Source organism: Hemicordylus capensis, chromosome 7 (assembly GCF_027244095.1).
Source record: "Hemicordylus capensis ecotype Gifberg chromosome 7, rHemCap1.1.pri, whole genome shotgun sequence".
Classification (NCBI taxonomy): Eukaryota; Metazoa; Chordata; class Lepidosauria; order Squamata; family Cordylidae; genus Hemicordylus; species Hemicordylus capensis.
In genome coordinates this window covers 18,715,569-18,774,713 of record NC_069663.1, presented here as the reverse complement: position 1 = coordinate 18,774,713, position 59,145 = coordinate 18,715,569, and the positions used below count along the sequence as shown (strand labels likewise).

Sequence of the window (59,145 nt, the reverse complement as noted above, 5' to 3'; positions counted from 1 at the left end):
TGAGTGAGTGCAAACTAGCAGGACTCCTCCCACTCAACAGCCTCTCTGGCAGGTGAACTTGTCTGCTCAGGGGTCAGCTAATGTCACCATCAGCTTGTGTCCCACATTACAATAGATGAGTAAAACATGTCATTACAATGACATGCATATCCCATACCCACGTCTTTGACTCCTGGCAAAGTAATTGCATGCAGGCAGGCAGTTGTGTGAAATCCTTCAAGAATGCAGGTGTAATGTAATATCTGAACCCCTCAGGATGGGTCACAGGAAAGTCGATACCTGTGAGTTTCACACCGTGAAAAGGGCTGCCAAAAAGGAAATGGCAGCTCGCTTCCAGGATGAAGGCCTAAAGTTCATTTCGATTCATCCCAGGCAGTGATTCCTGACCTTCTATCCACAGATGTTGTTGGACTACAATTCCCATCATCCCCAGCCACAATTCATAATTTATCCATAATTTTTGATAGAGATAAATTCCATACATTGGGAGTATACCCCAAAGGAACACAAACTTCTTTAATAAACTATGGTAGCTGCAAAGTCGTAGCAACCATTTGAATGGATTTCAGACCAGAACAGGACAATAACACGACAAGCCCAAGGTATATGAGTAAGTGTTACTGCATCCAAATGACACTTAAAACAGCTGAAGAAGAAGTAGGGGCATAGCTAGGTGAGAGGGAGAGTGTTTGCCTCTATCCTCGGTGGCCCCTTGGAGTGAGGGAGATAATGAAGAAAATAGGGAGGGGTGGAGCTGGGGGGCTCTCAGGAGCTGGGGGCAGTGTTCCCTCTAACAGGGATGCCCAGATATTGTTGATACAACTCCCAGAATCCCCAGCTGCAATAGCTTTTGCTTGGGGATTATGGGAATTGTAGTCAACAACATCTGGGCATCCCAGTTAGAGGGAACAGTGGCTGGGGTGGAGCCCTGGGATCTTTGAACCCATCAACTCAATTATTATTATTTGTTTGTTTGTTTTACATTTTATATCCCGCTCTTCCTCCAAGGAGCCCGGAGGAGGAGGAGGAGGAGAAGTACTACATACTTAAGTTTCTCCTCACAACAACCCTGTGAAGTAGGTTAGGCTGAGAGAGAAGTGACTGGCCCAGAGGCACCCTGAAAGTCTCATGGCTGAATGGGGATTTGAACTCAGGTCTCCCCAGTCCTATTCCGGCACTCTAACCACTACACCACGCTGGCTAATTATAGGTACATCCTGGAGGAGGAGGAGGAGGAGGAGGAGGAGGAGAAGAAGAAGAAGAAGAAGAAGAAGAAGAAGAAGAAGAAGCACTACCAGAGAGAGAGAGAGATTTGCAAGGAAGGGATGGGAATGTCTGTGCTTAACCCTCCCCCCCGGACTTACCAGATGTGTGTTTGCTGTATTAAGTAGGAGAAAGTGCTTTGTACAGGGGCGTAACTATAATAGGGCAAGGGGAGACAGTTGTCTGGGGTCCCCCCAGAGGCAAGTCACATGACTGACTCCCCCAGCTGTGCACCCGCCCGGGCTTCCTTCAGTTGTATCCATCCTCCGAAACGGCTTTTTGCTACCACTATTCAGCCTCATTTAAGATTTCTTTACTTCATGAGCTGAGCTGAGCTTCAGTGAGGGGATCTTGTCTCTGGGCCCACTCCAACCTTGCCACGCCCCTGGCTTTGTGGAAGGCGGGACTGTGGAGGAAAATCGACGGGGGGTGGGGGCGTTAAGTATTCCTGATTGCTTCTGTCCTATAAATGAACCCTTGCCACTCACTGCTACCATTTTGCAGCAGAGTAGTAGCACTGCTTTCTGCTTGTGTTTGGCATCGGACATCTAGTCTCCCCTTCCAACTGGGAGCATCTATGCCACAGCAGCTCCTCTTTGGGGGAAATGCCGGGCACGCCATGCCCCAAGGGCTAGCTGTGGGGAAGTATTACCAAAGTTGAACGCCCCAACGGGAAGATGCGGCCGAACCCCACAAACAGCGTCTTCTAACCACCTGACAACTGGATTTCTCAACATTCGGTGGCTCTCATTTCCTCCCAATTCTTCATCTACCCGACGGATTATTTATTGCGAAAAAGGCTGTCAGCCACCACCCTCCATCTTCTGAATTGTTTGTTCAAATGCTTCCCTATTGTTAATTTGCAACACTGGGAGATTAAAATGTCTCCAAATGGGGGTAATTTTGGATTATGACACCTGCACAGGAGGCTGACAAGCTTCACACACCAGTTCCTGAAAATTGCTTCCAGTATTCTTTCATTTAATTACCATTCGGAACATGCAAAGGGTGTTTACACCTCATACAAACAGGCAGTGAAGAAAAAGCTCCTAAGGAGTTACCGGGTGCATCCTAGAAAATCAGGAATGGTTTTTTTAAGCATAGGAGCATAGGCAGCAGCCACATATTGAGTCAGACCGTTGGTCCATCTAGCTCAGTACTGTCTACCCAGACTGGCAGCAGCCTATGTCTCTCTCAGCCCTATCTGAAGATGCCAGGGAAAGAACTTGGAACCTTCTGCATGCAGGTGCTCTTCCCAAAGCAGCCCCATCCCCTATGGGGAATATCTTACAGGGCTTGCACATGTAGCCTCCCATTCAAATGCAAACCAGACTTTAAAATAGGACCGCATGTCTTGAAATGTTTGGCATCATTATTAACCAGCCACCCTGAAGGTGTATTATTTAATTAATTGACTTGATTTTCTGTTGTTGTTGTGGGAGAAAATAATTGTTTCCTCCCCACAACAGAACCTCAACAACCCACAGATCCTCACTTTATTACTCTGTAATGCCAGTTCAGTCCAAAATAAGTCTGAGATCAGGTTTGGATGGCATTCATATCTGTGGTACGATAAAAGTAAAGCGCATAAAGACTTCCTTAATCACTATGTAAGGAGGAGTCTAATGGGAGTGTGGGTAAAATACAAAAAATGGCTGGAATCTAAAACTCCATTATGGGTATCCCCATTTGAAGCTTTGGCACCTAAAGAGATAAATATGCAATCTGAATAGGGTACCTAGAGGGACTTTTTATGTTTTCAAGATTGGGGCTGTAAATAAAAAAACATAACTGAAGTACAAAATTTGGCTAGTAACTGGTTTCAGTATCATCAACTAAACGAAATTTACAAGAAGGATCTGAAAGTTGGATTTGAGGATCAAATGTTGAGATTCAAGAAGGAACTGTGTGAAAATGATGAAAAATTAATCTCTAAGATGTATAAGTTGTTGCTTTTGGAGGAGACAAGAGATGAAGTGGTTAAAACGACTATGATAAAATGGGGTCAAGATGTGGGTCATAATATAGATATGGCAGCTTGGGAAAAATTATGGAAAACTGATTTAAAGTTCACTGCATGTTATACTTTAAAAGAAAATTATTATAAGATGATGTACAGGTGGTATTTGACACCAAAAAAAATTAGCATTAATGTATAAAAATGTTCCAAACAAATGTTGGAAATGTGGACAATGTGAAGGAACATTTTTTCATATGTGGTGGTAGTCATGAGGGAAGGCTAAAGCCTTTTGGGATATGATATATAATGAGTTGAAGAAAAATTTTTAAATGACATTTCCTAAGAGGCCAGAATCCTTTCTGCTGGGAATAACGCAAGGAGAGTTCTTCAGAAGAAACTTAACATTTTTTATGTATGCAACCACGGCGGCTAGAATAGTATATGTGCAGAAATGGAAAGATAATAAAATGCCCTCAAAAGAAGATTGGTTGATAAAAATTTTGGAATACGCTGAGATGGCAAAACTTACAGCACTCATAAGGGCTGAAAACTTGGAATGTTTCAAAGAAGATTGGGAGCCATTCTTATTTTACTTAAAGAACTATTTTTCCAATATGGACCTTTCAGCTGGGTTTGAAATTTAGTAACAACAGCAGGTTGGGTAGGGTAAAATTGAGTTTGCAATGTGGAGTATATATGTTTTTGAATTATTATAGCAATGGTAGATTTGTATAGCCAATATGAACCATGCAGATTGGTAAGCGGGAAGTCAACATTTACTTAAATGTAATTGGATTGTTAAGACATTGTAAAAACCAATAAAAATTTTAAAATGTAACAAAATAAGTCTGAGATCATCCATGACTTGCTTATGGATGAAGAAGCCGACTTGGTGTGCATTTCAGAGACCTGGCCGGGAAAGGCTACTGGTCTGGGCAGACAATTTTGGGCAGAAATAAGGGAAGTCCCTGCTAATAAGTGATTGTTGGTAACCCCACTAGGGGACCATAGCTAGAGGAGAGGGAGCCCGTGTTCACCCTTCTCCCCAGCGGCCCCTCAAAGTGAGGGAGATAATGAAGAAAATAGGGAGGAGAGGAGCTGGGGGAGGCGGCCCTCAGCAGCTGGGTGGCCCGGGTTCTTTGAACCCATATGCTCAATTATAGCTACACCCCTAGTTCCTCTCCTTTAGATTGAAGCCCTTTCTCACTGACTGTGAGAAAGAGCTAAATGACTAATAAAGGGCAATTAAAGGGCAATTCATCTCACCACACTAAATGGGGAAGCAATACAAGGAGCTGAACGTGCAAATAGGAAATCTTCAATTAACATCTGAAAGGGCCTCTGTATTTTGTCCCAGGCCGAGCCAGGGTGGCCAACCAAGCGGGGATCATTATCTCCCTCACTTTGAGGGGCTGCTGGGGAGAAGGGTGAACATGGGCCCCCCTCTTCCCTAGCTATGCCCCTGGAGGAAGCCTTAAAATGCTTCCCTCCCTGGCAGATAATCGAAGGCTCTTTCCTGGGACAATTGCTGGCTACTGGTGGCATTGTGGAGGGTCGGGGGGGCTGGGATGTGTCTTCCCAGCCCCCAGAACTCCTATAAAGCACCACGCAAGAGCGCAGCACTTTATTTATTTATTTATTTATTTATTACATTTCTAGACCGCCCCATCCAAAGGCTCTGAACAGTGCACAGCAAGTTTTAACTTGGCAAAGAGGCACCTTTTACCGTGGTGATTCTCTTTATTTAGCAGGGGGAGAGTAACTGGCCCTATCCACCCCCAGCACAGTACCTCCAGTGACTGTTGCTGGTGCCTATTTTATTTTATTTTATTTTATTTTATTTTATTTTATTTTATTTCTTTTAGATTGTGAGCCCTTTGGGGACAGGGGTCCATCTTATTTATTTGTTATATCTCTGTGTAAACCGCCCTGAGCCATTTTTGGAAGGGTGGTATAGAAATTGAATCATCATCATCATTATTATTATTATTATTATTATTATTAATAAACACCATCTAAAACACACGATGTAAAACAATATAAGAACAATTTAAAAACAATTCAAAAACATTTAAAACCAATTATAATACCCCAAACAATTTAAAAACCTTGGAAGGCCAGGCCGTACAAATGAGTTTTCAGGGCCTTCTTAAAGGGATCCTACTGGCACTGGCCAGGAGGCTACTCGCGTGTAAGTGCTGAGTGGAGCCGTGTGGCACTGACCCATGAGCACTAAGACCAGTTTAAGGCTGTCCTCGTGTTCAAAACCCAAGCTAAGCAGCAGGCTCTTTTAGTGGGTTTGCTATGCAGTGAAGTGCTGGGGGGGGGGGGGGAGGACGCTTTCCCTGTTAGTTTCTGCCTGCCAGTTAAGGGAAAGGGACCCCACCTGAACCAAGAAGGAAAAAGGTAACTCTAATTACAGTTGGGAATTGAACTGATCACACAGGCAAGAGCGTATGGCGTGGGTCACAGAGTTTGTGAGTAAGGACAAACCAGATGCAATGTAACTGAATTCAGGTTTGTCCGTTTGTCACTTTGAAGGTACGGCAGGTGTGGCTGTCTGAATAGGTGAAGGCAAAGCACCTGGTAGCTGCTCCATTCAGTTCCTCGTAGCGGCACTGAGTCACTCACAACCATGCACACCATTGTGTAGTTCGGGTTGCTTCCTGACCTCAGGTGCCCTCTGCGTAACCCTCCACGTTAACTTTGCTGAACACCTCCCTGTACTCTGCAGCCAGATGGGATCCTAGGGTAGCTGTCATTTCTTAAGCCTGCAAGATCCGATGCAGAGCAGACTCCTCCCCACCAGCGGCCTTTGTCCGTTGTGCCAAAAGAAGACTTTTGGCAGGCATCGCTTTTCTCGTCAAAGTGATACAGTGGTGAGAGAAGTGATATCTGCCAAAATTCTCTCCTCTCTGCATTTATTAAAGGCACAAGGCTCTGGTACACAACCGCTTGTAAGCCATATGGTTAACAGGTTTGGGACTCCCTACTTCTTTTCCTTTGTTTAAAAGCAGCTGCATGCACGGGATGGGTTAACCTCTCCCCTGCCGTGCTGTTTCCCTAATTTAAACCACACACCCCTGCCCCCAGTGAGACCTTTACTATCTACCTCTAAACCCATCATGGCTAACAGCCATGTGCCTGTTTGTCCTCAGCCTTTTAAAAAGACACCTTGGCCAGTGGCCCTGGCCATATTCCGTGGCAGCAAATTCCATACCTCAATTCCGGCATTGTTTGTGAAGAAGGACCTCCTCCTGTCTGTCCCGCCAATCAATTTCAAGGCCAGCCTATGCTTTAAAACAGAACACAGCACAATCCTGATGACAACAGAAAAAATTAAAACATGACAACAATTTTAAATTGTAAAACAATGTTAAAACTATTTAAACATTTTCAATTAAAAGTTTTAATTAAAAGCCTGGGTGAACAGAGGCATCTTTCAGGACTTTAAAAAAGTTGTCAGAGATGGGGCGAGGCTCTTATTTCAGCAGGAAGTGTGTTCCAAAGCCTCGGGGCAGCAGCGGAGAAGGTCTATCCCTGAGTAGCCACTAGACAAGCCGGTGGCAACTGCAAACGGACCTCTCCTGATGATCTCAACAGGCGGTATGGCTCAAAGCAAAGAAGATGTTCTCTTAAATACCCAGGGCCCAAACTATTTAGGGTTTTATAGGTTATAACCAGCATCTTGTATTTTGCCCAGAAACTTATCGTCAGCCAGTGTAGCTTTTTCAATACAGGAATAATATGATCTCTCTGAGATGACCCAGATACCAACCTGGGTGACACATTCTGGACCAACTGCAGTTTCTGGACTACATACAAAGGCAGCCCCACATAGAGCGCATTGCAGTAGTCCAGTCTGGAGGTTACCAGCATATGTACCATTGTTATGAGGTCATTTATCTCAAGAAAGAGACTCAGCTGGTGTATCAGCTGAAGCTGATAGAAGGCACTTATGGCCACAACCTCAACCTGGGACACCAGGGAGAGGCTTGGATCCAGAAGCACCCCCAGGCTGTGTACCTGTTCCTTCTGGCGAAGTGTGACCCCATCCAGAACAGGCAGATCAAACCTATATCGTGAGTTTCGACCACATACAATGAGTACCTCCATCTTATCTGTATTCAGTCGCAGTTTGTTATCCCTCATCCAGCCCAACACTGCCTCCAGGCAGGCATTTAGGGAGGTTATGCCTTCTCCCAATGATGGCTACATGGAGAAACAGATTTGGGAGTCATCACCATACTGATAACACTCTGCACCAAATCTCCTGATAATCTCCTTCAGCAGTTTCACATCAGAGACAATATGGAGCCCTGAGGGACACCATACAAAAGTTCAGATTTTGAAGAACAGTCTCCAAGGGACACCATCTGGAAACTGCCCGAGAGGTAGGAGTGGATCCACCGCAGAGCAGTGCCTTCCACTCCCAACCTCCTCAAACACTCCAGAAGGATACTATGGTTGATAGTATTGAAAGTCACCGAGAGATCTAAAAGGACCAATAGAGTCACACTACATCTGTCAATTCCCAAATGGAGATCATCCATCAGGCCAACTAAGGTATAAGAACAGCCCTGCTGGATCAGGCCCAAGGCCCGTCTAGTCCAGCATCCTGTTCCACACAGTGGCCCACCAGATGCCTCTGGGGAGCCCACAGGCAAGAGGTATGTGCATGCCCTCTCTCCTGCTGTTGCTCCCCTGCGACTGGTCTTGAGAGGCATGGTGCCTCTGAGGCTGGAGATGGCCCTCAGCCATCAGACTAGTAGCCATTGATAGATCTGTCCCCTATGAATCTGTCTAAGCCTCTTTTAAAGTCATCCAAGCTGGTGGCCATCACCACATACCCATGGCAAGGAATTCCATAGATTAATTATGCGCTGTGTGCTTGTCAGTCCTAAATTCCCCAACCTTCAGTTTCATGGGATGCCTGCTGGTTCTAGTGTTGTGAGAGAGGGGGGGAAATTTCTCTCTGTCTACCCTCTCCACTCCATGCATAATTTTATACACTTCGGTCATGTCTCCACTCCATTGCCTGACCAAAAATCAAGGCAGTCTCCACCCCATAGCCTGACCCAAAGCCAGTCTGAAATGGGTCTAGATAAACAGTTTCCTCCAAGACCACCTAGAGCTGGAAGGCCACCACCTTCTCAATCACCTGGCCCAGCCATGGAAGGTTGGAGGCAGACCTGTAGCTGCTTATCTCTGAGGGATCCAAGGCAGGCGTCTTCAGAAGTGGTCTAATAATTGCCTCCTTAAAGCAAGGAGGCATCCTGCTACACCCCTGCAATCAAAGATGAAGCTATTCACACATGCAGGCAAAACTGGGCTAAAGATGCCCAGTCCAGTTTTTCCTGCGTGTGTGCACCGCTGACATAGGGAGAGTGAATGCTCTCCTAACCCCATTTCTGTGATCATCTTTTCTCACTGCTCATGAGAAAGGGCTCGATGTTTTTTAAGATTATGCTGATATGGAATTGTTTCATCCAGGCCTACTAATAAGTGTATAAGAGTTTGATTCAAAGTTTGGTTAAGATTATTAAACAACACAAAGAGCCACTAGGCTTGAAACAAAGAAAATTGTTTGAGTCATGAAAAGTGTTCAAACCAGGAATGTGGGGCCCCTCCCAATAATGTGAGATAGGAGGCCAGAAATAACAAATGCCTGACTCTGTCAGGAGATAGATAGCATAGGTATGCAACTAGTCCATTAGCCAAATCCCACACGCAAGAAAAAATAAACATCCTGGCACCAGATACCTATAAGGAGTAAGGTTATCAGAAAGGCCAAGTAGTAACTCATCTTCCCAGGCTCTAAGTTGCACCTCTGGAATGTGTATGTTTAATTACCAATAACATGTATTAATTGCTTTACTGACTTTGCTTTTCAAGCTTGTTTGCTTGAAACCTATATAAACCAGCCAACTGTGTGGCTTCAGTGGACTCTCTGGCTTGTACTTTGCCTTTTGTGATCACAAAATAAAAGCTTATTTAAGCATGCATCCTTGTTGCATTTCAACTTAAATTTATCCAGGCAGCAAGTCTAGAGAGGGAAGCTTGTCCAATCCTCTTTTGTCCGTCAAGACGCCCCATTATCTATCGACTCAGCTTGAAGGATGAACGCAAGGGGCTGGATCAAACAGGAGGGCAGGATTCCAGAGGATTTTCCCTGCTACAGTGCTGACTGTGATACCCTGGATGCCTCTGAATACCAGTTGCAGGAGAGTAACAGCAGGAGAGAGGGCATTCCTTCAGCTCCTGCCTGTGGGATTCCCAGCTACATCTGGTGAGCCACGGTGTGAAACAGGATGCTGGACTAGATGGGCCTTGGGCCTGATCCAGCAGGGCTGTTCTTATGATGCATTTGTCTAAAAACAAAGTAAGTTTCCCCCTCTTTGGAACTTTTGTCCCCGTCCCCTGCTCTACAAATATATGCAGATGAGTTTGCAGTTTGAGGCAATCTGAGGCAATGAGATCAAGAAGTTAGTCCATGTTCAGTGGGGCTTGATCTCATTGCCACAGATTGCCTCAAACTGCAAACTCAGTTGACTACTGAATGAAATCTGGTTTGCAGATCTCACATGCAAAGAAGTGTGTGGCCTCAGGCTCCAAAGAGCCCGAGTGTGGGCTTCCTTGTCATTTCAGGCAGCGCTTGCTGCCTGAAAGCAACTATTCTCCCTTTCTCTCCCTCTCTGGAGGGAGGGAGAGGGAAATAGATGCCTTCAGGTAGCAAACGCTGCCTGAAAAGGACGGGTAAGCATTCGCTCGGGGATCTTAGTAGCCCAGGCATGGGCAGGGGGAGTTTGCTCAGGACTCTACCAGAGCCCAAGCCACGCCCCCTTGGGGGCTTCAGCTGCCCCTACCATTGGCAGCCTGGGTTCTTTGAACCCGTTTGCACAATGGTGGCTACGTTCCTGGTAAAATACAGGAGAGGTTGACCGTTGCCATCTCCCACACAGTATGAGATGATACCTTTCAGCATCTTCCTATATCACTGCTGCCCGATATAGGCGTTTCCCATAGTCTGGGTAACATACCAGCAGGGATTCAAACCGGCATCCTCTGGCTTGCTAGTCAAGTCATTAGGTGGCTCGGATTTGTTACTTGCCAGGTCTTTATTAGTGGAAAGAGCTTTTAAAAAATGGAAACAACCATGTAACCAGTATCTGGCTTGTCCTTCTCTCAATATGATGTCAGATCATTCAGTTCGATCTCGAGTCATGGTTGTGTATGAGTTTGGCCATTTTCAATCCCTGGAGATAAAAGCTGTAAGGTGGGAAGCCTAGCTGTCGTCAGTGGGCAACGTGGCTGGCCACTCAAAGCACTTCTCAGCACCACCCCCACCCCAAGGGCTATTTGTGCAATTTTGAATATTAAAAAGTGTAACAGAAAGTAGAAGAGAGTCATCTGAAAATGAGCAAAACAAAGCATTTGAATAACAGATGTAAGACATGCAAATACGGATCCTGTCTTGGCTGTAAGCTTATGAACAGTTACTTAAGGGAAAACCCCATGAAGCTTGGCAGGAGAAGTCTGAAAGAGCCTAGGGTTGCCAATGCTGATGGAAACTATTCATGGAGATTTCTTGTCCCAGTATTTTTCACCATTCAGATCTCTGTAATTGCTTCAGTAGTGACCTGGAGATTAAGGCTGCTTCTTGCAGACTCTGGGACAGTCTTGGAGGACTGGCAATCCTAAAGACCTCATGCAATTACATTGGATTAAGGAGTCAGCTGATCACATTCACATTACATCGTCCAGAAACTGCAGTTGGTGCAGAATGCTGCCGCCGGAATGTCCTGAAGAAACCATATCACTCCTGTTTGGAAAGAACTACACTGGCTGCCAATAGGTTTCCGGGCAAGTGCTGGTTATTACCTATAAAGGCCTTAACTGCTTGGGCCCAAGGGATTTAAGAGAACACTTCCTTCATTATGAACCTGCCAGCTATTAAGAGCATCAAGGGAGGTTTGTCTGAGGGTGCCGCCGGCTTGTCTGGTGGCGACTCAGAGGCGAGCCTTCTCTGTAGTTGCCCCATTGTTGCGCAATATACTTCCTGCTGATATTAGAACTGCTCCATCCCTGATGGTTTTTAGGGAACAACTAAAGCCATATCTCTTCAGCCAAGCTTTTTAGCTGAAGTTTCTTAGTTGAATGTTATTGATTGTTTTAACAAATGTGTGTCTGTGTGTGTTTTAATCTTTAATTTTCTGGCTTGCATGCCTAATGCAGATAGTTTTAATATTTAATGTTTGCTTTTAAATGATTCTAATTTTAATGATTTTAATGCTTCTAATGTTATTTTAATTGTAAACTGCCCAGAGATGCAAGTTTGAGGTGTTATAGAAATCTGTTAAATAAATAAATAAATAAATAAATAAATAAATAAATTTTTGGTAGGAGGAAAAGCAAGGTAGGAGGAAGCAAGTTAGGAGGAAAACCCAGGTTTTCCTCCTACCTTGCTCCCACACAATTACTTCTACCCAGATTTTCCTCTTACCTTGCTTCCACACATCTGAAAATTCGGAGCCAACACAGCTCCCAAACCTGAACTGAACACAGTTTTTGATTGTGTGAATGACCTCGTTGCCTTTCAGAATGGAAGAACACAGGTAAACAATTAGGCAATGCTCTTAAACTCTGAATCACAAATCTGAATCAAACATTTGGGAACATTTATGAGCACACGGCAAGAGTGGAATAAAAGGTTAGGTAACTTTGTTGAGTTCTCGGTCAAGATTGACACTTGTTAGAGCTTTTGTAGAAATAGGATTTCCGGTCTTAGGGGAGGGTGCTGGACTAAACATATTGCAACTTTCCCAGCTCTTTCAAATGATTATTCAAAATAAGCCCTGATGAAGCATGAAGAGATTTGCTTCAGGCCTACGTCTTGTAAGTCATGAGTTCCAGTAATGATAGGTGCTTGGTCAAGCGCCTGCTGCCTAGAGCCAATGAAGTCTTGATGACTTCATTGACTCTTATGCAATCCATGTTTTAAATCATTGAATCTTAGAAGAACTAACCTTTGCTTGAATTCGGTCTGGCAAATTTCCTCCTTTTGTCATCCATGGAGGGAGGGCTTCACTACCCTTCCCAGGCATGAGGGGGTCCTATCCAGAGACCTGTACTAAGGAGGCCATTGAGAGAACCCGATGCCATCCCAAAAGCCCCAAGCTATTCAATGTTTCTCAGGTGGAAATAGGAATACATTTGTAACCAGGGCTTGTTGCAAATCTTCAAGGGAGGACTTTTGGGCAAATTTGGGGGAGTATTGCAGTGGGGACCTGGTTCCCTACTACCATGTTTAGGTGAATAGAAGACAACTTTAGCCCCTGCTAACTGAGCAAAGAGGCACATTTTACCGTGGTGATTCTCTTTATTGAGCAGGGGGAGAGTAACTGGCCCTATCCACCCCCAACACAGTCCTTCCTCCAGTGACTGTTGCTGGTATCTATCTTGTGTTTCTTTTTAGAATGTGAGCCCTTTGGGGACAGGGTTCCATCTTATTTGCTTGTTATTTCTCTGTGTAAACCGCCCTGAGCCATTTTTGGAAGGGCGGTATAGAAATCAAATTATTATTAATAATAATAATAATAATAATAAACAACTTTTAATTTAAGATGACTCCCTTTAAAATATGAGTTAAATATAGTTTATAATATTTACCCCAAAGGAAGATGATCCTAAATTTAAATTGACCCTCTTTATAATATGAGTTACATATAGGTTTGTTTGTTTGTTTGTTTTACATTTTATATCCCGCTCTTCCTCCAAGGAGCCCAGAGCAGTGTACTACATACTTAGGTTTCTCCTCACAACAACCCTGTGAAGTAGGTTAGGCTGAAAGAGAAGTGACTGGCCCAGAGTCACCCAGCAAGGATCATGGCTGAATGGGGATTTGAACTCATGTCACCCTGACCCGAAATTTATCTATCTATCTATCTATCTATCTATCTATCTATCTATCTATCTATCTATCTATTTGTTTTCTGTATATATATAGAACACCTGATATAGAAATCTTCAGGCGGTGTACAAGTTAAGACATAATATAAAAACAATATAAATATAAAACAGTTAAAATTCATAAAAATAGATAAAACTTCTCAATATATAAAAAGACATTTTTGGAAGGGCAGTATAGAAACTGAATGTATGTATGTATGTATTTGATTTCAATACCTCCCTTCAAAAAATGGCTCAGAGCAGTTTACAAATTTTCATTAAAATTTCAATTGAAAGCCTGGGGAAACAGGTACATCTTCAGGGTCCTCCTAAAAAACAAACAGAGAAGGAGATGCTCTTATTTCAGCAGAGATAGCATTCCAAAGCCCCGGGGCAGCCACAGAGAAGGTCCTATCCCTAGCTCCCACCAAACGAGTCAGCGGCAACTGTAACTGGACCTCTCCAGATTATCTTAATAGGCGACAGGGTGCATGACAAAGAAGGTGCATTCTTAAGTACCCTAACCTAAGCCATTGACCCAAGTCAATTTAAGATGACCCCCAATTTCTAACTGCAAAGAAATTGGGGGGGACGGACTAGTCTTGGTTTCAGGTAAATGCATTATCATATTTTGGGAGGTCAAGTGGGGTTGGGCGGGGGGGATAACCTACACTTATCCTATCTCCTTCTGGCTGGTGGCCGCCATTTGAGTTTTACCAGGATGTTCCAGAACAAGTCTACTATGTGACAAATGAGGTGGAGGAAATGACGGGGATCTTGGTATCAGTCACTCTTGAAATACCCAATTCTCATGCCAGGGATAATTTCATGGACCTCACCCCTTCCACTATTACATCATGTTGAGAGATCTTTGCTACCTGGCTGTAAGCTGTATTCATTTACTTGATAATAGCTTGCCCTCCATTGATTTAAATGTGAAGAGGGCAATGCTTCTTTTGGTTAAAGTCATCCTAGAGAAACATCGATGTCATCCATACAATCAAAAACTGTGCTCTACCCATGTCTGAGAGTTGTGTGTGCTTCCAGTTTCTGGTTGTGTGGAAGCAAGGTAGGAGGAAAACCTGGGTAGATGTGATTGTGTGGAAGCAAGGTAGGAGGAAAAGCTACCCAGGTTTTCCTCCTACCTTGTTTCCACACAATCCCTTCTGCCCAGGTTTTCCTCCTACCTTGTTTCCACACAAGTGAAAATTGGGAGCACACACAGCCCCCAAACCCGGGTAGAACACAGTGGTCCTTTTCTCATGAGCAGTGAGAAAGGGCTACCCAGTTTGCAGGGAAGAAGCCCTAAAGAGCTTACCTCCTCTCAGACAATCTCTCTGGCATCCCTAGGTGGGCAGATCGCCTGCGCACACAAGCGCTGGCTGCTGCCAGTAGCAACCAGGGTCGGGATGGTGAGATGTATCACTGTGCATTCCCCCACCCCACCCAGAGCTCCACCACAGGTGTGTGGTGCATTATGGGGCTCCCCCTCCCCTCCCTGAGCCTGCCAGCCACAGCTACTTGCAACCACAGCTGACACACGATTAAAAAAACCGGGGTTAGGAGAGCGCTTGCTTTGCACGACCAGACCGCTTTGCACGGAGAAGGTCCAGGTTCACTCCCTAGCAGCATCTCCAGGTAGGGCTGGGAAAAACTCCTTCCTGAAGCCTTGGAGAGCTGCTGCCAATCAGTGTAGACAATGCTGAGCTAGATGGACCAACGGTCTGACTTGGTATAAGGCAGCTCCCTGTTTTCCAAACTAACAAAATGTTGACAAGTTATTCTCTAAAGGGACAAAACAGGGACAGCAAGTTGCCAGGGCTAGAAAATAGCGACTCTCCTATTTTATGCTTCTTTTGCTTTCCTTTCCTTTCAACATCATGCCTCTGAGGCTGGAGATGGCCTAGAGCCACCAGTAGTCACGGAGGACAGGTCTATCAATGGCTACTAGTCTGGTGGCTATAGGCCACCTCCAGCCTCCGAAGCAAGATGCTGCTAAATACCAGTTGCAGGGGAGCAATGGCAGGAGAGAGGGCATGCCCTCACCCCCTGCCTGCAGGCTTTTCGGAAGCATCTGGTGAGCCAAAGTGTGAAACGCTGCTCAAGAGAGCCAGCGTGGTGTAGTGGTTAGAGTGCAGGACTAGGACCGGGGAGACCCAAGTGCAAATCCCCATTCAGCCATGAGACTTCCTGGGCGACTCTGGGCCAGTCACTTCTCTCTCAGCCTAACCACCTTCACGGGGTTGTTGTGAGGAGAAACTCAAGTATGTAGTACACCGTTCCAGGCTCCTTGGAGGAAGAGCGGGATATAAAATGTAACAACAACAACGACAACAACAACAATAAATTTGATCACTAGTTCTGATTCAAGGGTATGCAGGGACAAAATATTTTGTCTAACTGTGTAAACAAGAAATAATAATAAATAAATTAACAAACAAACAGGATGCTGGTCTAGATGGGCCTTGGGCCTGATCCAATCGGGCTGTTCTTATGGCCCTAGAAACAGAAATACATGCAGGATGTTCAACCTTTAACCCCAAAATTGTGGTTGAGTTATAGAGAGCTCAAAATTGATGCTGAATAATTGGTAGCAGTATCTGCTATTTTTCCCCTGCATACCCTTGAATCAGAATCAGTGATCAAATTCTGACATTCTTTGGTTTGGTTTATGGAGTTCTCTCTCTGAAAGTGAATGCCTTTAGCTACAGCGAGTTCGCATTGGCCTTCTTTACGTGGAACACTTTTGTCCTCCCTAGGTCTCTCCAGATGATTCACAAGCCTACTAAAAGCTTTTTGCAAGCTGTTCCTGCTATCCTGATAAATCACTACAGCAGGATTTCCCCTCCCTAGGCAATGAACAGGTGTGTGGGCCTTTCTTTGGAAGAGATTGCTCTGAGAAAGAGCTGTTTCACACTCTTTCACAACACAATGGGCACAGCTTTGGAGTGCTTTTTAAATAGAAGACATAAATCCATTTTCCAGCATCTTGGCAGGGGGAGGGGAGGGTTGCTTCTTGTCCCCCCCCACCACAAATTTGACTTCCCCACTTTTAAAAGTGTTTTAAGGGGTTCAGACACTTTGAATCAGTTTTGTTTACAGACTTTTAACACAGAATACCAAATTCTGTTGCTTGCAATGTAACTATAAAAAGAATAGAATGAGAACAATTGGACTTGAGAAAGCTATATATTATTTTTTAACTGTGTAATTAAAAAAAACATGTATAACGTTTGCAAACAAAACATATACCAGGGGATAGAAAACAGAGACATAAAATATTAATTCTACAACTGCAGCACGAATGCCTGGCTATCCAATCACTTACATTGAACCAGTTAGTTCAGTTCAGGAGAGCCAGCAGGAACTCTCCAGAGCTTCAGCAAGAATTTTTTTCATACAACTGGGCATTCTTCACACAGCAGGCCCCTTGGAGTGAGGGAGATAATGAAGAAAATAGCGAGGGGTGGATTTGGGGGGTTCTCAGGACCTGGGGGCCCCTGGGTTCTTTGAACACATCTGCTCAATTATAGCTACACCCCTGACCGCAAGTTTACTGTGAGGCTTTACTGCAAACCCGTCTCAAAAAAAAAAATGCAAAAAGAGGAATTTTTTTTTAACCCTGGATATAAATTGAGCTACATTCGAATGTGCAGTGAATAACCCGGGTTGTGTGGGAAGTGCTCCCTTGCAGGGACTTTGGGGTAAATCTGCCTGATATGTGAACATGCACCCTCCAGGTAAAGTGTGCCGTCGAGTCAGTGTTGACTCCTGGCACCCACAGAGCCCTGTGGTTGTCTTTGGTAGAATACAGGAGGGTTTCCCATTGCCTCCTCCTGCGCAGTATGAGATGATGCCTTTCAGCATCTTCCTATATCTCTGCTGCCCGATATAGGTGTTTCCAATAGTCTGGGAAACATAACAGCGGGGATTCGAACCGGCAGCATTCTACTTGTTAGTCTGGAGGAGATGTGAATTAAAAGCCCTATGTGAAAAAGCTCCTGGAGATGCCCGGGATTGAACCTGGGACTTTTTGCACACAAAGCAAATGCACTACCCCTGGGCTACAGCCCCACCCCTAGTCTAACTGGTTTGTGATCATTGCTTTACATTTTTTCTTGAGGGTTTTTTGTTGTAGTAAATTTTGTTCTGTGGAATTGTCTTATGATGGTTCCAGGGCTGTTTTGGGGGTGCTGATTGTACATTGATTTGGGTACCAGTTGGAGCCAAGTCTGTAGTCTGTCAATATTTGGAATGAATGAATCAACCCCTGCTAACTGGGCAAAGAGGCACCTTTTAACGTGGTGATTCTCTTTATTTAGCAGGGGGAGAGTAACTGGCCCTATCCACCCCCAGCACAGCATCCCTCCAGCGGCTGTTGCTGGTGTCTATCTTATGTTTCTTTTTAGATTGTGGGCCCTTTGGGGACAGGGAGCCATCTTATTTATTTGTTATTTCTCTGTGTAAACTGCCCTGAGCCATTTTTGGAAGGGCGGTTTAGAAATGGAATGAATGACTGAATGAAATGAATGATTACATGAATAAATAAGCTCAGGAATCTTGGCAGCCATAACAAGCCATCTTCTCCAATAATAAGCCACTTGAGGCAACCACCTCACCTTGCCTCATGGGAGGGTCAGCCCTGCTAAAGCCCCAGTTGGATGGTTTGTGGCAACCTGAACTGGTGCTTGCGGTTCAGGGACCTTGTGCAAGGGAGGTAAGTGCCCGATTGTGGCTGTGTGGTTTGGCCCTTGGGATAGAAGGTTTTTGCCATCTTCCTCCTTCTCCAATAGTCATCGACTTTATCATCAGGAAGTTTGAATAACCTGAACAATGGACCAGATCCTAGTCACTTGCCTTTGAAAGATAAAGGCGGGGGTGTTAACCAGCACTTCCTGATCAACTGAGCTCGGCTAATTCGAGGCAGGACTTGGAAATAAAAGCCAGGAGGGGAGGTAGTCAGAGCCTAGGATCCCAGCAGCCTGAGGGGTAAGAAATCTCTAAGCTTCTCTGATTTTCTCATTGACTGCTTTTCAGGGCAGCAGCGATATAGGAAGATGCTGAAAGGCATCATCTCGTCGACACCGACTCGACGGCACAACTTTAATTTAATTTAATTTTTAATTTATTGTAAGTGTGTTATTAGCATGGGATAGGGAAGGAAACATTTGTCAAGGTTCTACCTCTGGGGCATCTTTCTAGGATCTCCTCTGGAGGCAGAGGGAGTACCCTGACAGGAGATCTCATCCTTGACAGCTGACAAACTGATTCATTGTTCACACAGCCTTATCTGCCATATCTGCAGTTCTGACTTGTTCATCTGAACAGATCAGGGCAGGCAATACATTCCTTGGGATGCTACCGCCAACAAAGATAACACGGGGGTTTCTGCAGCATAGCCGGGAGCTATGACTTAAGGAATACAGTTTTCTTGCTTTCCTCTTGCATTCTCTGGGCCGTGGATCATAAACTGCAGCTACCTGTTCAATAGCTTAGGTGGCTTTCTGTGCGCTCCAGAGTAATTAGAAGTTCTTTATAGGATGGATCCAATGTAGTGTGTATATTGTTAGCTCTAGGTTGGTTTGTTTCTTTGTTTTTTTGACAGCATTGAAATTTTATTAAGTCTAGATCCAGGCCATCTCCACCAGCAGAATTGGTGGAAGTAATTTTGGCTTTACTTACCAGCTGTGATTACATCAGAAATAACTGCTGAAGTGAATGGAACTGATTTTTTTTTAAATCCTCCTCAAACTAATTAATAACTCAGCTGTTCTAACAATTATGCAGAATGGGGGTAGACTAGGGTGGCAGAATGTTGGACTGTGCCCTTTCAGGGTGTCTGTGTGCGTGTGTGCTATTTTGGAGTGCTCCCCATGTAAAAAGTGTGGAATCAGTATCACGAACAGCCGTTCTGCCCACTGCACAGAATGTGATAGACGGAGGTGGCAAAATTCTGGATTGTACCTTTTTAGACTGCAAGTGTTGGGGGGTGCGTCTTATTTTTGAATGTTTCTCCCTGTAACAGATTAACTGCATTTATGGTTTGCAGGGACTATGTTAAACCTTTCTTTGTGAGGTGCTCATTTATTTATTATTATTTATTTAAAATATTTATACCTCGCCCCTCCAGTGCAATACTGCTCAGGGTGGCTTACAACAACAAGATAGACACAGATACAAGTAATAAAATTGATTTTTTTTTAAAAAAAGAAGTCAGATTAAAAACAATTATTAGGTTCAAATTAAAAGTGAAAATTATAAAAAGCTAAAGAACCTATCAGATATAACAAAATAATAATGATATTAAAAAGCCTTCTTTAAAAGGTGTGTTTTAAGATTTTTTAAAAAAAACACGGAGGGAGGGCATCCCAAAGCCGAGGGGCCACAACCGAAAAGGCCCTGTCTCTAGTCCCCACCAACTGGATCTCTGTTAGTGGCGGGGTCATGAGCAGGGCCTGAGATGATGATTGGAGGGCTCTGGCAGATTCATTCATTTACTATATACAGCGACCTTTTTAAATGGGGGGCATTCAAAAATAGGATCCCCCACCTGCAATCTGAAAAGGTACGGTGTAGACATCTACCATCTCAGTCTAATACCCCATTCTGTGTAATGGGTAGGATGGACTGTTCTCAGTGATCCTAATTCTGCTCTAACTTTTTCTGGTGGTGACAAGAAATTCCACTCTTGGAGTTCTTCCTTTGTTTTCTTCTGTTGATCCACCTTTGTTTCTGGCAGCCCTTGGAGCAAAGAGATGATTTCCCTACAATCTGCTTTCCTACAGGAAATCTTCTGGGAGAGAATCACCACCGAAATACCATGTCATCGGCTTTCCTGAGACTTCTGGCTGTCATTTTGTCCCTGGTGTCGGCTGGTAAGGTCTTGGATAAGCAGAGACACCCATGTGCCTTTTGTCACAGTCAGTGAATAGGTTCAAGTGCCTGCTTGTGTGGGGTGTGTCCGTGTGTGTGTGTGTGTGTGTGTGTGTGTGTGAGAGAGAGAGAGAGAGAGGGGCAAGTATTTCTAAAAGTGTTTGTTTTGTCAAACTAATCATTGAGGAAAGACCAGTAGGACATACTACGCAAGGAACAATAGGAGCTGTCATTGTGTGAAATGTAAAGCCTGTTCTATTAGGGTTGTCATATTCAAGCTTCCCAGATCCGGGTGACCTAATCTGCATATTATGCAAAATATGCAACAGCTAATTTGCATTTTATTTATTTATTTATTTGACAGATTCGTACACTTCCCCTCTTTCTCTGCCCTCCCATGTGATCAGATCCAGAGTAAAATCTGGGCAATCTGGGTAGCGCATTTGAAATCTGTGTAAATCTGGGTGGAATTTAGCAGCTGGGTGGAGGAGCCACGATCCGGGGGCTACCCTACATTCTGGGGGACATGGCAACCCTATGGTCTATCCATAGCAGCAGGAATGTATCCATGCAGCAGGATAATGCGGTAGACTGGTCTGCACCACTTCAGATTGCAGGGGTTTGTGGTGCTCCCCACATTAAAAAACAAAACAGAAAACCCTTCCCTTCAAGTTTGCTTTTTTTAGAAAAATGTTTACATCACATAGAGAGAGGTTTTGGCCCAGCCCACTTTCCATGCTAGTTTTCTACTTGTAGAGATTTTAAAAAACAATCTTGGTGAGCATTCAACAACATGACAACACCCCCCTCCCACCGCTGCAGTCTGAAATGGTACAATCCAGTCTACCATCTCAGGAGGACTTTACCACTTCATTCTGCTGCATGGGTAGACCAGCCTCAAAGCCTGAGAGTAATAGGTGATAGAACGTTGAGATGGTAGAATGGATTGTGCTACTTCAAGGGTGGATACCATTTTTGGATTCTCCTTTGCGTGAAAAGAAACAAACAAGCTCTCCCTGTGAGCAGGAACTTGGAAAGCTGGGAATAGACTTGGCAAGATATTTTTCCTGCTTTAAAAAAAACCAAATAAAACAAGCATTTTTATATGAGGATGCCCTCAAAAGTTGTATCCCCCCCACACCTAGTCTGAGGTTGTAAGTCCACCCTACTACCTCAACTTCCCGTCACTTTCTGCTGTGTGAATAAAACCAGAAGAAAGAAAGCAGATGAACAGAAACCATAAAGCCTTTGCTTCTGGCCAAGAGAGATATGCATTAGCCACTGTTTCAGGTTTGCCTTCTTCCCCAGGTTGTGTTCATGCTTCACACTTTAGCCACATTCACATGTAATGGAGAACTGGAGTTGCAGGGACCTGAGGTTTCCTGACGGTTGCATCTGGATGTGTGCAACTCCGATCCTGTCCATTGCACCACCCAACATGCAAGGTTTTGTTCCAGTGACTCCAATTTGAACCCTTGGTTTGTAGTGAGTTTTGCCACTCAAAACCGAAGGTCCACAGAGCCTCTATTCTTTTCGAATGCAGCGCTGGAGGCTGCATTTGGAAGGACTGGAGTTGAGCAAGGAAGTTCCTCCCTCTCTCACTCTGTGATTGGCTGTGTGGGCTGTCCTTCAAGCAAGAAGGAAGCCCACACAGTCAGTTCCCCCTCCTCTCTGCGGTCTCGCTGATTGCAGAGGGGACGTTCTCCCTGTCATCAGAATGCGGACAGGAGATTGGGGGATGGAGGGGGAGCGGAACTGCGGGTCCATGGGACCCACGGTTCCATGTGATGTGCAAATGCGGCCATTATGGGAGACAAAAGTGCTTTTGAAGTTGTGTTCAGGAGTCAGGGAACACATCTGTGTCTCTCCCACATTCGTTTTGCACCTTAGGCCCAAACTTGTATAAGTAGCTTTGACTGTCAGAACCCCTGCATCCATCCCCCCCCCCCCCGAAATGGCCACATAAGACACTGCGGTCCTCTTTGGGTTGCTGTGTGGCCTCAGGATGCAGCCGTACCCGCCCCTCTCCTGAGCGATGCTTATGTCTGTTTTCTCTTTTCCTTCGAGCTTCTGCTGCAAATGGAGAACGGATACGTGGTGGGAAGCCTTGTTCTCCCCACTCCCAGCCATGGCAGGCTGCGCTTTTTACTGGCTTCCGTTTGCGATGTGGAGGGACCTTGATCAACAAATCCTGGGTGCTCAGCGCTGCCCATTGTAAAGCGACATTGTGAGTGGACTTGAGTTGAGTCTGTGTGTGTGTTTAGGTGTGCTCAAGGGGTGCGGTAAACAACCGGAGCCTGATTCAGACATCGAGGTCATTCATACCATCAAAACTTGTGTTCTACTTGGGTTTGGGGGCTGTGTGTGCTCTCAATTTTCAGTTGTGTGGAAGCAAGGGAGGGGGAAAATCTGGGTGGAAGTGAACCTGTGGAAGCAAGGTAGGAGGAAATCCTGGGTAGAAGTGAAAGTGTGGAAGCAAGGGAGGAAGAGAACCTGGGTAAAAGTGAAAGTGTGGAAGCAAGGTAGGAGGATAACCTGGGTAGAAGTGAAAGTGTGGAAGCAAGGGAAGAGGAAAATCTGGGTGGAAGTGAACGTGTGGAAGCAAGGTAGGAGGAGAACCTGGGTAGCCTTTCCTCTTTGACGCCAGGCAACTTTCCCAGCAGAGACTAATTGTGTCTGTTTATTCACAGCCCGTTTTTTGTCCGCCTTGGAGAGCACAACCTTCGGCGCTTGGACTGGTCTGAGCAGCTCAAACTGACATCAAAGGTCATTGTGCACCCTGACTATAACCCAGTAACCAAAAACAATGACATCATGCTCATCAAGCTGCTGTTACCAGCCTGCTTAAATAGCAAAGTCCAAACCCTGGAGTTGCCTACCCACTGCCCTGTGCCTGGGAACAGATGTGTTGTGTCAGGATGGGGGACAACATCAAGTCCACAAGGTAGGTTACATAGCGACATAGGAAGCTTCCCTGTACTGCACCAGGGCATCGGTCCATCTAGCTCAGTATAGCCTACGTTGAGCCCTTTCTCACGATCGGTGGGAAAGGGCAAGTGGGCTAGTGAGGAGGAAGCCTTTAAAAGCTTATCTCCTCGCAGATGATCGAGGACTCTTCCTGCTGCGGACAGATAGCCCGCCCAGACGGTTGTGGGCTACTGCCAGCCGTATGGAGGGTTGGGGTGCTGGGACCTGTCATCCCACATTGCCCCACCCACGGAACTCCCATAGGGCACCCCACAAGGCCATTATGGGGACCCCCCCTTCCCCGAAGCTGACCGGAAGCCCCGCAGTCTGCTAGCTCCAGATGCTCATGCTGGGGCTGGCAGACGATCAGGAAAATGGGGGTAGGAGTGTGCTTGCTCTCCTAACCTCATTTAGGAGGGTGACCCCAGAGGTGGCTTTGCAGCTGAGGCGCCACTGGGATCGGCCCAATCCTTGTGGTACAAATGCACAGGCAAAACCGGGCTAGGCTTCCTTAGCCCGGTTGTGCCTGGGTGTAATGATTTCATTGACCAGCAGCAGCATTCATTCATTTATTCATTCTGTTTCTATACCGCCCTTCCAAAAATGGCTCAGGGCAGTTTACACAGAGAAATAACAAATAAATAAGGGGGCTCCCTGTCCCCAAAGGGCTCACACTCTAAAGAGAAACATCCGATAGACACCAACAACAGTCACTGGAGGGATGCTGTGCTGGGGGTGGATCAGGCCAGTTGCTCTCCCCCTGCTAAATGAAGAGAATCAGCATGTTAAAAGGTGCCTCTTTGCCTCAGTTAGTTAGGTGCCTCAGTTAGCAGGGTGCCTCAGTTAGCAGGGGTATCCAGCCGTACCTGGAGGTGCTGCCATAGATTGCTCCTCAGACCTTCTGCGTGCAAAGCAAGTGCTTTTCTACTGAGCTGTGAATGCCTCTGGTGCATAAGGGAAGTTGTCTTCTCTTGAGTTGGACCATTGATCCATCTAGCTCAGTACTGTCTACGCTGCGGCTATCCAAGATTTTGGGCTGGAATCTTTCCCAGCCCTACCAGGAGCTTTTACAGATCGGGCTGTTACCCTGCATCTCCTCCGGAAGAGAGTGTGTGCATTCACACACCAGCCAAACTTACCCCGAAGTCCATTCGAGATCCTTGGAAGCACTCCGCACACAAATCGGGCTTCTGAATTCTAGCTTATCTCGATGTACTTCTGGGTTTTTAAAATACTGGTTTCAAGAGAGTTTTTCTGAAAACACGGGCAAATAGGGAGAGGCACTGACGTAGAATCATTGCGTTCCTATCCAAGGAGCGCTCGCTTGCTCACTCGTTCCCCATTGGCTAGAAGGAAAACACAGAGGCATGCAATGCAAACCTGCACCAAAAGGAAACCCAAGAGCAGAGGGCAGGGGCTGCTTCCCCCAGATAGCACGAGGGTAATTCGAAGCGGCTTCGCTCCACATTTACCCTGCAGCATGAAGCCATGTGTGAATAATTCCCTGGAAATGCTGCCAAGGATTGAACCTGGAACCTTCTGCATACAAAGCAGATGCTCTACCATTGAGTTACAGACCCATCCCATATGCTGGGACATATGAAGCTGCCTTATACTGAAGGCCTAGTGACGTGTTGTTTTAAGCATATGCTTTGGCACTGATGTGCTTAGTTATTATGTTCTAAATAATAATGGGGGGCATCGGTTTGGACCACAACTGCAGCATGGGGTGGAGCAGGGTTCAACCCTTTACACCCACCACAGTCCCAGTCTGGATTATTCCCATAACTATTATTTTACCCCAAGAGAGAAAATTCCCATTAGCGCCAAGGGTTGCTGTGCCATATGGAGTAGTTGTTGTACAGCTCAGCCTACAGACTTCCTGATTCTTCTCATTCTCTGGACGAGAAACCCTGTGTTTAGTGCCCTGCTCAAAGAGTTGTATATAACCCTGTCAGATAAGTCCATGGTTTGGTTATAAACATCCAAGGGGAGTCCAAATCCAGCAGTCAAGGTTGAACACAGATGCCATGATCTGGTCTTCCATTTGATGATCTTTCTGAACCTTGTGTTTCTTTACAGTCAATTTCCCAGATGTCTTGCACTGTGCAAACATCACCATTGTCAACCCTGATGTTTGCCAATCCATCTACCCCAGGTATTTCAATGAGAACATGGTATGTGCTGGTCAGATGGAGGGAGGCACAGATTCTTGCCAGGTGAGTTGATCTCCTTGACGGATATTTTTTAGGGAAGGGGAAGTGCCAGTAGTGAAAACGTAGATCAGGTGTTCTCAAACTTGGCCCCCCAGTGTAGTGTTTTTGGTTAACCCATTCCTTGAGCTAAATCCTTTTGAATGGGGATTTAGTTACTTGTATTCCAGTCCTGGGCGCTTTCCAAATTACACACTGTTCAGCAGTAAAATGCTTCAGCTTGGCAGAATCGTTGCACAACCTTCCTACAATGGGAAAATACAGCTAGTTCTTTGCAACGCACATGCAACGTGGTAGGGCTAAAACACAAGGATAAAATCCGAAAGAAAGCATCGGAAATATGAATGGCACCTTGCTGTCAGCACAGGGACTGCAGTGTTGAAACACAGGCAGTACGGAAGCACACTTAACGGACACCTAGTGACAGTGTTGTAGGGTGTAATCTGGGAAGCTCCCTGGAGTAGAGGCGGGGCTAACAAACAGCCAGCAGCAAGAGCATGAAAAAGCAGTCTGCACTTGCCTCTCTGTACATAATGGGGCTATTCTCACAACCAACAAAAATCGGGCTAGCAGAGGCTAGCCCGATTTTTGTTGGTCATCAGAACCACCGGGCTCGCAGTGGTTCTGGAGCAGCTAACCCACTCGAGAACCCCTGGCAAAAAGCAGGTTTGCGGAGCAAGCACTCCTGCAAACCTGCTTTTTGCGATCATGAGTAGCTGTGGCATGCCTTCGCGCCACGCCTACTCATGAGTAGACCCCCGGCCAGGAGGCTTAAAAGCAGCCTCCCGGCTCGGGGGTCTCCCCAGTATGCCCTGCACGCTCGTGCAGGGCATACTGGGGCTTGCGGGGGCCGCACGGCCCCCGCTACCCCACCCCCCTCCGGATCTATCTCAGAGCCGGCCATCATGTGGGTGGCCGATCCAGCCGCCCAGGGCTCCCTGCCCGCTCACTGGACAAAACCGGGTCTCACTGATCGTGAGACCCGGTCCAAGGTCTATTTCATTAAACTGTTACTGTTCCTAATTCCACTCCACTGCCTTGTCCTTGCATACCACAACTCTTCCCCTTGGATTTTACACCCAGATGTTGTTGGACTATGATGCCCACCTGCTGGCTAACACTTGCATTTTATGAAAACCCACCATTCGCTGTAAAGTAAAGTAAAGTAAAGTAAAGTAAAGTAAAGTATGCTGTCAAGTCAATTTCGACTCCTGGCGCCCGTAGTCTGGGAAACATACTACTGGGGATTCGAACCGGCAACCTTCTGCTTGTTAGTCAAGCATTTCCCCGTTGCACTTAAGGTGGTTTTTCACTATTAAAAATAATATTCAATTCTTCACACTATGCATGTGCAGGCCAGCAGGCGGCGCTGAGAAAATCACACCAGGACCCTGCTGTCTATCTGGACAAAGCATCAATTCATGCAGGCTTGGACAACAGAAGCCTACTAATAGGTCACACTTGGAAGCTGGAAGCACCCAACACCCTCTTTCAGCTTAATTCACTCCACAGAGGAGTACTCAGTGCAGAAGTGGGTTGGCAGGAGTGACCATTGTTCCTTTTTTCTTTCTGCAGGGCGACTCGGGGGGTCCCCTTGTCTGCAATGGGAAGCTGCAAGGGATTGTGTCCTGGGGCTACGAGATATGCGCACAACCAAACAAACCAGGAGTCTATGTTAATGTCTGCAAATACGTCGACTGGATCCGAGAAACCATAAGAAATAACTGATGGGTGTCCGGCTCAGATGGTCCTGAACAAACTTTGAGCGGAGGGCAAATATGTTTGCTGTTTGGGGGTGGAGCTGACTTGACTCCTCCACGTTGGTTGGTTTGCTCCTTGTCTGGTGCTTTCAGCACTTCCTTGCTGCTATGTAAAAATGTGAAATAATAAAAAGTTGTGTTTGATCACCAAGTCTTGTGTTGGCTTCTGGAAGCACCTGGGGCCTGTGACCTTTCCAGCCTACTTTCTGGTAGGCTTATGCAATTACCCAGCATTCTGTGTGTGTGTCCATGTGTCTGTTTGTCTATGTGTCTGTGTGTCCCCCGTCCCCCCACCCATCAACTTCGCAACCAATATGAACCAAATCAGGTACAGTTGTAGGGCCACATAGGGACACCTCAATGGCGTAGCTTGTGATGATGTCATCCACCCCGATCCAAGATGGCAGACACATATGGCTTTGAGGCTCAAGTGGGCTTGTGAACTGCCTAACCGATTTGAACCAAATTTGCTAAATAAATAAATAAATAACAAGTCTTTCTACTGAATCAGTACTGAGTGAGCAAAGTACAGAGCCCACCCCGAGACATTGAGGGTCAGACTAAGGCTGTTAAGACTCACTGAAGCTCTTCTCATGATCGATGAGAAGAGCTTCTTCCAGGTCTGTGGGGAGAGCAGACTTAGCAGACAATCAAAAGGTATCCCTGGGCGGCTGGATTGGCCGCCCACACAACTGCTGGCTCCATGACGGAACTGGCGGGGGCTGTAGGGAGCGGGGGGCCATGTGGCCCCTGGAAGTTCCAGAATGCCCCTCGATGGTGCATTATGGGAGTTCTGGGGGCTGCCGCTATGGTGCATTATGGTAGACCACTATCCGTGGTGCATTATGGTAGCAGCTGGACAATGCCTTGGCAAGCAATCCACTTGCCCAGCAAGAAGACCAGGATCATCTCGGGGGGCGTGGGGGGGAGGTAAGCATTTTCAGGCTTCCTCCCCTGCAGCATGGAGCCCTTTCTCTGTGATCATGAGAACGGGCTCTATGTTTTCTGCTTTCATGGAGTTTTGCATGAAGGAACATTCAAGACCTGAGAACCCCAATTTGCAGTCTGAAGTCACATGGTCCAGATGCAGATTTGCCACCTCCATTGAGAACTAAGCCATAGGGCAGGTTCAGACGACTGCCTGTAAGTACTTACTGAGTTGGAAGAAAGAGAGGAACCAGAGAGGAGCGCGCACAGTCCAATCAGATGTGTCATCTGAACTTACCGAATCTGGTTACGAAGAATATCTTCCTGACATTTCCCCCAAGATTCTCCGCAGAACTCCCAGATCTTTGGGACAGAGTTCAATAAAATGTTGGGTGGGTGGAGATTCTCAGTAACAGGATTTGGGTGTGTTCGGATGACACACTCAACAGAAGTGCATGCTCCCTGCATCCTCTGGTTCTGTTGTGAACCCCTGCTAACTGAGCAAAAAGGCATCTTTTAAAGTGAGGGATCTCTTATATTTAGCAGGGGGAGAGCAACTGTCCCTATCCATCCCCAGCACAGCATCCCTCCAGTGGCTGTTGCTGGTATCTCCCTTGTGGCTCTCTCTTTATTTTTAGATTGTGAGCTCTTTGGGGACAGGGAGCCATCTTGTTTATTTTTTATATATTTTCTATGTAAACCTCTTTGCGAACTTGTGTTGAAAAGTGGTATATAACCATTCGTAGTAGTAGTAGTAGTACCTTTCCGACTTACTAAGTACTTATAGGTGGTCGTCTGAACCTGCCCAGAGTCTGGGTTGATATACTAGAAAGAGAAATCCTTTGAGCATATTTCTCTCCCTTGTTACACCCCAATTCGCCCATGGACCAAATGCCCAACTAAATCCCTTGTAGAACCAGTGACGATAGTAATTAGGCTTGGTGAGGCTTATGATATGTAGCACTTCTTCTACAGTCCAGTAAACCATCCAACATCCAGTAATAACCCCCTGCAACACTGTTCCAGGCAGAAACACCCTGAATTACAGCTTGCACATTGAGATCATCACTGCTGGTGAGTGGTGACCAGCTACTCACATCCAGGTTAAAGCGATAAGGAAGTAGCTGTGACCCATGTACACTGTCATCCTATGTCCTAATACTGTGGAATTTGAACTTCAGCACCCAAATCTGTATACAGAGGCAAATCCAGTGTGAGTGAGCGAGTCCCAGTATTATACCATGCAAGAGTAGAACAGGAGGCCTACACAGAGAAAGATGGAGAGACATAAAGTTTTCAAGCATCTTGGCCAGTTACCAGCTTTTAAAAACCAGCGTCTGCTCCCATGCTCTTAACAGCAATTTGATCTGTAAATTTCCAGCAGGTGAACCTTTTCAGAGCGTGAAGATGAGCAATAGCAACTGCCATACCTTGCTTCATGAAAGGGCCACCCCTGAGGTATAGCTTTTCACCTTTCTTTGTATGTTAGGAGGCTGGATGCCTCTCCATCCATCCATCCATCCATCCATCCTCATTTGCTCATTTCCATTTCCATTGGCTCATCCATCTTCATTTCCATCATGAGAGGAGAGCTAGTCTTGTGGTAGCAAGCATGATGACTTGTCCCCTTAGCTAAGCAGGATCTGCCCTGGTTGCATATGAATGGGAAACTTGATGTGTGAGCACTGTAAGATATTCCCCTCAGGGGATGGAGTCGCTCTGGGAAGAGCAGAAGGTTTCAAGTTCCCTCCCTGGCATCTCCAAGACAGGGCTGAGAGAGATTCCTGCCTGCAACCTTGGAGAAGCCACTGCTAGTCTGTGTAGATAATACCGAGCTAGATGAACCTATGGTCTGGCTCATTATATGGCAGCTTGCTATGTTCCTGCCCAAGTCTCTGTTTCCTCCCCTGCCAGTGTTCTTGACAATCATTGGTTGTGCTTTATTTGAGGGATGGGCAGCAAATTGGGAGTTTCTTCAGTGAACATCCATGACGTGAGGTTAGTGGCTTAATCCCACTTTGTGAGTTTGGCCAAGCAGCCACAACACTCAAATAAAAATGAATCACCAAAGAGGTGTGTGGCATTATTGAGACGAGCACGTTGGATTAATAACAGAGGAGGAGGTAGCGTCCTGAAGACTCCAGACGTTTCGGGCTCTTGAGACGCATGACTGGCAGGCAGTTGAAATCAAAGGAGTATGTGGGTGTCGAAGGAAGGATGGGCCAACCTTTGAGGAACGTGACAGGCATCGTCAAATGGGCAGGCTCATCGCACTCATCCTAATGTGGAGTCTGGTTGGTGGGGAAGGGGAGGCTCTCTTCTGAATGGTTCCTTTTTCAACGCTTGAAGTACAAGCACATTTCTCTCTCAGCTCCGTCCTTTGGGCTGGGTGGATACTACCTCTGACTGCCGAAGCCTCCCTTGAAGCGAAAGCCCGAATCCAGTCTGCAGGTGACTGTTGCTCCAACGTTCTTGGTGGTGGCCGACATTTTGAAGTTTATAGGGAATATTTGTGCGTGCATATGGTTGAGTGAATATGGATGTGCAACTGTTTGTGTACATGCCATCTTTTTGTTAATGGTCGTGGTGGTGCGAGGAGAGATTCTGGAGTGGAGAGTGCTGGGAGTTTTCCACATGCAACACGTCAATGGCTGCCCTCGTGACAAACTGTGTGTCGGAAGAAACGCTGCAAATGGGCAGTGGTGGCGGCACCACAAAAAAATTGAGAGGGGCACAGATGGAGTAAAGAGCATTTCTGGGTGAGCTGTGTCCCACATGTTAAATTTCTGAAACAGAAATTGGGGACGGGGGCATCTGGAGGGGGCAATGACTCTTCTGAGGCCACCCCTCTGGAGCAGTCTTCCCTCTAACAGGGATCCCCAGATGTTGTTGACTACAACTCCCATAATTCTCAGCCAAAGGCCACTGCAGCTGGGGATGCTGGGAGTTGTAGTGAACAATGTCTGGGGATCCCTGTTGGAACAGTGCTCTGGAGTCACCCTTGGATAGATTCAGAACAGTAAATCTCAAGGTGAAAATGGGCCTCCCAAGGTGGGTAGTTCTGGGAGGGAAGGACTAGGTTGCCTGTTGAATCTTGACTGCTGGATTCATGTTCTGCACAACTATCGGTAACTAGCAGGTTTATCTAACAGGGTTTTTATTAAGAGCTCCCTAGTGGGGCTCTTAATGCAGGCCTGCATCGACCTGGTCTGAGGAAAGAGAAGGAGAGGGGAGTTTGGAGGCAGAACTATGCCTAAGAGAACTGGGCACAGTTAATTCACGGTGCCTCAGTTACAACACAAGGAGGTCATTCACACAATCAAAAACTGTGTTCTACCTGGGTTTGGGAGCTGTGTGTGCTCCCAGTTTTTGGTTGTGTGGAAGCGAGCTAGGAGGAAAACCTGGGTAGCTTCTCCTCCTATCTTGCTTCCACACAATCACTTCTACCCAGGCTTTCCTCCTACCTTGCTTCCACACAACCGGAAATTGGGAGCACACACAGCTCCCAAACATGGGTGGAATACAGCTTTTGGTTTTATAAATGACCTCAAGGATAATGGTTAGGGGAGGGCTAATTTGAACATCTCTTTTCCAGAATGTCTTAAGAGAAATATTTGTTTGCCGGTTTGGGGACCAGGGAATTAATAACCATATTCTTGATAATCTGCCTCCTTTCTATAAGGTGGCAAAGGAAGATGTGAGTTTCAGGAGGTATTGTTTTTGTCATGTAGGGATGAAGTAAATGACACTTGCTGAAATTCCCTATTCCACACGACTTTTTTTTAGTGCTGGAGCTCTATCCTCCTTTGCTTCTGAATCATCCTTCCTTGTGGGATGTGCAGCTATACAACTATGTTGCTTCTATGTTGCCTCTGAATTTCTTGCCCCTCTGGCTGGGAAAATAACGTTTTCTTGGTAGTGTTGCCAACTTTTGAATTGGCCCCCTGTAACTGTGCATTTAACATCAGCTTGGGTCTGAAGCAATTGCTAGTGATCTTGTTTAGATCTATGCCATGGACAGATCCATCTGCTGATTACTGCATAGTGGGCCTCTGATAAAGGGATAGCCCCCGGAAGCTCCAGCATGCCCTGCATGAGCGCGCAGGGCATGCTTGAGATACCTCCGAGCCGGGAGGCTGCTTTTCAGCCTCCCGGTCGGGGGTTTCCTTGTGAGTAGCCATGCCATGGAGCCGCGCTGCGGCAACTCACTATTTAAGAAACCGGGTTTATGGAACGCTCACTCCGCAAACCTGATTTAAGGGGAGGGGTATTTTGGCAGGTTCTCAAGGTCAGGCGAAATTGGGTTAGGTTCCCCTAGCCCGATTTTGCCTGATCGTGGGAATAGCCTCCGGGTTTTGTTTTTCCCTGAAGGGAGGCTGCGAATTCTGGCTCAGCCCGAGGTATGCCCGACTTAAAATAATCCTCCATTTCCAGCGGCTTTTGAAAAAGCCTTGAGGTTTTCGCTAAGCTCCGACGCTTGTCTTTGATGTGCATAGGGAAGCAGCCGAGGGCTACGTGAATGCTTCACCTAATCCCCCGGATTAGACTGTCTTGCATGTGCCGCCGAGAAGATTCGCTCCTTGGCTACCCCACAGCTTAAAGCCCAGTCTGTGAAACCTCCTGCTGCCTGGTTCTTGAACTGGAGATGCCACAGATTGAATTTGGGGGACTTTGGGATGAAAAGCCTACGATCTGTCACTGAGCTTTGGCCCTTCCCCAGACAGGGAACTGACTTGCAGGTCTTACCTTTGGGAAGGCTGGGACAGTACTCTTTTGGACAGACACCGAGGTCATCCACACAGTCCAAAACGATTGTGTTCTACCTGGGTTTGTGAGCGGTGTGTGCTCCCATTTTTGGTTGTGTGGAAGCAAGGAGCCCTTTCTTACGACCAGTGAGAAAGGGCAATCAGGTTAGTAGGGAGGAAGCCTTGAAGAGTATACCTCCCCATACACAAGCAGTTCCATCCTGGAGAGACCCCCGAGCCGGGGGGTCTACTCGTGTGTCGCCACGCACCGCGGCAGCACATGAGCAAAAAGTCAAGGTTAACGGAGCGCTGACTCCATTAATCTCTCAGTCTTAGGGGAGGGGTATTTATGAGAATTAGCCGCGCGGCTTCCGTTGCAGCACACGATCGCCCAAAAGCGAGCTAGGCTCCCTTAGTCCGCTTTTGGGCAATCGTGAGAATCGCCTCATTGTGTGAAAGCAAGGCAGGGGGGAAACCTGGGTAGCTCCTACCCAGGTTTCCCTCCCACCTTGCTTCCACACAACTGGGAATTGGGAGCACACACAGCTCCCAAATCCCGGTGGAAGACAGTTCTTGATTGTGTGAATGACCTCACCATTTGGAAGTCCCTCCTAGGGTGAACGGGACTGCTTGGAGTCTCATTGCCATAACTTACCACTGTTGGTTTTCATTCAGTTTTTCAGTGCATCCCTCAAGCCGGCAGACACTGCTGCTCTTGCTCTCTGCTCCTGTGACAACAGACATGGGATTTCTCATCATCTTTCTGCTTCTCACCTCTGCAGGTAAGAGGATGTGCTAGGTATGTGCAGGAGCGGCCCAACGTATCTTCCTCCTACCTTCCTCTGACGCACCAAGTCAGAAGTCTGGGGGCTATCTTAGGACCTAGGATGCCCTAAGAAAGGACAGGCACCTTTTCTCTTGGGGCTTCCCCATACTTTGATAGAAAGGCAGGGTATCCCTCTCCGAGCCAATACCTTTTTGCTTGGTATGAGGTGCACATCGCCCTAGCTCTGTGGTGGAACAAGAAAGAGGGTGACTACTGGCTTCCCACCAACCTTGACCCTTTGTTCTAATATACCTTCTTTTCCCCAGCAGGGGTTGCACAGGCGGCACCCAGAATGCTCCGGGGTTTCCAGTGCATTGAGCACTCCCAGCCGTGGACAGCAGCCCTCTATGATGGTTGGAAGTTCCACTGCACAGGGACCCTGATAGATAAGCAGTGGCTGGTCACAGCTGCCCAATGCTTCACCGGCCGGTATGTGTGCATCCACAAAGAACAAGTCTGGGCTTTTCCCTTTTGAACTTAGATAGGGAAGGGGAGGTGTCATTTGCCTCTGAGAGATCTCCTCTCTTAGTCCAGCACTCCAACCTATTTCTATTTTAGCTGATCTTCCAAACTAAGCTGCTGTTGTCCCCCCCGCCCTTGTATGGGATGAGAAGACCCATCCCACATGGATGCTGTTGCTGTGTTGCTACTGCTCTTAAATATTGTTGGTTTCTGATGTTTTATATTGTTTAATGTTATTGATTTTTTAAATTATTATTTTAGTCTGGTAAATGTATCAGAAAGTGGTAGATAACTTTAAATATATATATTGGCCGACATCCTGACAAGTTACTTGAGGAAGACCCATTGAAAAAGGACAAGTAGTAGTAGTAGTAGTAGTAGTAGTAGTAGTAGTAGTTAATAATAATAATAATAATAATTCAATTTCTATACCGCCCTTCCAAAAATGGCTCAGGGTGGTTTACACAGAGAAATAATAAATAAATAAGATGGATCCCTGTCCCCAAAGGGCTCACAATCTAAAAAGAAACATAAGAGAGACACCAGCAACAGTCACTGGAGGTGCTGTGCTGGGGGTGGATAGGGCCAGTAAATCTCCCCCTGCTAAATAAAAGAGAATCAGCATGTTAAAAGGTGCCTCTTTGCCCAGTTAGCAGGGGTAACCAGTTAGTTAGGCATGCCTGACTTGTCTTTTTAATTTCAATGGGACTTCCTTGAGTAAATTTAGTCAGGTTGCCAGCCATTGGGGAAGGCTGATTTCCACTTATCCTCCCCCCCGCCCCCGATGACCACGCAGGTTGTCTTCGGTGTGCTTCCAGCACACCCACACGGGCAGCCCGGCTCGGAGCTGCACAGAGCAGGGTGGAGGGATCTGGGGCCGGAACGTGTTCTGGCCTCCAGGCATCCCACAGTGCAAAGCACAACACTCACATTGCATTGGGGATCCCCCCCATCAGACGGGCTCTCTATGCAAGTGCACCCTTAACATCGGCTAAGAGCCGGTTTATTGACACGGGTTAGGTGGGTAGGGAACCGAGGGATCTGTGAGCATCCCACCGCTTCTCACAACCTGGGGCTGCCCCAGCAGGGTTATTCTAATTGTGAGAACAGCCTCCATTATTATTAGCAATTTGGAATGAAAGGTTGTGCCGTTGAGTCGGTCTCGACTCGTGGTGGCCACAGAGCCCTGTGGTTTTCTTTGGTAGAATACAGGAGGGGTTTCCCATTTCCTCCTCCCGCGCAGCATGAGATGACGCCTTTCCGCACCTTCCTATATCGCTGCTGCCCGATATAGGAGTTTCCCATATTCTGTGAAACACACCAGCGGAGATTTGAACCAACAGCCTCCTGCTCTCTAGGCAAATGGCTGCACCATTAGGTGGCTTTAGCAATTTGACATTCAGGAATTGAAGAGTTGGGAAGGCTTCACTTGTTTCTTGAAGTTCCAGGAATAGCTTCACCTGCTCAATCTTCACACATCAAGTTGCTCTTAAAGGCCCACAACCAATCAAAAGTTGCCAGTTCAATTTCAGAGTACCCTTTGAAGTTGCAACAGAGCAGTTTATTATTTTAAGGGAGATTTTATTGGCAAACCACAGTGGTTTGCCCATGCATGCCATGAATCACAAACAAGGAGAGAGATTTTTGCAGTTGAATATCTTGTGGCTCAGCCTAGATTGGATTGATACATCTTCCTGGTGTCCCTGAGCCAGGATCTTGCCATAGGTCTGTGCGTGATAGCTGGGACCATTTGAATAGTCAGGGATCACATCAAAAATGAAGGCCTAATTTGAGATTTGCCAGGCCTAAGTCCCAGAATCCGTTTTCAGTTGCAGCTTGAGAAATTAGAGTTGATAACAATGAAGGTTGTTTTACAAACAGAGAAATACCACATTTGGAAATGCAAGTTCTTTTTGGTTATCCACGCCCCATCCAAATTATGCAATTCCCCCCCTTGTGCAATTTCACAGCACCATCTGCTGGCCATTTGCTGCCAATTCAAGATGCAACTTGCACCTTTTGATCTTTTAGGGCATTTTCACACATGATTCATTGAGGCTATTTACACGAGCATGCAAAACCGGGCTAAGGGAGCCCAGCCCGGTTTTTCACGCTCGTGTGAACCACCAGGATCACGCCCAATCCCAGTGGCTACACGGCGGCAAACCCGCCTAAGTAGCCTCCCTGCTAAATGAGGTTAAGGGAATGAGCTCTCCTTTAACCTCATTTTTCTAATCGTGTGTCAGCCGGCCGCGGCTGCCTGCAGTTGGGGCTGGCATACTGGATGGGGGTGGGGGAGGGATCCCAAAAATGCACCATTCACTCATGCAGTGAATTACTGGGGCTCCCTGAGGCTCTCTGCATGAGCACTCTGCCCTCCCTGGGAAGTCAGATCAGCTGCCCACATGATTACAGGCTCCATCACAGAGCTGGTAAGTACGGTGGGGATCAGGCCCCCCCCCCGGCCCATCCTAGGGAGACCCCCGACACTGGGAGTCTTGTTGTTGCCACCCAGTCAGGGATCTCCTCATGAGCTGCCATGGTGTGGAGCCACGGCGTGGTGACTTGCGATCAGGGAAACGGGGTTAGCTGAGCACTAGCTCCACTAACCTCGTTTAAGAGGAGGGGGAATTAGGAGGCTAGTAACCAGGAGCTGTGTGGTCCCAGTGCTGCACACAACTGCTCAAAAGCGGGCTCGGCTCCCTTAGCCTGCTTTTGAGCTTTTGCAAGAATAGCCTCCCTGTTTTAGTTAACAGTAGGCTCTCATGCAGGCTCCAGATGCCTGCATTAGCTTCCAAATAACTCCTCTTTCTCTGCAATCTTTGGTGCTTCAGCCAGACGGGGACCACCGTCCTTGCACTATTTTTGGAGCACCACCTTCTGGCCTGCACTTCCTTTCCCATCTCTTTTCAGGGCTACTTTTAAGGCCCCCAGAGCAGCTTATATAAAATCAATAAAAATAGCAAATCATTCAATTAATCAAAGGTGGACTCCCCCCCACACCCCCCCACCCCACACCCCCATGCTGGCTTCTTCTACTCTTCCTCCTGTTCACAGGGTCATTGGTGGTTAGACTGACCAATGTGAGGGGCGGAGGGGCCTGATCCCAGCTGAAAAAGCAGCAGGAAGTGGAGATGGTGATCTTCACCACCTTTGCTTTGCTGGCTTATTCCAATAATTCAGCTGCAACAAGAGAATAATCATAATAATACACCCACAAACACATACACAATGCAGCAGCCATCCATCTGATGATTTAAGGCCAGAAGGTGTTTCCCTTCAGGTCGGCAACCCCTGGGAAGTTGGCAGCTGGAGGAAAGCATTCATCCTGGTAGGGAGCAGGGAAGCAAACTCTCGGCAGCTGCTTGTTTGTTGGGTGGTGCCAGGCTGGTCTTTTCCTTCTTGCTGGGATGCTCTTTCTGGAAGGCACAGGGTGCAGCCTGTTGGGGTGCAGCATCTATTCATTGCAATCAGGCTTGTGCAAGAGAGCGTCTGAGTGGGTTGTGCAACAAACGGATTAAGGGATTTTTCATATCGAAGGGGGAAAGTTGGAATTGGCCCTTGCTCTCGAGAAGGGGGAAACGCAGGCATGATATGGGCACTCCCCCCCCCAGGAGGTAGTCGCACGTGGTAGTCGCACGTGGTAGTCACATGTTGAGCAAAGCCACTTCGAATCCCACTCGCGGCATTGAGGGAAGCAACCCCTCCCCTCTGCTCTCCGTTTTTGTTTTTGCAAGTTCAGAGAGAGAGAAGTTTATTTGGTCATTGACCAGCAACATTTTTGCAAGTTCACATGGCATGCTTCTGTGTTTTCCTTCTAACCAATGGCGTGGGGGAGGGGGGGAGAGAGAGATTACTAAAGAGCGATATCTGCATTTCTAAAGAGAGTACCCCTCATCACGCTAATGATTCTACGTCAGTGCCTTTCCCTATTTGCTCCAGCGTTTGCAGAAAAAGTAGCCTTAAAACCAGCAGTTTAAAAACCCAGAAATGCATTGAGATAAGCTAGAATTTCCATCGCAAAGCCCGATTTGTGTGTGAAATAGGCCCAAGGATCTCAAAGGGACTGGGGTAAGTTTGGCTGGTGTGTGAATGCACACACTCTCTTCTGAAGGAGATTCAGGGTAGAAGCCCTCTCTGTAAAATCTCCTGGTGGAGATAAAGGCAACTTGGCAAAGCAACTGAGATTGGGTAAAAGGCTCGACATCTCCTCCCCCAGTGCAACTGGGTCACTCCAATCTGCCCCCACCCCAGCAACTATTTTCAAGCAGCAATGCATTTGATTTGATTGATTGATTTAAAACTGTCTATACTGTCTTAGAACAGACATTCCAGGAGTTCTACAACATAAAACCATAGCACAATCATAATAACAGTCAAACCTCCAAAAAACAAGACAACATGGCAAAGTCAAAACAGCCAACTAACACTGGGAGTAGGGGTGTGCATGAACTGATTCTGGTGGTTCAATTCAAGCATGCCCCCTCAAACTGCCGAACCGTTTCCAAACTCAGGGCCGGTTCGGCTTGAACTAACTCAGATGGGAACCGCTTTTTGGGGATCCCATTCTGTTTGATTCCGAATTGGTCGAACCGAGACGGTTCTATTCGAAACAGGTTCAGATAGAAGCAGTTCTGTGCACCCCTAACTGGGAGATCCAGTCATAGATGTTACATGATGTAACGTAATTTGGGTCATCAGTTCATCTTGAAAGTATTCGGGGGGAGATAGATGTAACAGTATGATGGAATTTACAGCAAGTTCTTAAGCTGCTGTCCAAGCCAAACTACACAGCTGAAAAGATAGATGTACATATCAGTGAATCGAACATTCCCCTTCCCCATACTTCAGGGAGGCTGTCCCTTTAAAGTACTTTAATCTAAATATGCATAAATGTTCTTATCCATCAAAATGGGAAATTGACCTGGGTTGCCATATTAAAGTGCTGCATGAATTTATGAGTTCATTCCTTGCCTTAGTATTCTTTTAAAAGATGTTTTAAAGTTCAAATCTGTGCTGAGGGCCTGGGGATGGTTTCTTAGTGATATCCTCTGGGGAACTAGCCAATCAGTGCTGTGCACAGTTGACATCTCCTTGAAATGTGCAGAACCAGGCCTTTCAGAGTTTAACCCTGAAGAGGAAGAGGTACATTCGAATGGAACCCCATGAGGGTGCTTCAAGAGCGATCTTGGTCCTTGAACAATCTCTTGCAGGTTTATACATATCTTCCTCCCTTTATGCTCTGTCCTTTGTGCTGCAGGACACTCTATGTAAAGCTTGGCGAACAGTACCTGAGTCACTTTGAATTCACTGAACAGCTGAAGATTGCATCCAAGACTATCCGGCACCCCTTCTACGACAGCTACAGCAAAGATAATGACATCATGTTGGTCAAACTCCATACGCCAGCCTTCATCAACAAGGCTGTCAAGCCCTTGGCCTTGCCAAGCAATTGCCCCATTCCTGGCAGCTACTGTGTGCTTGTAGGCTGGGGCACCACCATGCTGGAAAAAGGTAGAGCAAGCAAGCAAGATGCTGGGGTGTGCTGAAGGGCCAAACCACACACAGTGTTGGTGCTCCTGGATCGGAACTCTCTGAATCGTTTTCTTCCCATAAAACCAGATGTGAGGGCAATAGGGATCAAGGCCACGGTGTTTGGGGAGAGGGGGTTAGCCGGCTTGTGTGCCCCATCTGTTTTCTCCTTGGTGGCTTATAGCAACTTGGGGAGGGGCAATTTAAGCTGGAAAATTTGAGGTAGGAGCAAATTTGAGGTAGGAGCTCCCCTTGTGTCATGGCTCTGGCACCGAACCAAATTGTTGTTGTTGTTGTTGTTGTTTACACAGTCAGGCAGGTGTTATTGACTGGTTTATTTTATCCAGACATCGAGTCCTTCCCAAGGACCTGGGATGGCTGAATTTTATTGTCAATGTTGTTGCTATTATAGATATTGTAGCAGAATATAGGCTGTTCCCAGTAAAGCTGCTTTTTGTAATTGTCTGATGGTGATTTCTGTAGCCCCTATGGTGTTGAGGTGTTCTTCAAGTTGTTTTGGAACTGCACCTATGGCGCCAATTACCACTGGGATTATTTTGGTCTTCTTCTGTCACAGCCTTTCAATTCCAATTTGTAGATCTTTGTATTTTGTGATTTTTCTATTTCTTTTTGTCTATTCTGCTATCCCTTGGTGTTGCTATGTCTATTCTGTTTTCTATTATTATTTCTTGTTTACACAGTCAGACAGGTGTTATTGACTGGTTTGTTTTATCCAGACATCGAGTCCTTCCCAAGGACCTGGGTTAGCCTGCTTGTGTGCCCAGCTGTTTTCTCCTTGGTGGCTTTTAGAAACTTGGAGTGTGGCAATTTAAGCTGGAAAATTTGAGGTAGGAGCAAATTTGAGGTAGGAGCTCCCCTTGTGTCATGGCTCTGGCACTGAACCAAATTATTATTATTATTATTATTATTATTATTATTATTATTATTACATTTATATCCCGCTCTTCCTCCAAGGAGCCCAGAGCAGTGTACTACATACTTGAGTTTCTCCTCACAACAACCCTGTGAAGTAGGTTAGGCTGAGAGAGAGTGACTGGCCCAGAGTCACTCAGCTAGTATCATGGCTGAATGGGGATTTGAACTCAGGTCTCCCTGGTCCTAGTCCAGCACTCTAACCACTACACCATGCTGGCTCCTATAAAATGCACCCTATCTGTGGCTGCTTTTACAAGAAAACGAGTTGGGGGTTCCCATCAGGGAGCACCAGTATAACATGTAGAAGCTATGCTCATGATTGATCAAAACTGGGCTAATGGAGCCCAGCCCAGTTTTCTCCCATTGTGAGTTCTCTGGCGGCACCGGCTAGCCTGCCAAAGTAGCCCTCCCCTTAAATGAGGTTAGCGGAGCGAGCGCTCCGCTAACCCCATTTGGGTGATCGTGAGTCGCCATGGCGCAGCTCCGCACCGCGGCGACTTGCAAGGAGACCCCCGCTGAGAAACAAGCCTCCCAGTCTTGGGGGGTGGGGTCTTCCCAGGATGCTTTGCACACTCACGCGGGACATCCTGGGACTTCCAGGGGCCCTGATCCCTGCAGCCCCTACTGGCTCTGTGACGGAGCCGGTAGTCATGTGGGTGGATGATTCGGCCGCCCAGGGCTCCGCAGGTGATCATCTGCGGGGAGAGGGGGCTAAGCCCACTTTCCCTGCCAAACCCTCTCAGGCTCTCTACACACTGCTTGTGCATAGAGCTTCGTAGTTTAGCCCTCATAGGGAGAAATGGAGAAACCAGGAGGAGGGAAAGGGAACAGGCAACAGCATGGAAACTTGAAAGCCTCCTTTCAAGTGTGATGGTTGTCACCTTTTCAATGGGCCGTTGTTGCTGTGGTTTTTAACAGCAGCTTGATGTGCAGGAATATGCCGGTGAAGCTAATTGTTAGCCCTGTACTTTGAAAAGCTCCCCTTGCTGATTCTTGCACATCACATTAGACAAATTCACGGAGGACAGGTCTATCAAGGGCTACTAGTCTGAGGGCTATAGGCCACTTCCAGCCTCAGAGGCAGGATCCCTCTGAATACCAGTTGCAGGGGAGCAAGAGCAGGAGAGAGGGCATGCACATACCTCTTGCCTGTGGGCTTCCCAGAGGCATCTGGTGGGCCACTGTGGGAAACCGGAGGCTGGACTGGATGGGCCTCCTTGGGCCTGATCCAGCAGGGCTGTTCTTGTCTTCTTATGTTCTTACATAAAAGTAAAGGTAAAGTGTGCCGTCAAGTCAGTGTTGACTCTTGGCACCCTCAGAGCCCTGTGGTTTTCTTTGGTAGAATACAGGAGGGGTTGACCATTGTCATCTTCCGCGCAGTACAAGATGATGCCTTTCAGCATCTTCCTATATCACTGCTGCCCAGTATAGTATCAGTGGGGATTCGATCCGGCAACCTTCTGCTTATTAGTCAAGCATTAATTAATTCTGCGCCACTTAAGGTGACTATGTTCTTACATACTGCCTCTTAAATAGGGTTGGAAGTCCCACCCAGCCCGTCACTCACCCACGGCGGTGTGCCACTCACGGTTACAGTGACATTTATCTGAAGAGGTGAACGCCATAACTGTGTGATGGCCAGTGTTTCCATGATCTGGAGACTGATGTGAATCAACTCCATGCGTGAGAAGGAAATAAGCCTTGTGGCGAAAAACATCAGGGAAAGGGAGGCAGAAGTTTCCCTGTCACTTTTCAGAGGCTCCACTAACCTAGTACCATTGAAAACACACACACACACACCACTGTTCCCTCTAACAGGGATACCCAGATCTACAACTCAGATCTACAACAGATCTGACAGGGATACCCAGATCAACAACAGATCTACACTACAACTCCCAGCATCCCCAGCTGCAGTGGCCTTTGGCTGGGGATTCTGGAAGTTGTAGTCAACAACATCTGGGAATCTCTGTTAGAGGGAACGTTGACACCACACACACACACACACACACACACACACACACACACACACACACACACCCCCTAAGTAGTCCGTTCAGAAAAATAAACCAACCATCCTCTTCCTCATCATTTCCCCGCTTCTCTCTTTCCTTTCTTAGAGTACTACCCAGGTGTCCTGCACTGTGGAAATATCACCACTCTTTCTGACCAGGAATGTGTGGCAGTCTATCCTAAAGTCCTACGGGATCATATGCTGTGCGCCACTGTGAGAAGTGGAGGCTCGGATTCCTGCCAGGTAAGGAAAGGGGGTCGGTTCCCCAAGCAGAAAAGAGAAAACATAATGGACAGATTGTTCCACTGTATGGCGATCCGCTGACACTGAAACACACTTAGCTGGAACCTGGAAGTAGAGAGCCTATGGAAATCAGTGGGTGTGGGTGTGGGTGTGTGCTGTGCTCTGCAATGAAAGGGTGGTTTTGGACACGTGGGCAAAGAGTTATGGAGAATGCCATTTAAGAGCTGCCTCTGAGTACATTATTCATTCATATAGTACTACCAGTGCGAACTAAATGAAGGATCTGTGTTAAAAGCAGAATCTGTACTGTAAACAGAAGAGCAAAGGTTGCGGGGGGAAAGCTTGGCAACCCTAGGCATTATTTTTGGCTACTAGAGCATTTGTGGCGAACATTGTATTTTTTTGGTTTTTATGATTAGAAATGGTCAGTTGGATGTTGTTTCTTTTTAAACTGTGAGGCTGCTCACACAAGCAGCCCCACCCAGCCTTGGGTAGCCCGACTTGGGTAGAGCTGCTCGTGTGAAGCACTGGGATCCTGGCTGATCCTGGCACTGCCTCTCCAGGTAGCCCAGGGTTTTTACCCTGGCTTTTACCCTGGCAGTAGGGCGTGAGTGTGTCTTTCCCCTGGGTCACTGGCTGTGTGTCTGTTCAAGACACACGAGTACCTGGCTGAGGGAGAATCCCTCAATGCACTGTGTTCCTCATGTGATGAGAGGAGAGGAGAGCTTGTCTTGTGGTAGCAAGCATGACTTGTCCCCTTAGCTAAGCAGGGTCTGCCCTGGTTGCTTATGAATGGGAGACTTGATGTGTGAGCCCTGTAAGATATTCCCCTCAGGGGATGAAGCCACTCTGGGAAGAGCATCTCGGTTCCATGTTCCCTCTCTGGCAGCATCTCCAAGATAGGGCTGAGAGAGATTCCTGCCTGCAACCTTGGAGAAACCGCTGCCAGTCTGTGTAGACCAGGGTTTCTTAATCTTGGCCCCCCAGGTGTTGTTGGACTATAACTCCCATAATGCCCAAGCAAAAGCCATTGCAGCAGAGGATTCTGGGAGTTGTAGTCCAACAACATCTGGGGGCCTAAGGTTAAGAAGCCTTGGTGTAGACAGTACCGAGCTAGATGGACCTATGGTCTGACTCAGTATATGGCAGCTTCCTATGTTCCTAAATGTTTCTTTTTTAGAGAAATGGGATTTGCCCTTTCTATGACTCCTAAGCAGCAGTGTGCTGGAGGGGCAGCATATAAATGTTTTATATATACATGCATACCTGCATTCCTACAGGTATTCTTGTTATGTCTCTCTGCAGGGTGATCCAGGCTCACCACTTGTCTGTGATAATGAGCTGCAAGGCATCACTTCCTGGGGCTTTGATGAATGCTCTGATATAGAAAGTCCCAGTGTCTTTGTGAAGGTTTGTAATTACATCAATTGGCTGGAGCAGACGATGGCTTCTGCCTAACATAGCTGTGGAATACAATCCTGCATAACCACCCCACCCCTAAACCTACAAAATAAAGATTAATTTAAGTATTCTGTATGCACATCTTTCCATTAACACAGTGCCATATTTCCACAGAGATTACCATTTCTCCCCCTTTCGGCTTTCCTCTTGCATACTTCAGTCTTGGAGCTCTCCAAGTAGGACTGGGAAAGACCTCTGTCTCAAATTCCTAGGGAGCCACTGCCAGCCATTGTAGACCTGTTCAACATGCCCCTTCCCCCCGCTATTTGTGGACTACAGCTCCCATAATCCCCAGCCACAGTAGCCAATAGCCAGGGGTTATGGGAATTATGGTTATAGTTATGGGCCAACATCTGCAGGAGGACCGAAGTTGAGCAGGCCTGGTGTAGACAATGCTGAGTTCAATGGACCAAAGGGCTGGTTCAGTAGGAGGCAGCTTCCTGTATGCATCAAGATAATCCATAGCTCGGTGGTACAGCACCTCCTTTGCATTCAGATTCTTAGGTTCAATCCCTGGTATTTCAAGATAGGACTGGGAAAGACCTTGAGGTCATTCACACAATCGAAAACTGTGTTCTACCCAGGTTTGGGAGCTGTGTGTACTCCCAATTTTTGATTGTGTGGAAGCAAGGTTAGAGGAAAACCTGGGTAGAAGTGATTTTCCTCTAACCTTGCTTCCACACAATCAAAAATTGGGAGTACACACAGCTCCCAAACCTGGGTAGAACACAGTTTTCGATTGTGTGAATGACCTCAGAGTCTGAAATCCTGGAGAACTGCTGCCATCAGTGTAGACCAGGGATTCTCAGCGTTGGGTCCCCAGATGTTAGTGGTCTGATATCAAGGTCTAGTGTCCAAGGGCTCATACCAAGGTTCATTATCTGAGATATCAAGGTTCCCTGTCCAAGGTCTCATACCAAGGTTCAGTGACCAAGGGCTCATACATCATCATCAATCTCACTACCACTGCACATTGTTGAAGACTCTGGACCCCTTGAAAATGTAGAGTACAGATTGCATGTAGGTTTATTGAGTGTAATGTGTGAATGATAAACACACACAGATCAACAATCACGTACACTGATCATGATCATGAGAACAGCCTCAGTGTCAACAAGGCCAGGGACTATCCTTGGTAAAGAGGGACAGCTGGAACATATGGAGGTCATCAAAAATTATGTTCTACCCAGGTCTGGGAGCTGTGAGTGCTCCCAGTTTTCAGTTGTGCGGAAGAAAGGTAGAAGTGATTGAAGCTCTTCCCACAACCAGGTGGGAAGGGCTACCCTTTTATGCGGGGAGGAAGCCCAAAATTGCTTACCTCCCTGCAGACGATCACAAGGAACTCCCTGGGTGGACGGATCGCCTGCCCAGACAAGCAGCGGCTTCATGCGGGTGCTCCTGTGCTTGGCCGTAACTCACCCGGGAGCTCCAGGAGTCGGGCGAAGGGATACACCGCTTTGCGACACCCCATCCCCTGGAGCCCCAGAAATGCACCACACAGGTGTGTGGTGCATTCCTAGGGTACCCCCTCCCTGAGTGTTCCGCCGCAGCTGCAAGGCACATGATCATTTAAAAAGGGGGGCTCACGGAGCACTCCCTTAGCCTGGTTCCTGCTGCTGCTTGTGTGAATCGCCTCCTTGTGTGGAGGCAAGGCAGGAGGAAAAGCTACCCATGTTTCCCTCCTAGCTTGCTCCCACACAATCACTCCTACCCAGGTTTTCCTCTTCCCTTGCTTCCACACAACCGGAAATTGGGAGCACACACAGCTCCCAAACCACCGTTTTTGATTGTGTGAATGACCTCATGGGATGTACAGCTGGCAGATTGAGCAATGGGCATCTCTTTGGTTTGGGTTACATGTGTGTGGATGGTGGAGCGGTTAAACCTGCCGTAGTGGCTAAATCTGAGGATGCCCGAGGCTCAGAAACCACAGAGCAAAGGAAGTCCAAGCCATCCACATAATAATTTCTCTGGCAAACAATAGGGCTGGCTTTCCATCCCACTCCAACAGGAGTCGGAAAGAACACTCAGGCACAGGAAGCGGGATTTGCTGAGAGAGCACTTGCAATTTACATGGCATAATTATCTGCTTACAGGCAACACTGGCATCACACACCCACAGAGCAGGAACATTCTTTCTGCTACAGTGCACAGATTAGAGAACACACCATGGAGGGTAATATGGAAGGGTATGGCCATTTTATAGGAGAGTTATTTCCCTTAGGCAGCGTTCCTTTGGAGAGTTTTGTGGGTTCACAGATGGGAGATGTCCCTCCTTGTAAAGAGCTGTAGCTGAAGCATGTCATAGCAGCCAGCATAAATGCCAGTTATGAGATAATTATTTAGCAGCTCCAGCCATGTAACTAGGGGTGTGCATTTTGGAATTTTCTTGTTTCGATTTGTATCCGAATCAAAACATCCCCGTTTTGTTTTGTAGCCAAATTTTCTGAATCCGAATCTATTTGGATTTTTAAAAAGGGTCCCAGGGCAAAAAGAGTGGGTGGTGGTGGTAGTGTCCAATGGGTGGAAGCTACCACCCAAATTTCAAAGGAATTAGGCAAAGGGCTGATTTTTTTGGTGAATTTTTTTAAAGTTTACACATCTTTAAGAATTTTCCCATAGGGAATAATGGGGATTCCAGCAAATGTATCGCTTCAAATCAAGGGGAAAGGGATGACCCAGTGTGGTGGGTGGTAGTGCCCAATGGGGGCAAGGAAGAGAGCAGGGAGAGAGGGCTAAGCCGTGAGAAGAGCCTCGTTGTGTTCTCATGATGGAGGGAAACCTAGCTGGGCTCCCTTAGCCCAGTTTTCCTCCACCGAGTGAATAGCCTCACTGTATTGCATATCATAGCCCACCTTGCTTTTACTGTGATTGTTTTTATTAGGGATGTTTGTTGGAGCGATTTGTGATGGTTAACCACCCTGAGTGGCATATAGACAGAAGGGAGGAACGGCAAATCTTTTAATAAAATGTAACAGATAAATAATCAAATAATCAAATAAATAAATAATGACATTGGATACCACAACCAGCCACTCAGAAAGCCAGTAACATCTTGGTATTGTGTGGGGATAGGAGACCACATGCTTCTGTCAGGTGTGATGCCTGAACCCACTCAAGTCTGGTTCCTGCACTGCATTACTGACTTTTTACCAACTTGGTCAATCAGACTTCAGTTCTTGGTTACAGAGGTTGGCCCGGTCAAACATCAGTGACCGGCATGGGAACTGAACTTGGGTGGGTTCAGATATCACATCTGACAGGAGCATCAGACATCCCGATATTTCACCATGATGTTACGGCTTTCTGACCAGAGTTGTCCTTAGGGCAGGGCAACCAGGGTGACTGCTTGAGTCACGTCCTAATTGCTGCCATTAAAATTAACTGGAAGGGGGCCCCACAATGGCTGATTTGCTTTAGGCCCTGCACCTTGCCAAGGCTCTCTGAAGACATCCTTGTTTCTGACAGACCAGTGGTTGCGTAAACCTGTGCATTCTCATTGGTTGGCTATTCATCTGCTGTAGTGTATAAGTCTTGTTGTAGTTCCACCCATGGAGATATACCCTCATTCATTTTTAGCCTACTTTCTTTGAGGAAAGTAAATTTATGAGATTACTTGACATTGTGTGTGTGGGCGGGGGACCCCCCACCCCCATCAACTTCGCAATGCCTGGACCCATATAGGGACTCCTCAATGGAGTAGTTTGTGATGATGTCATCAACCCCAATTCAAGATGGCGGACGTGTGAACATTTGAGCTGCAAGAGGGCTAACTTGTGGACTGCCTAACTGATTTGAACCAAATTTGCTACAGCTGTAGAGACACATAGGGACACTTCAATGGCATCATTTGTGATGATGTCATCCATCCCAATTCAAGCTGGCAGACATGTGAACATTTGAGGTGCAAGTGAACTGTGAAGTGCCTAACTGATTTGCACCAAATTTAGTCCAGTTGTAGAGATAGTAAAAGGAAAGTAGGCAGGTTAGTTCTTACCAAAAGAACTTATTATGCCTATGAAAAGTGCCAGCCACCACAGAAAAAAGACCAGATAATTGTTTTCCAGACTTACATTATGCTCCAGTTAGGGCTGTGGGTGAGTTGTTTGTTTGTAAGTTTGTGTCTGTTGTTGACATTTGTGGTTTGGGTACCTGTATCCATTTGTACTATCTAATGCTTCATGTAGGAGTTGAGTGTGTTCTGCCAATTTGGCAAGTCAGTAGCGGGGGAAAGCTATAATCGGCAAAACCTGTTATATATTTTAAAATAACTTTCTGGGTTATGACTTATCAGACATTCCAATCTTTTGAGGTTCCTGTGATGGGATGTGTAGCGTGATCCTAAGCATTTTTACTCAGAAGTAAGTTCCATAGGCTGACATCCAGATCAAGATACTCAACAGCACTACTCAAGAGTTACTCTATAAGACAACCAACTTTCAATATAATTTCTTTTAGTATATTTAGTCAGGATGTTATTCATGTAACTCATTAGGATTTATTCCCTATTGGGGTGGATAGGACTGCTGCTTTACTTTATGAAATGGCCCTGATCCAAGGAAAATTTGGCTTCCAATTAGGTGTGAATCTCTCAAGTACTACTGATTTCAATAGGTCTTAAGCACAACTAACAGCATCTGCAGTGAGGCCCTGCAGGATGTAAAACTGTATATATGCATTTGTTTGTTTGCTTGCTTATTTACTTTTATTATAGGTTTAAGCTGCCTTTCAATTTAGAAAATCCCCAAGGTGGCTTAAATTTATTAAAAACAAAAACAAACCACACACAGTCCTTGTCACACACCTAAGAAACCACAAACCGGGTTAAGATTCTCAGAGATGCAGGTTAAAGACATATCTGAGTAGTGCTGTATTTAAACTGTGACATTTAAGTTGTGACTGGAGATAGGGCTTCTGTTACAAGACCTATTTCCGGGCACCACTAGCCAAATTGCATAAGATGGGGGGACCTGAAGAAGAGCCTCCAGGGAAGATCTGAATGTCTGGCAAGTTCATAAATGAGGAGCAGGTTCTTTATATACCTAGGTTCGAAGCCATAAAGCTTAGGTTATTTCCACACTAGAGGCTTTTAGTGCAGCTGACCATTGATTTTCCACAATTAACTTGAAGCAGAAAGAAAACCAGAGCTTTTAAAAAATGTGCAACCAGACACAAAACATGAATAATAATAACAACAACGCTGAGGATGATGTCTTACATCGAAAGGTCTGCTATTTTGTTGCATCTATGATTTAGTTTTTAAGTTTTAATCTTTTGAATGTTTTAGAACTTTTAAACTTTTAACTTTTATTGAGTATTAAAGAAGGTCATTGAAAAAGCTTTGCAATAGTAGTAGTAGTAGTAGTAGTAGTAACAACAATAATGTGCAGTTCAAAAATTCAAATCATGCAGAAGTGGTATTCTGAGAGATGACGTAACAAGTTTTTCTGGTAGGAACTAATCTGCCTACTTTCCTTTCACTATCCATACAGCTGGACTAAATTTGGTCCAAATCAGGAAGTTCACAAGTTAGCCCATTTGTGCCTCAAATGTTCACACGTCTGCCATCTTGGATTGGGGTGGATGACATCATTACAAATTATGTCCCTGAGCTGTCCCTATGTGTCTCTACAGCTGTAACAAATCTGGTTCAAATTGGCTAGGCAGTTCCCAAGTTAACCTACTTGTGCCGCAAACATTCACATGTACGCCATCTTGAATTGGGGTAAATGATATAATCACAAACTACTCTGCTGAGGCAGAGGAGCAGCTAGGTAATTTTGGAGCCTGAACCTAAAGGTCTTTGGAGGCCCCACCCACACCCCACAAGTTAAACATCACCCCCCTGCACACACACAATGACACATGTAGAGGTGGTTCCCACGATCAGTGGGAACCACCAGATGGGGTTAACCACTAGATGGGGTTAACCGCAGAGCCCTGTGTGCATGGCCCCTGATCCCTGCAGCCCCCGCCGGCTCCGTCTGTCTCTAAAGCACCCGGTGCAGGTCACAATTGCACTCACCTGCCCTGCACAGCATGAGCAAGTGGCTCAGCACGGCAACCACGCCACCCAGGACAGACTAAAGATGATTTGGGAGCCCCCAGGGGGTGTGGAGACCCTGGAGACCAACGGTCCAGGGGTAAGAGCACCTCTGAGCTGAGATGTCCCTGTGTTCAGGGGCATAGCTAGGGGAAAGGGAGCCCATGTTCACCCCTCTCCCTGGTGGCCCCTCAGAGTGAGAGAGTAAGGGGGAGTAAGGGCCCCTTGGAGTGAGGAAGAAAATAGGGAGGGGTGGAGCTGGGGGACCCTCAGGAACTTGGGGCCCATCCGCTCAATTATAGCTAGGCCCCTGCCTGTGTTCCTATGCATGACTGAACGATGATAATTCCAGAGGAAAGGACTAGTGTGGAAGCAACCTCATTTTATGTGCATTGTTTATATTGACAGCTGGTTTGGCAGGTTTTCTTGACAGCAGTGGTTTTCTTGTCCTACAAGCCTGCCAAACTCGGAAAGCTTCAGAACACTGCTGTGGCAAACAAGAATGTGACACAGGCTTGCATTACTTGTGACCCACCAAGCCAAATGCAGTCTACCAGAAAGATATGACAACTTATGAAAGGTGATAAACCTCCTGATGTTTTTACTTGCCTGGGTGTCAAAAACACAAACAAAAAGTGGTTAAGCGCTTGGCATTGTACATGGCTGGCGTGCTATATTAGGCCTGGTGGAACCCAAGATATGCAAATCTGATGTAAGAACACACTCATATAAATCCTCAATCAGCCCTGGAGTTTACTGGGTGTCCTCCTCATCTCTCAGCCTAATCCACCTCACACAGAGGCAGAGCCACTGTTGAGCGGACAGGTTCAAAGAACCCGGGCCACTGTTTTTCATGGGCCGCACCTGGTGCCCCAGTTTGAGAGTTAGACTGGCCAAGCACAGCCGGAGTGACTCTCTCTGCCTTTTAAAGGCAGGGGGAGCCACTCCTGGCCACGCTGGCTGATTTAGCTCCCAAATGGGGCCGCGCAACCCCATTTGGGAGTTAGATTGGCCAGCACTGTGTTTGGGAGTTTGATCACAGTGCTCTGGCCATGCTGCGAACGCAGCGCTAGCCTGTTTAACTCCCAAACGGGGCCGCATAGCCCCGTTTGGCAGCTAAACGATGCCCCCGCATCTGACAGACATGGGGCATGGCTAAACGTGTGGCTAAATGCTCCCTGCATCTGGTGTCAGATGCAGGGGGTGAGGCTAGAGGGGTCTGCCAGCTCTGTGCCCCCCGGATGTGAGCACACGGGGCATCCTGGAGAGTCAGTCAGTCAGTCAGTCAGTCATTTTTATTTCAGTCATTGACCAGAAGCATAGGAGAGACCCCCAGGGTCAGGAGGCTTGTTTCAGCACCACGGCAACACATGATCTACAAGACGGGGTTAGCGGAGTGCTCGCTCCACTAAGCTCGGCTATGGGGAGGGGGAATTTGGAGGGTTTGCTGCCGAGAGCCGTGCAGCTCCCGTGGCAGCCACGTTCCACCATAAGCAGGGTAGGCTCCGTTAGCCCACTTTTGGTGGATCGTGAGAACCTCCTCAATGAGGATGCGAGCCCGGTTTCCTCAAAGGCGAGCCCGCAGGAGAGCCCAGTTTCCTCAAAGCGGGCAACCTGCTTAGGTAGCCCTCCCCTGAAACGAGGTTAGCGGAGTGAGTGCTCCCCTAACCCCGTCTATTTGATTGTGTATTGCTGCGTCGCAGCTCTGCACTGCGGCAACACATGAGGAGACCCCTGCCTGGAGGCTGAAACAAGCCTCCCGGCCCGGAGAGTCTCTCCAGGATTCCCCGTGCTCTCGCACAGGGCATCCTGGAACTTCCGGGGGCCGCATGGCCCCCAATTCCCGCAGCCCTCGCCAGCTCCATGACGAAGCCGGCAGTCACGGGGGTGGCCTCCCTGGCCTCCCAGGCTGCAGCCTTGATCATCTGCAGGGAGAGCTGCCAGGCCCACTCTCCACGCAGAACCCCCTCTGGCGGGTCTCACTAATAGTGAGACTCACCTCAATCACTCCTACCCAGGTTTTCCTCTTGCCTTGCTTCCACACAACCAAAAATTGGGAGCATATACCACTTCCAAACCCAGGTAGAACAGTTTTTGATTGTGTGAATGACTTAAATGGCTACTAGTCTGGTGGCTATAGGCCACCTCCAGCCTCAGAGGCACAATGCCTCTCAATACCAATTGCAGGGAAGCAACAGCAAGAGAAAGGGCATGACTTCTCCTCTTGCCTGTGGGCTCCCCAAAGGCATCTGTTGGGCCACTCTGAAGAACAGGATGCTGGACTAGATAGGCTTTGGGCCTGATCCAGCAGGGCTGTTCTAATGTAACCATGTCAGGGACTTGTTCTGTGGACCAATCTTTAGTATCCAACAGAGATTGTACCTGTGCGGTTCAGCCCTTCAAAACATCCATGGGTGAATGGCTGAAGGACGAATTATCAGATGCACAGGCAAGGCTGCATTAGAATGTGGTCTCGAAGAGCAGCAGGAGGACAGCCAGATGGCATTTGCTGCTGGCCACACCTCTCTTCCATTAGGAAAATGCATGAGGCCAAGAGTTCTACAAGAACACAGGTTCCAGAGTAGTTACATGTGAGTTTGGGATGCAAAGGAATCCTCGTGCAGCAGGCCACACCTGGGGATTGCTACACCTCTCTCCTTGCTACACCCTGATTGCAAACCCTCCGTAAAGAGGGAAGTTGTTTGTGCCATCCCCACATACACGTCCTTGTATTCTTTCACATACGCCTGAAAGGCACATACGCCTCTATTTTTCGGAAACGACCCAGAGCCAGGTTCTTCAGTGCTGCCACATGGGCTGGTGAGGTCACTCATTCCTCAGCAGGACCTGCTTCAGACACTCTTCTGGTTGTGGTCATTGGTCATTGGACCAATCTTCTGGATGTGGTCATTGGTTTTGAATCTGGGCTGCTCAGCTTTGGCCCTCTGGCTGTTTGTGTACTGCTACTCCAACGCCATCTTGGCCGGATGTCCTCTGTTTTTGTACTACAACTCCCTTAATCCCCAGCCACTGTCGCCCATAGCCAGGGATTATGGGAGTTGTAGGCCAACATCTGCAGGAGGGCTGAAGTTGAGCAGCCCTGGCTTAGATCAAAAAACCAGTGAGTGGAACATAACTCAATCTGGTTCCCTGAGCTCTTGTACAAGCACTAGTGGAAGACTTAGGAGCATAAGAACATAGGAAGATAAGAGATAAACTTTATTGCGGTCTTTGACCAGTACAGAAGCAAGCTGAAAAACATATCATACACATACAGCATAGCAACAATATAGCTTTACAAATATACAGTGGCATGATAAATTATTCCACTACAGTGATCATTAGTTGCTGGCGTATATTCATTGCTACAGAACAACCCTATATTCAGTAGGAGCTCCAATGTGAAACCACTGGTCAGTGCAGAGGCACTTGTGAAGAGATAAATATTTCTCCTGATGAAGTCCTGCCTAAGCAGGAAGAAACAGGTGAAAAGCTACCTAGTACACCTGTAGAGTAAGAATCTGAACAAGAATCTGTGAGAGTAAAGACCTATAAGGACTTTGTGGGAAGCATAAGGATTGCTTCCATATTTACTCTTCCATTATATAGCAATCTATATGCACAAAGGAACTGTTGACATATTTGACCTTCAAGCAACATCATTTGGGACTTATGAATTTAGAAATTATCTCTCTCACAATTCTTTTAAAATTGTCTGTGTTTCATCATTGTATGCAAATTTATTACAGGAGGTTCAACTGATACTTGTGTTAAAACATTCATATATTTGGTTAATTGTAAATGTTATTGGATTTATTGTATTGTAATTTTGGTTTAAAAAAACTTGGCATAACGTTTACGCAGAATTATCTCACATGGTGTGTGTGTGAACAGATTATTATACACGGTGCATATATATTTTTCTATGTATATGGTCTGCTTCTATTCATTGCTATTAAGCAAAATGTAGCCACATTGTGAGTAACATGGATTTGATGATCTGATAAAAGAAATAAAACATATGCTTCATCTCCTCTGCCTGGTAAATCCTTAATCAAAGATAAAACTAATGATTCACGTGAATCCCTGTAAAAGTTACCTTATACCAAGTCAGACCATCAGTCCATTTAGCTTAGTATTTTCTGCACTAACTGGTAGAAGCAGCTCTCCAAGGTTTCAGACAGGAGTAATAGGTAGTTTGGCTCCTAGGTTACCTTATAGAAGTCTATGCAAGGGAAGACAACTTCATAAACAGAGTGAGGAAAGAATAATAAGAACTGTGGTCAAAAAGGCTGTGCATGATGCAGTGGAAGAGGAGAGGCCAATGCCATGAGTAACCGATGTGTAGGATGCAGTAATACCTTCCCATGACCTCACCAATAGCACTGAATATAGAGGTCACCGGAGGACTTTGGTCTCCTCCAAAATGCTTGCAGTTCCACTCAGCTCTGTGTCATTTGCAGATAGTCTGAGGACACTCTGCACTCAAATATCCATGAAATAAATAAAAATGTTGAGCAGACAGGGGATGCAAATTAGACCCTGGCAAAATGTCCATTTGATATACCCCCAAGTTGGGCATGGATCCACTAATTATCCACTAATTAACTTTCCTACATTGCAAAGGGAGAAAGATTTCAAGAACCAAGCATGTGGAAAGAAATTGATAGCTTAACTGCAACTGAAGCACAAAACTGGAAGGAAGCTGCAAAAGAAGAATGGAATCATTGCATAACAATAACACATGGACACTCACAGAGGTACCTGAAGGAAGAAAGACTGTGGGGTGCAAGTAGATTTTTAAAATTAAGCAAAAGGAAGAAGGAAATGTCCAGCGTTACAAAGCGAGACTGGTGGCAAAGGGATTCTTGCAAATATATGGGGCGGGTTATGATGAGACATTTGCTCCCATTGTAAAACACACCTCAGTAAGGACACTCCTAAGCATTGCAGCAGCAAAGAAAATGCAAGTGGATCACATAGACATGAAAACTGCATTTCTTCATGGAGACATCAAAGAAGATATTTATATGGAGCAGACTCCAGGATTTGTGGAACCTGGTAAAGTAAAACTTGTATGTAAGCTGCAGGAAAGTATTTATGGACTAAAGCAGGCTGCAAGAGCCTGGAATGTCAAATTAAACCAGTTGCTAGTCAATGAGGGAGGAGAATCTCATGATCGGTGAGACTTGCCAAAGGGGGTTCTGCAGGGAGAGTGGGCTTGGCCTGCTCTCCTGGCAGACGATCCAGGCTGTGGCCCTAGGCGGCCCGATCGGCCACCCACATGACTGCTGGCTCTGTCATGGAGCCGGTGGGGGCTGTGGAGGATGGGGGCCATGTGGCCCCTGGAAGTTCCAGGATGCCCCGTGCAAGTGCATGGGCATCCTGGAGAGACCCCCAAGGCCGGGAGGCTTGTTTCAGCCTCCCATCGGGGGTCTCCTTGTGTGTTGCTGTGGCGCAGAGCTGCACCGCAGCAACACACGATCAAAAAGGCGGGGTTAGCAGAGTGCTCGCTCTGCTAACCTTGTCTAAGGGGAGGGCTAGTTAAGAGAGTTACCTGCTTTGAGGACACCGGGCTCGCCTGCGAGCCCGGTCGTTCTCATGCTTGCCAAAAAGCGGACTAGGCTCCCTTACCCCATTTTTTGGTGATCATGAGAATCACCTCAGGGATTTACCCAAGGAAAGGCTGACCCTTGCCTGTACTCAAGGCTCAAAGACAACAGATGGACCTATATACTTATTTTCGTTGATAATCTGATAATTTGTTATGAAAATAGAGAGGACAGCCTTGAAATAATAAAGCATCTGAATAATGAGATAGAAGCAAAAGAACTTGGGCCTGTTTCACACTTTCTCGGGATACACATAGAGAGAGAAGAGGATGGAAGCTATTTGCTTAACCAAAAACAGAAAATAAATGATTTACTAGAGTATTTGGGACTTACAGAGGCCAAAGTAATGAGTACACCTATGGAAACAGGTTACCTGAAACAGAAGGAGGAGAGTGAACTTCTGCCAGACAATAGTGAGTACAGGACGGTGATGGATTTTATATGTAGCTATGATAACAAGACCAGATATAGCTGCATTTGTGGGAATCTTGAGTAGGAAAGTAAGCACACCCAGCAATAATGACTGGACTGCGGTAAAGAGACTAGGCAGATATCTAAACTGGACAATCCATCTAAAATTAAAGTTACCTGCTAGTAGTGGACACAAATTAGTAGATTATTTGGATGCAGACTGGGCTGAGGATCAAACAGACTGGAAGTCAACCAGTGGTTATGAATTCTTTTAGGGTGGTGGAGCAGTCAGTTGGCGTAGCTGCAAGCAATCAATATTTGCTCTCTTATCTACTGAGGCAGAATATGTATCTGCCACTCAAGCATGTTAAGAGGCTGTTAAGAGGCATGTTAAGAGGCTGCACAAGAAATGTCAGATTTCAACACGGACGAACCAAAACCCACAGAGATATTCCAGGATAATCAAAGCTGCAGCCAGATCTCACAAATGGAGAAAATTAAATTTAGAAAACACATTGAAACAAAATATCATTATGTATGGGATGCACAAGAAAAAGGACTTGTCAAAATGATGTATTGTCCAAGTGAACAAATGGGAGCAGATGTGCTAACTAAGCCATTGGCCAGGGATAGTTTCAAAACCTTGAGAGAGAATTTGGGACTTATGGACAGCAGTATGAGCCGATGAGAAGGAGTATTGGAGCTCGGACCCTGTCTCAGAGTGTCTCAGAGTGACCACTCAGGGGTTTTAGGGTCATGGATAAAAGTGCTGGACTCCTTCCTGCTTTGTTTTTCAAGTGTTAGTCTCCATTTTGTCTCTCCAGAGATGGCTGTTTGTTTTGGTCTCTCTCCCCTTTCAGCCTTAAGCTCAGCTTTCCTATCCTTTTGTAACTTCTAAATAGATCCTTGTAGTTCTTCAATGTCTCAAGACCTCTTGCTTGGTTGAATTCTCCCCAAACTGGCTTTGCTCTGCTAATGGGAGTTGAACTGAACTGCCATTCTTCTCCTACAGCAATCACCTTGGGTCTGACATTCTGCTCCTGGGATCTCCAGGCCTTTATCCAGATAATTCAGGGACAAAACATCCTTGATTGTGAAACTGTAGATTCTAAGTACAGATTCTAAGTACAGCCTTTATATTACTTTGCTACATACAGAGATAGCCCAGTGTGGTGTTTTTGGAGGAGGAAGAGGAGAGGAGAATGGTGAGACAGAGTGAGACGGGTCTCATGATCTGTGAGACCCAGTTTTTGCAAAACTGCTAAGCCCGCTCTCCCCGCAGACGATCGTGCAGGGAACCCTGGGCGGACGGATCGGCCGCACACATAGTTGCCGGATCTGTGACGGAGCTGGTGGGGGCTGGGGGGAGTGGGGGCCGCGCGGCCCCCGGAAGCCCCAGTATGCCCTGTGCGAGCATGCAGGGCATACTGGGGAGACCCCCGGAGCCGGGAGGTGGCTTTTCGCCTCCCGGTAGGGGGTCTACTCATGAGTAGCTGTGGCACGGAGCCGCATCGCAGCTACTCACGAGCAGATAGCCCGGGTTTCCGGAGTGCTCGCTCCGCAAACCCGGGCTAAGGGATGGGCTACTTGAGCGGGTTAGCCACTCAAGAACCACCAGGCTCGCTTGCGAGCGCGGTGGTTCTTACGATTAACAAAAATAGGGCTAGGCTCTCCTAGCCCGATTTTTGTTAATCGTGAGAATAGCTCCAGAGTGTCTCCCATCACCTCTCCTCTCCTCTACTTCCACCTTTTCTCCATCCCCCTTTTCAAAATCCATTGGTCTAGGAAGAGTAAGGAGTGGGATGCTGGGAGTGCCTTCCAGCCCCTGATCATCTTTTGCTGAAGGCAACCACCTCAGTTTGCCTCAGGGGCATAGCTAGGGAAGTGGGGGCCCATGTTCACCCCTCTCTCCGGTGTCCCCTTGGAGTGAGGGAGATAATGAAGAAGATAGGGAGGGGTGGAGCTGGGGGCCCTCAGGAGCTAGGTGGCCTGGGTTCTTTGAACCCATCCGCTAAATTATAGCTATACCTTCGCCTCATGGATGGGTGGCCCTGGCTACACATAACAAGCATCTATTGGCTATCATCCAAAAATTATCCCAGTACGAAGGTTTACTGGGTGTCTGGTGATTTTAAAGGCAGAAGGTTGGACCTCCTAGGGAAATAGCATCTTCCAATAGGTCACCAAAGGCCTATATAACAACACTCAGCTCTCAGGCCTTAGCTGTATAATAGATAACGCCACAGTACACATGAAGGCCACTTACTGGGAAAGTAAGAGTAGTCTTTTTTAGAAGGAAAAGAAGAAGAAACAGCTCCCGGGTATGGAAGGGGGACAGAACAAGTAGGCAATTGAGTAACACTACATTTTTCAGAAGTTTCAGCCAGCACTGGGCTCCCAGCCTGGCCAGGATCACCTCTCCCTGCTTTTTAATTGATTGATTGATTGATTGATTGATTGATTGATTGATTGATTGATTGATTTCTATACCACCCTTCCAAAATGGCTCAGGGCGGTTTCCAAAAGCCCTTTCCAGAGGCCTTTAGGTCCAGGTTCCAAAATTACCTAGGTGCACCTCTGCCTCCACACCCCCTGAGGGCCCCCAAATCCTCTTGAGTCTTTGGTCGCCGCCCCGGTCCGCATGGCACCAGGCGGCCAAGCATGACTGTGACCTGTGCCAAGTGGCTGAGCAAGACCTCTGCTGTAGAGACAGAGGGGCATGTGGAGCAGGAATATGTTAAGTGTCGAAACGTTTCTGCTAATACATATTTGCAAAAATATGCCTGTTCTATATTCTGACATTCTTGTGAGTTCAGTTGCTGTTTGTGTCCTCAAGAACCCATGTGTTACAAATACTGTGTGTGTCATTGTGTGTGTGTGTGTGTGTATGTGTGTGTGTGTGTGTAGGGGCATGATACTTAATTTGCTTGGGGGAGGGCTCCAAAGGCC

General features: G+C 46.7%; 2 protein-coding genes across 3 annotated transcripts; both read left to right on the top strand.

Annotated features, from left to right (window-relative positions):
- The first annotated feature begins 21,069 nt into the window (after positions 1–21,069).
- Positions 21,070–27,131, top strand: LOC128332936 (trypsin-like). 2 transcript variants are annotated; one of them, XM_053267764.1, is made up of 5 exons: positions 21,070–21,334; positions 22,112–22,271; positions 22,735–22,988; positions 25,170–25,230; positions 26,800–27,131. In XM_053267764.1, the coding sequence occupies exons 1-5, from the start codon at positions 21,271–21,273 to the stop codon at positions 26,939–26,941; spliced, it is 681 nt and encodes a 226-aa protein (XP_053123739.1). In that variant the 5' UTR covers positions 21,070–21,270; the 3' UTR covers positions 26,942–27,131. The 2 variants fall into 2 exon arrangements, with proteins under 2 accessions (XP_053123739.1, XP_053123737.1); XM_053267762.1 differs by having other exon boundaries at positions 21,072–21,334; positions 25,094–25,230.
- Positions 27,132–33,774: 6,643 nt separating this feature from the next.
- Positions 33,775–44,127, top strand: LOC128332808 (kallikrein-11-like). The gene is made up of 4 exons (XM_053267570.1): positions 33,775–33,911; positions 39,205–39,458; positions 42,533–42,669; positions 43,975–44,127. The coding sequence occupies exons 1-4, from the start codon at positions 33,775–33,777 to the stop codon at positions 44,125–44,127; spliced, it is 681 nt and encodes a 226-aa protein (XP_053123545.1).
- Positions 44,128–59,145: the final 15,018 nt, after the last annotated feature.

Excerpts from the sequence above, each read along its gene's own strand:
- LOC128332808 (XM_053267570.1), top strand. The coding sequence starts at position 33,775 with ATGCTCCGGGGTTTCCAGTGCATTGAGCACTCCCAGCCGTGGACAGCA. Across the intron at positions 39,459-42,532 it reads CACCACCATGCTGGAAAAAG|AGTACTACCCAGGTGTCCTG; the intron begins GTAGAGCAAGCA and ends TTCCTTTCTTAG. Across the intron at positions 42,670-43,974 it reads GAGGCTCGGATTCCTGCCAG|GGTGATCCAGGCTCACCACT; the intron begins GTAAGGAAAGGG and ends GTCTCTCTGCAG.
- LOC128332936 (XM_053267762.1), top strand. The coding sequence starts at position 21,271 with ATGAACAGAAACCATAAAGCCTTTGCTTCTGGCCAAGAGAGATATGCA. Across the intron at positions 22,272-22,734 it reads GCCCATTGTAAAGCGACATT|CCCGTTTTTTGTCCGCCTTG; the intron begins GTGAGTGGACTT and ends GTTTATTCACAG. Across the intron at positions 22,989-25,093 it reads GACAACATCAAGTCCACAAG|TCAATTTCCCAGATGTCTTG; the intron begins GTAGGTTACATA and ends GTTTCTTTACAG.